At 41.8% G+C, this 71,626-nt stretch overlaps 4 protein-coding genes and 2 pseudogenes across 6 annotated transcripts; 3 read left to right on the top strand and 3 right to left on the bottom strand.

Moving 5' to 3' along the window:
* The first annotated feature begins 19,984 nt into the window (after positions 1 to 19,984).
* LOC105054556 (putative wall-associated receptor kinase-like 16) lies at positions 19,985 to 25,394 on the top strand. Of its 2 annotated transcripts, XM_073246044.1 has the most exons (4): positions 19,986 to 21,106; positions 21,224 to 21,391; positions 23,965 to 24,654; positions 24,745 to 25,394. In XM_073246044.1, exons 1-4 carry the CDS (start codon positions 20,164 to 20,166, stop codon positions 25,131 to 25,133), a joined length of 2,190 nt encoding a protein of 729 aa, XP_073102145.1. In that variant the 5' UTR covers positions 19,986 to 20,163; the 3' UTR covers positions 25,134 to 25,394. The 2 variants fall into 2 exon arrangements, with proteins under 2 accessions (XP_073102144.1, XP_073102145.1); XM_073246043.1 differs by having other exon boundaries at positions 19,985 to 21,106; positions 23,965 to 25,394.
* A 1,212-nt stretch (positions 25,395 to 26,606) lies between these two features.
* Positions 26,607 to 28,674, top strand: LOC105054555 (probable mediator of RNA polymerase II transcription subunit 26b; annotated as a pseudogene).
* Positions 28,675 to 30,875: 2,201 nt separating this feature from the next.
* Positions 30,876 to 31,839, bottom strand: LOC105054492 (N-terminal acetyltransferase A complex catalytic subunit NAA10). Its single transcript, XM_010936019.4, has one exon. It carries the CDS (start codon positions 31,762 to 31,764, stop codon positions 31,141 to 31,143), a length of 624 nt encoding a protein of 207 aa, XP_010934321.1. The 5' UTR covers positions 31,765 to 31,839; the 3' UTR covers positions 30,876 to 31,140.
* Positions 31,840 to 32,010: 171 nt separating this feature from the next.
* On the bottom strand, positions 32,011 to 32,806 carry LOC109506412 (uncharacterized; annotated as a pseudogene).
* Positions 32,807 to 34,313: 1,507 nt separating this feature from the next.
* LOC105054491 (probable E3 ubiquitin-protein ligase XBOS34) lies at positions 34,314 to 48,684 on the top strand. Its single transcript, XM_010936018.4, has 9 exons — positions 34,314 to 34,898; positions 35,009 to 35,123; positions 37,334 to 37,414; positions 37,504 to 37,592; positions 37,696 to 37,787; positions 37,976 to 38,057; positions 44,103 to 44,205; positions 47,068 to 47,153; positions 47,566 to 48,684. Exons 1-9 carry the CDS (start codon positions 34,797 to 34,799, stop codon positions 48,373 to 48,375), a joined length of 1,560 nt encoding a protein of 519 aa, XP_010934320.1. The 5' UTR covers positions 34,314 to 34,796; the 3' UTR covers positions 48,376 to 48,684.
* Positions 48,685 to 58,916: 10,232 nt separating this feature from the next.
* On the bottom strand, positions 58,917 to 60,271 carry LOC105054490 (protein G1-like4). Of its 2 annotated transcripts, none has more exons than XM_073246257.1 (3): positions 60,072 to 60,271; positions 59,902 to 59,981; positions 58,917 to 59,647 (listed from the first exon to the last, which is right to left on the bottom strand). In XM_073246257.1, the coding sequence occupies exon 3, from the start codon at positions 59,563 to 59,565 to the stop codon at positions 59,023 to 59,025; it is 543 nt and encodes a 180-aa protein (XP_073102358.1). In that variant the 5' UTR covers positions 59,566 to 59,647; positions 59,902 to 59,981; positions 60,072 to 60,271; the 3' UTR covers positions 58,917 to 59,022. The 2 variants fall into 2 exon arrangements, with proteins under 2 accessions (XP_073102358.1, XP_010934319.1); XM_010936017.3 differs by having other exon boundaries at positions 58,918 to 59,644; positions 60,072 to 60,270.
* Between the last annotated feature and the right edge of the window lie 11,355 nt (positions 60,272 to 71,626).

The following is a 71,626-nucleotide window of genomic DNA, read 5'->3' as shown; positions in this document are numbered from 1 at the left end:
CTCTGAGATATCACCTAATGTCAAACGAAGGTTACCTACGGCCCCTGCTCGGGTTGTCTTCGGACAAAAGTTTGCATGAGGCTTTCGACGTCGCTTTGATAATTGATCCCAATTCATTCAAACCTTACGATCGGATTCCCCAATAAGAGAAACAACGTCATTGGAGATAAAGACATAGGAAATTGCATTGCTTACCGATGATGTATCTGAAGTCTTTTGGGGTATCGAGCCTATGGAAGCCGAATGTCACTTAGAGTTGCTAGCATATAGGCTCCAAGTCCGTCTACTTCCGTTAACTGATATGGTACTTTCCAGTTTAGAGTTTATCAATCCATTGTTCGATGGATTTAGGTGTTTCCATCCGTTCGAGCATAGAATCTTTAGGTTGAGAGGCATCAGAAGACATCAGCTTTGATGCGAGCTCCATAATGATCAGCTGTTTGCGATTGGTATGATGCTGTCTTGTCTCGAACTCTCACTTTGACAATTCATGGTAGGAGTTGGGCTTTGACTTATCTGGCGAAGTGGTGGGTCACCATAATTAAGAGTTTCCTTCATCCCGATGTTGTCGCAGATGCTCGTACTCATAGAATGGAGTTCTTTGCACCTTTTCAAATGGAATACCAATGGTTTTAGAGCTCATCACTTGACCTTCCATGTTCCTTGCTTCACTTGTTGCTGATAGATCCTAAGGTTATGTTCATGGTTCCGACCGTCGGGTCGCCGTCGGGGTTGTTGCCCCACACTTCAGCACTAGTCTGGTATGATCCTCCTGCGAGATCCTTGTTATGACTCTTAAGGTATCTGTGGCAGGCAAGGTCTTCAAAATCACCTTCCAACCGATGGCACTCTATGATGTCATGGCCACGGTAGAGGTGATGGTACTTCTCTCTATCCTTCTTGCACTTTCACCTTTGGGAGCTGACATGCAAAGTCTTTGCCTCCAATCTTTATGAGGATCAGAATGCATCAGTCAGAGAAAGGGACATGGTGGCGGAAGTATTGTGGAGGATTCTTTGTCCCCCACTCCTTTTGTGGTTGTCTGAGATGATTCTTTCCTCTTTATTTTGAAGCTCTGCGGTCATCATCGCAGACCTTTTTATCGCCATTGTTCTGCCCTTCTTCTTTCCATAGCTAGATTTTGTCCTCCTTGATCCGACCATCACTTTGCACTCAGGTTAGGAGGTTAACGTTGTCCCCTGAGAAGTTCTCATTGAAGGAGAAAACTAGGCGCTCATCCTTGAATCCTTGCTTCATTGCCCATGTGGTGGCAGGTTCGTTGAAGGCATGGACTTTTGGGGCGGTGGCGTCAAAGCACACCGAATGTTCTCTTTAGTGATACTTCTTCTGTCTAGACGGCAGCAAAGACACTATCACCGTTCTTGGATTGTGGCCTCTAGTTGTCGAAGCATGTTGTGGGTCGATTTTCCAATCATTTAAGGAAGTGGGTTGACCCCTATAAAAGATTAGAGAATCAGGCTCTTGCATTCTCCTCAAGAGTCATCGAGAAGGAGTCACAGGAGAGGGCATTGGGCACCCTCGTGGAATCATAAAAGTCTTATGACTCTTTAGAGGAAAGCCGATGGACCTGTCTTGCAATCATCGGTGAATCTAGTTTGCCTACTATTTAGAAAGTCATTTTTATAGAATCTTAAGGACATCATGCATTTGGTGTGGCGTATCCTGATAATAATGATTTGTAGAGACAGGCAACTCCAGTTTCTGGCTATTGATTTAGATAATTTTTGAGACCACTCACTCGGTGACACCTGTTGCTTGGTCAGTGGGAATAGTTGGGAGAGTTTAATCTTGGCTCTCCTTATAAAGGACTCTGCATCACCCTTTGGGTCGAGATTCATTGGTGGTCTTCCATGCTGTGGTGGTACTGTTCCACCACCATCGAGAGACGGTGGGCATCTTCTCCATGGCTAGGGAAGTTTGTGTCTCCTATCGGGCCACTGCTGGGTACTTGGGCTAGAGTCGTTGCAGCGAAGTCTTGGGCTTGGCATAAGAGGCATTGGCAATCCTCCATTGAAAATCATTGAAAGTTCCCTCTGTGTTACACTCGATCGAGGGGTCTTCGGCCTCTCCACGGGCTGATCCTTCCTCCTCGACGAGGTGGCTTTTCCAAATGCCTCTGATAAAGCATCTGAGAGGTGGATATATCTTTGAGAAGAGCATCCGCTGTGCTACCAAAGTACCCTTTGAGGAGGCTACGACCTCCGCCAATACAGTGCCTTGCATGAACTTCTCTGATTACTCTAGGGCATAGCTCGAGTCTGTTTCTATAGCTGGCGATCAAAGCACCGATGTAGCTCTCTTTTTGCAGCTTTATTTTGTTGTTGCTATTATTTCTATCATGATAACTTTATTTTTTATGAGAGAACTTCTCTTGTGCCCTTTCTTTGAGCTCCATGCGGTCATTGTCATGATGAAACTCCCCTAGCAGGCATGGGCAGTCATCAAGTGAAGGTCGACCATCTTCCTTCATCACTTTCACGGATGTAGAGAGACGTTGGATCGAGATCGATGATGTGCTCACTCGACTCACCTGCAGACAAGGAGGGGCATCAGACTAAAGTCAGTGATGATCTCCCTCCATTACTTTTGCAGACGTAGAGAGATATTGGGCCGAGGTCGATGATGTACTTACTCGACTCATCTGTAGGTGAGGAGGGCCATCGGATTGATGTTGGCGATGATCTCTTTCCCACCACATCCGAAGGGGTTCGATCTCCTCCGACACTTGCTTGCTTGTGGTCCCATGCCAAGTGACTATTGCTATCTTTTGAGAAAGCCCCATCCAGAGGATGAATGTGACATTCGCACCAGAGGCTTCATCTTAGAGCCAGCATGACGATGACGCCCCAGATCGATGCATGTATCGTTCCACTCGAGGTTTTTCTTTTTTTTTTCAGTTGAGAGAGTGGTGGTTGGGTCTTGATGATGGAACCATCATTTTATCGATGGCTGATCTCACGAAATTTATCGTTTAGGTATTTCAGTGCCCAAGCCTGTCTCTCGAGTCCATCTTTCTGTCAGGATAGTGTTGGTGTTGGTTTGAGGCTGAGTTCTCCTCAAGGGGAGGCTCCGACAGTCGATCTAGCCAACTGGCCCCTCTTAGTACTCAAGGATGTCTAGGCAGATGATGTGGAGTCAGCTTAGTTGGCTAGAACCATTGATGCAAGACTTGAGCCATGTTTGCATGCCGGCGCCCTCCATCTGGACATAGGCCTGGTTGCTTTGCTCGAATGGGGTCATCCTAAGAGCGTGGGTCCTTCCAGCATCATTGCGTCATAACTGCCACGTAATAGCTACGGATGCTCGGACTTACCCTGCCGCAGTGCTTGGCTCTAATGATCGGTTGTTTGGGATGGTTCCTCCATCAAGAGTGTCATGCAGGAAAGACTGCTGGCATAGCATTATGGTCCTGAGATCTAGTCTCCACTATCTTTCTCTTGAGAATGGGGCTGTGACCCTCCTTTCAGAAAGGTGCTCTCTGCCGCCCTTCTTCTAACGCCAATCTATGGTTGTGCCTCTCTAATTGATTAATGTGGCGAGGGCGGCTAGACCGAATGGCATTGGCTCTTGTCAAGCTGGAGTAGCCCATCTACGATCAAAGCACCGTAGACCTACAAGAAAAGTCTGAGAATGTCGGAGAAGATGGTGGAGGTTCTCTATAAGGGGTTCTTCGATAATTAAGTCAGTATCAATCGGAGAGGAAGAATAGTAGAAAAAGATAGAGTTAGAGAGAGTAGAGTTCGGGATCCTTTCTATCTCTCGAGAGAGAGAGCTTGTCCCCTTCCTCTTTCTTCGAGGGATTGAAAAGAATATTTTTTTCTCCTTCTCTCTTTTCCGTGGCTTCCCCCCTCTTTCTTCGAAGTGGTTTGCTAGACAACTGACATCCGCCGAAGTTGAGGCAGTGGCTGTCAGAGTCAGGGTGGTGGGCGCCAGAGATGGTCGCACTGTCTATCGCCCACGATCGACAAAATAGTGGGCATCAGCAGGCTACTGCAAAGATTGTCACCTACGAGACTTGCACGTCGAAAGTTCTGAAGAGTGTCCAACCTTGCGGACAACTTGCAAGGAGCTGAAGCGAAAAAAAATGGGATCGGCGAGACATCGTCGAATGGTTCTCGGCAGGTTGCCAATCTGTCACAGGTGGTCAGCTAAGCGCCGACGTCTCTGGTATTGTCTAGGCTGCATGACGTTGCCCCGATGACGTGTTTCAGTTGCCCACGTCACGACGTCGGATATCTGCCATGTCTGCGGGAGTGGACATATCATCAGGTAGACGAAATATGATCCAATACTAAAAAATCCTTGCAATTATTCTGAGAAACTCAAACCAGAATCAACTTAGAGTATGAAACTTTATGGAACTGGCGTTGAATGGATGAGCGTTAAATAAAGGAATCTGGTAGAGTACATAAAGAGAGCAAAAAGGACTTAACTTCTGAATTGAAACTTGTTCCTACTAGTCCAGATAAAACTTCTATTTTGTGATACATCACACTTTTTGATTTATTTTCTTATTGAAGGATAGATAGAAATAATAATTTTTTTTCACAAATTAAACTTTCACCTATTAACCATGTTGATCCCAAATTATTAGGGATGGCAACAGGTAGGATACCCGCAAAAGAAAGGAATCCGGTAGAGTACGCAAAGAAGCAAAAACAAAGGGTTAACTTTTGAATTAAAACTCATTCCTACTAGTCCAGATAAAACTTTTATTTTGTGATGCATCACACTTTCTTATTTGTTTTCTTATTGAAGTATAGTAAGTAATAACAATTTTTTTTATAAATTAAACTTTTAACTATTAACCGTATTGATTTGAAATTATTAGGGATGGCAACAGGTAGGATACCTACAAAATTTGCCCTATCCATATGTGAGTCCATTTAAAATCTTACCACTTGAACCCATCCCAAACCTGATTACAAATTTAACCAAAAATCATAAACCCATCCCATTTAACATTGGTATACCCATCGGGGATCTGAACCCACCCGATTAATCCTCATTCATATTTATATTATCACCAAAATATAACTCTATAAATTAAAAAATTTATAATCAAAAAAAATTCTTTTCGATCAAAAATCCCCAAATCCTACAAATTATCATGCTTCTACCAAGATTAAGCTCTCAAAACCTCAAGGGACCAGCTGACACCACCACAGCTAGCGCAAAATCCCAAATACTTTAAAACAAACCCCAACCGCAACCTAAGAAACCTCTTCAATCTCCCCCAAGTGCTCTCCTCCATCATAGATCTCCGAAAAGGAGAATGAAATGGAAAGAAAATGAAGCGAAAAAGAAAAAAAATGAGCAATCGATGTGGGAAAGGGTCTTATCTTTTATTTTTTTTCATTTTTTTATTTTTTCCAATTTTTTCTCTATTTTTTCCATCCTCAAGGGTCTCAATCAGGTGGGAGGCTTGGACAGTGGTCGAACAAAAAAGCTTAGATGTTGGCTAGTGTTGTGTGTGGGAATTTATATATATGTGCTAAAATGGTATAAATATATTATCAATCATTCTATAAGTTATGCGAATTGTACCTTATTGGCTAAGATAGTGGTTAGAGTTTAGACAATCAAAGGATTTGGGGTTCAATGCCCTCATCCACTGGGACAAATTCCAAATCTATTTGGATTTTGATTTTAAATTTCAAACTCATCTCAAATCCCGTTAGGATATACTAAATTTATCCTATTAGGATTCAGGATTAGATTAAGTATCCAAAAAATCCATCCGACTGCTATCCCTAATCTCAATTTGACAATTCACATGTAAGTACCATCAGAGACACACAAAATGCATCCCACTCCCTTATGAAGCCTAGACTTACCGTAGAATGGACAAATATCAAATATTGCAAGACCTAGAGTTTGACTTCTTGTGGTACCCTACCATGAAGGGTTCATGACTTGGGACATCAAGTCAAAAGTGTTAGGAGAAATTTTGTATAGATCGATTATATGAAAAGGCCTAGGATCCAAGTTGACCATGCTCAGTGGGTCTGCTTACTGAATCTTATTCCCGACTCATAGTCAGCCATAACTCCTGCTGAGCTAGTCCTCTACAACTGTCTAATCGATACTTTATACCCTGAGCAAATAGATACTAGTCGACCATTGTTCGGCAATCCCTGTGCACCATCGTCGATGTCTCCTCATCAGTCAATTATATCTGGCCTACCAGCTTCATGCCTGTGGACAGATTCTGGCTCTAGATGTCCCTATCCGGTAGTGCCTTAGGATGACCGACCTATAGTCGTCGCCGACCAACCCTCATCTTGACAATGCCTAGTTGATAATTTTATTTGAAATACAACATCCACCAGGCAACAACTGTCGCCAAACTGATAAGACAAGTAGAACCGTCACATTCCAAAAATCTTGAGCAACAATCTTATACCCTACGCATCACGTCCTGATCGTGTAGGATCATACCAACCACTTGCTAACTGAAGCTCCAAGTCTTTACTATAAAGGAGACTCAAAGAGGATCTCCGAAAAGATATGCTATCATTCTGCCTCTCATGCTCCTTCTTCTATTGAACGAGAGTTCTGACTTGAGCGTCGAAGGATCCTCGTCGAAGTAACCTTCGATTAGAATTTTTATGCAGGTCGCACCTTTGGAAGGCCCGCTTCGCTGTCAACTCCAGTATTTCAATGCTAGATGAATTCTCGCACCAACAAGAAGCAATGTTCACACACAACTATAACCATCTTGAGCATTGGGTCCTCACAATCCAGTTCAAGGAACCATCCCATTAGGTGCTAATGACTTCGACCATTGAATAAAAGGTGATGGTCACTCGCGCTTGCGAACATCAAGACTGTAGGGTCCTTGATGTACCCCTTATCTTCTTTCACGTGGTTGCAAAAACTATATAGTACATGACAAGAAAAGGAGAAATTATTGCATCGGCCGAGTCTAAGTGGATCAAGGCAAATCTCGGAGCATATGCATGGTGGATAATGCACAATGGTGAAATACAAGGGGTAATGTAGCATATTATCCACCATGGGATGAGAAATTACTGCATCGACGAGGTCGAAGTGGATCGAGAAAATCTTGGAGCATATGCACGGTGATAACATGAAATCGGGAATTGGTAAACTACAATGGGTAATGTGGTATGTTATCCATCGTGGGATGAGGAATAATTGCATCGACCAGATCCAAGTGGACCACACGCAATCAAGAATTAGTGAAATACAAGTGTTAATGTGGCGTGTTATCCACCGTGGGATTTAGTATGGTCCATTTGGACTTGGTCCAAGTGATAATAGTTAGACGTAATAGAAAGAGACCCAAGTAATAATGCTGCGGGTCTACTGAAAAAGGAAGGATAGAAAAAGAAAAGAAAAAGAAAGAGAATTAAAAGAAAAATAAAATATGAACCATGAGTAACAAAAAGATCTAATCTTGAAAAAACTAAAGACTAATTCAGCCATGAACCGCATCTTAATTTTTATCCGAGTTAATAGCATTCGATCCCTAGATGAAGATATTTTTTATTTTTGAATCTTTGGAGAACAATTATGCCCCTCATAAATTTTTAATCTCTAGCGCTAGCCGGATGTTCAAATTTTTATGTATATTTAGATAGATTTGAATATAAAATGGATCGAGATGGATATTATTTAATCTTCTTTTATTTCTAAAATATGAAATTATCGTGGCATGGACAAAAATTCTAATACTCGGAGTCAAGTCTTTTTGCAGTACTCTACCATGGAGGATTGATGACATCTCACTTACCGTTTAAAAAAAAAAAAAGAAAAGACTGATGACTTCTTATCGAAAAAAAGACTGATGACTTTGAGCATCGAACTAAAAACAATGTTCACACACACGACGTGACCGTCTAGAGCATCGGGTCTTCACAATTCAGCTCAAGGAGCCGTCTCATCTAATCTAAACTAATATATATATATATATATATATATATATATATATATATATATATATATATATATATATATATATATATATGTTGCGGCCAATCGCCTCGTCGCCCGATCGCCGGGAAGCGTGCACCTGCAAAAGGAAGTCCGCACTGACCGGAGGCGGCTCCGGCGGGGACCCTCCGACGGTCAAGTCAGAGAGGTGACTGGGCAACAGTAAAATGCAGACAGAGAGCTCTGAGAGGGAGAGAGAGAGAAAGAGGAGCGAGCCTGCATATGTGGGAGAGAAGGGCGGATCGACCCTTTGCACTGTTGCCTTCCCCGGTATATATAGTGGAGCACGGTATGGCGCCGTCATTAATGGCGCGGACAAGTGAGGAACTGTCAACTCACTGTAGACTGTCAGAGCCGCCGTGGAAATGTCATGTCGCCGTGTGGCCGTCTAGTCACCAGGGTTGACCTCGCTCTCGGCGGGACAATGCCCCTGGGGAACTGTGCCGCATGTCCGTGTCAGAGCTGACAAGGTCTGGCGGCTGTACGGCGATGGGAGGAGACGGCCGACCCTTGGTCGGTGGCCAGCAGAGTGGCGTCGGGCTCCTCCGTCAGTCGGCGAGTTTCATGTGAGTCGGCCTCTGGGTCTGGTCGGTCGGGAAGGATACGCCCGACATACCTCCAGTCGGCGATTGGGCCATTGAAAAGCCGTCGGTAGCGTCCGTTGGTCGGTCACACCCGGCTTTCAGTCGGAGACGGTCGGTCGGGTCGCCAGCCGGTCGGAGGCCCCCCGATAGTCGGGCGGTCGGTCGGTGGGTTTCCCCCAACAGTTGCCCCCCTCCACTCCTAAGTCGGGTGATGAGCTGGCGACTAGGAGTGGATTTGTCGTGCGCGAGGATCCGACCGTACCGCCGACTGATACGGTGTCCGGCGCCCTGTACATATCGAGAGGTTTACTGGCGCCCGACATCCAGTCGGCGCCAGGCGTCTCGTCCCATCAGCATCAGGTGTCGGTCGGCGCCGGACGTCCGCCGTGCCGGATGTCCGGCTGGTGTCAGCGATAAAACCGGTGCCAGGTGTCATGTCCCATCGGGAAGTGGAACCGTCGTGTCCCATCGGGAAGTGGAACCGTCGTGTCTCATCGGGAAGTGGAACCGTCGCGTACCGTCGCGACACGTGGCGCGTGGCCATCGGTTCGCGTTCGGTGGAGCGGATGGAGGCGACGTGGCGCAATCTGAAGGGGGGTGCGTCGAACCGTCGGACCGTTTGACGGCCCTGATGACGCCACGCGGCGAAATCTGGGGAGTCTTTGCTGTGCGTGCCTTCATCTCGACCGTTGGGGAGCACTATATATACAAAGTTACCCCCACATGGTTTTTTACCCCTCTCATTTTTACAGTCGAGACTCTGCCCGCTTGAGCCTCCGCTCCAGGTACCTCTCCGCTCTGTCTCCCCTTTGCGACTCTTTCCTTCCAAGGGCTAGAGTAGCCTTCCTCTTTCTTTTTCCTTTCTTCCTTGCCATTTCTTTGAGCTCATGGCTAGGACGTCCCCACGAGGTAGTCGGTCGGGAGAGCCGACCGAAGACACTCGGTCGTCCCCGGAGGTGGAGGCTTCTTCACTTTCGGGACTGAACGTCGATCGGCTCCGGGAGCAGTACTGCGTCCCGGAGCAGATTCGGCTGTTCGCTCCTGGCGTCGATGGTCGGGTTAATAGCCCGCCCGAGGGTCAGGTGGCCTTCTATCTGGAGGATCTCCGGGCCGGCCTTCGATTCCCGATTCGGAGTTCGTCCGGAACGTTCTGGACTATTACGGGTTATGCCCGGCACAACTTGCGCCGAACTCGGTTCGGCTGATAGTCAGCTTCGCCCTCCTGTGTCGGCTTTTGCCGACCGAACCTCGGATCTCTCTTTTCCGAGTCTTCTTTGTCCTCCGCCCTCACCCTAAAGCCCGAGGGTGGTGGTATTTCATTCCTCGGAAAGGGCTCTCTTTCATTACTGGTCTTCCAACATCCATTCACGGATGGAAGAACCAGTTCTTCTTCACGTCGTCCTCTGCCCCTTGGGGGTTTTCGGTCCGTTGGGGGAACCCCCGAACCGATCCAAATGAGAACAGTCGGGTGGAGGTCGACGATCGGGAGGACTTCCATCGGCTAAAGGATATCTCGGTGCCGAAGCAGAGCGAGCTCGTCACCGAGCAGGCCTTGTACGACGCCGGCCTTAGCCCGGTCCCCCGTTTAGGTCGGTTTGCATTCTCCCGACGTCTTCATTTTCTTTTCTGTCTTCTTCTTTAGCTCTAACCTTTCGTCGTCTTTTTCAGATATGCCGCCGAGGACGCGACTGTCGGCAGCCGACATACGTCAGCACGCCGTGAGGAAGAGGCCGGCGGCCGGTGCCGGACCGTCACAGCCTCCCAAGAGGCCCCGCGTGGTTCCGCCGAGCGAGCCACTCGGGTCGGAGGCGGAGCCGGTGATCGCACTGTTGGTGCCGACAGTGCTTGTTGATGTCCCGTCCGAGGGACCGTCAGTCGGGGTTGCTGCTTCGCCCGACCGTCGAGCGGCCGACTCTGCCGGGGGCACGCCGACCGCCCAGCGGATTCCGGAGGTTCGGGAGGAAGTCCGCGAACCTGGGCTGCCGACGCATGCCACCGCCGCGCCGTCTGCCGAGACTCGGTCGGGCTCAAGCTTGCCGTCTATCTCCGACGTCAGGGCCTGGACGGCAAGCCGAGGTAAGGCCCCAATGGCGTCGGGTGACGAAGGTCGATCGGCGGGTGGGTCGGCCGACTTTCCGCTTCCCGAGGGTGCGTCGGGCCTGGCCAACCACAACTTGGCCAGGAGACTATGCCAAGCACTCCTCCTCCCCGCCGACATCGAAGCGATGAAGAACCAGCATGTTTCCGACATGCTGTCGTCCTTCTATCCGATGATGATCCGGGTAAGCTCCCTTTCCCTCTGCTTTTAATCGTAGCATCGCAAGTCCGGCTTACTAACAGTCGGCTCTTTTTTGTGCAGCTGGTCTTCAACATATCCGAGCTGGAGGCCGGATATCGGAAGTTTGGGGACATGCGCGCGGCCTGGAGAGATAAGGTCGCGGGCCTCGAAGCCGAGAAGGCCATCCTTCTCGACCAATTTCAACAGTCGGTCGACCGGGAGAACCGACTCGAGGGGGAGGTCTCCCGATTTTCGGAGGAGATCTCCGGACTCAAGGAGGCCAAGGCGTCGCTGGAGTCGGAGCTCAAATCGGCGAAGGATGATGCGGCCAAGAAGTCCCGGACCATCCGTCGGCTCCGACATGAGCGAGACAGCGTCGGCAAAGAGTTGGAGGGCGAGCGCGAGCAACTTCGGGCGAGTCTCGAGAACCTCGCCAAGGCTGAAGAGGGTCATGCCGCCGCTCAGGCCGACGCAGACGTTGCCAAAGCCGAATCAGAGTCGGCGAAGTTGGCTTTGGGTCGGGCGGTCGAGGTCTTCCGGGACTCAGAGGAGTACCGCGAAGAGCTCCTCGAGAGCGGCTACCTCTCATACCAAGTCGGGTACGAGGACGCCCGGGAAGCCGTTCGGAGCTTGTACCCCGAACTTGACCTCAGCAACGTGGTTCTGCCAGGGTCGGAGGCCCCAGCTGCGGAGGAGACGGCCGGACCAGCGTCGGATGGTCTCTCCACTAGGGCGGAAGCTGAAGGCGTCGCAGAGCCGGTTGCCGAAGACCAGTCGGCTCCGATGGCTGAAGTCGGAGCAGATCTTCCGACCAACTCGCATCGTCGTCCAGTGGAGGACGTCGACTCCGATAATTAGTCGGTTTTATTTTGTCTTCTGTTTTGCTTTGGATTGTAATCGGGCTCCGGCCTTTACCTTGTAGACTTTCCTTTGTTTATGGAAAAAATTTCTTTAAGTCTTGAATGAATTCTTCTTTTGCCTTTTCCCCCTGTTTGCAATGCCAAACACGTCTGCAATGTCGAACGTTAGTCGCTGACTTAGTCAAGTCACCAACTCGCATAAGTCGGTAGGGCTTCAGCAACTTGTTCAGCTCCGAGGGTAAAATGTGTCCCGACTTTAGGTCGGGTTCCGACAGTCGAAGTCGGCATCCGGCGCATTGTCGGGGAGACGATAGTAAGTCGGGTCCCCATACCCCTGCGTCGGGTTCGATGTTTTCCGACGTCCGGTGGTAAGCCGAATGTCGTTCAGCCGGCCGTTGGTCGGTTGGCAAGTCGTAGATGCGACAAAGGTCGCGTCGTGTGATGGACGGTGGCAAGCCGAACATCCCTCGACCGGCCGTAGCTCGGTCGGAAGTCGCGACAATAGTCGCGTGGGCTTTTTGCCTTTCTTCGGTCGGGGCCCGATCGGCCTGTCGGCCGATGGATTCTGCCCGAAAATTCGACCGTAGAGGGAGCATGAACTCCCGTTCATAAGAGTCCGTCGGCCCTTTGTGGAGGTCCGACAAGTCGTCGAAGGAGTATTGACTCCCGTCGTTGTAGATGCATCGGTCCGTGTAAGGGGCCGATGTGTCGTCGGTGCCAGATCCGCGTCGGCGCGTCGGGGCTGAGCGCCGACCGGTAGTGGAAGAGTTAGAACTCCAATTTTCAAACTAGACATGTATTCCGACAATTGAATTACAGAATTCACTGGCAATACAGCTTCAAGTTGTCGGCGTTCCAAGTCCGGGGAATGGTTTTTCCCTCAAGGGTTTCCAGCCGATAGGCTCTCGGCCCGAAGGTGTCAGCAACCCTGTAGGGTCCTTCCCAGTTAGGAGCCAACTTCCCTTGGTCCAAGGGCTTCGACACCTCCGCCTTCCTCAAGACTAGGTCGCCAGGCCTGAAGAGCTTTGGCCTGACCTTGGCGTTGTAGTACCGGGCGACCCTCTGTCGGTATGAGGCCATTCGGATCTGAGCCTCATTTCGCAGCTCGGGGAGAAGGTCTAGGTCGGCCCTCCGACTTTCGGAGTTGTCCGGCTCGTGGTACCGCTCGACCCTTGAAGACGGCAGGCCAATCTCGAGCGGGATCACAGCTTCTGTCCCGTAGGCCAAACTGAACGGCGACTCTCCGGTCGGGACACGGGGGGTCGTTCGGTAAGCCCATAGGACGGAGCCCAGCTCGTCGACCCAGAGACCTTTGGCTTCGTTCAGTCGGGTCTTAAGTCCATGGAGCAAGGTTCGGTTCGTCACCTCAACCTCACCGTTGGACTGTGGGTGCCCGACTGAAGTTAGTCGATGACGGATGTGGAACCTGGCGCAGAAGTCCTTGAAATCTCGGTTGTCGAATTGCCGTCCGTTGTCGGTGATGATGGTGTGCGGCAATCCGAACCTGAAGATGATGGACTTTTGGACGAAGTCCTCCATCTTCCGCTCGGTGATCTGCGCCAAGGGCTCGGCCTCGACCCACTTCGTGAAGTAGTCGATGGCGACAACGATGAACTTCCTTTGGCCCGACGCCGGTGGGAAGGGGCCGAGAATATCGACTCCCCACTGAGCGAAGGGCCATGGAGCGACAATGGGAGTGATTTGGCCGGCCGGTTGGTGCTGAATATTGGCATACTTCTGACATGGCTCGCACCTTCGGACCAACTCTGCCGCATCCTTCCTCATGGTCGGCCAGTAGTAGCCCTGTCGTAGGACCTTGAAGGCTAAGGACTTGCCCCCCAAGTGATTCCCATAAATTCCTTCGTGAACCTCTCGGAGGGCGTAGTCAGCGTCGGTCGGACCCAAGCACCTGAGCAGAGGGAGGGAGAATGACCTCTTGTAGAGTCGGCCGTCCACGATCACATATTGTGACGCCGACCATCGGAGTCGCTTGGCATCCGCGGGATCTTCGGGGCTGGTCCCCTCGGACAGGTACCGGACGATCGGGTCCATCCAACTGGGTTCAGACGTCAGCTGCTGCACTTCCTCGACCCGATCGATGCTCGGCTGCTGGAGGTTTTCAACAAACGTCCGACCCAAAGAATCATAGGCCGACGTTGCCAATCTGGAGAGAGCGTCGGCACGGACGTTCTCCATCCTGGGGATGTGGGAGATCTCGAAATGCTCGAGGCGAGCCACGAGATCCTTTACCTTCCGAAGATACTTGATCATGGTCGGATCTCGCACCTCGAAGTCGCCCTTGACCTGCCCCACGATCAGCTGAGAGTCGGAGAATGCCCGGAGGCTGTCGACGCCCAGTTCCTTCGCCATCCTCAAGCCCGCGAGGAGTGCCTCGTATTCGGCTTGATTGTTGGAGGCCTTGAAGTCGAACCGGAGGGCGCACTCGATGACTACCCCATCCGAATTCGTGAGCAGGAGCCCGGCCCCGCTTCCCTGAGCGTTGGAGGCTCCGTCGATGTGAAGTACCCAGGTGGAGACCGAGTCTGGCTCAGAGACCGAACCATGTCCAGGGCCTTCAGCTCCCGACCTTCGGTCGGTCGTCGGGCATTCAGCGATGAAGTCGGCCAAGACCTGAGCCTTCAAGGCAGGCCTCGGTCGGTACTGGATGTCGAACTCGCTAAGCTTCATTGCCCACTTAGCGAGTCGTCCGGATGTGTCGGGTCGGCGCAGTACGGCCCTCAGGGGCTGGTCGGTGAGTACCACGATGGCGTGGGCCTGGAAGTATGGTCGGAGCCGTTGCGCGGAGACGGTCAGGGCGAAAACCATCTTTTTCGTCTCCGAGTATCTGGCTTCGGCACCGTGGAGCACTTTGCTGATGTAGTAGATGGGCTGATGGGTTCGGCACTCGTTTTCCCGAACGAGCACCGAACTGATCGCCTCAGAAGATGTGGCCAAGTAGAGATACAAGGTCTCCCCGACCTGCGGCTTTACGAGCAGCGGCGGAGAAGCCAGGTACTTTTTCAGGTCTTCAAAGGCCTGTTCGCACTCATCCGACCAAGAGAAACCATTCGCCTGGCGCAAGGTTTTGAAGAACGGGAGGCACCTTTCAGCTGATCGGGAAATGAATCGGCTAAGAGCGACGATTCTCCCGTTCAGTTGTTGGACCTCCTTCTTGGTGTTCGGATGACGCATGCCGAGGATCGCCTTTATCTTCTCAGGGTTGGCCTCGATCCCTCTCTGAGAAACGAGGAATCCGAGGAACTTCCCCGAGGTCACCCCGAAGGCGCATTTGGTCGGATTGAGCTTCATTCGGTGTCGTCGAAGGGTGCGGAAGGTCTCCTCGAGATCCTGAACATGGTCCGGGATCTGCGTGCTCTTCACCAGCATGTCGTCCACATACACTTCCATGTTGCGGCCGATTTGGTCTTTGAAGACCTTATTGACGAGTCGCTGGTAGGTGGCACCGGCGTTCTTCAATCCGAAGGGCATCACCCTGTAGCAGTAGAGGCCCTTGGGAGTCACGAACGCGGTGTGCTCCTCGTCTTCAGGCGCCATCCGGATCTGATTGTACCCGGCGAAGGCGTCCATGAAGCTGAGCAGCCGAAATCCGGACGTCGCATCCACCAGCTGGTCGATCTTTGGGAGTGGGAAGCTATCCTTCGGGCATGCTCGGTTGAGGTCGGTGTAGTCGATGCAGATCCTCCACTTCCCGTTGGCTTTCTTGACCATGACGACATTGGCGAGCCAATCGGGATACGTGGATTCCCGAATGAAGCCCGCTTCGAGCAGCTTGTCCACTTCTTCGTCAATGGCCTTCTGCCTTTCTGGGGCGAAGGACCTTTTCTTCTGCCTCACCGGTTTCATCGTCGGATCGATGTTGAGTCGGTGAGTCATTGTTTCCGGAGGGATGCCCGACATATCTGCTGCCGACCATGCGAATATGTCGGCGTTAGCCGTCAGGAGCTCCGCCAGTCGGTGGCGTTCGGCGTCGGGCAATTGGGACCCGATCCAAACTTTTCTGTCGGGATTTTCTCCTATCGGGATCGCCTCGAGCTGCTCGGCCGGCGAACCCCGCTCTTCCTCCTCCCGTTGATCCAGTTTGTCGATTGTCAGGGGATCCTTTGTCTCGTCGCTTTGGGCGGAGATTTGGAAGCATCGTCGGGCGAGCTGTTGATCTCCGTGCATCTCTCCGACCCCATTTTTGGTCGGGAATCGAACAAGGAGATGGTACGTCGAGACGACCGCCCTGAGGGCGTTCAATCCGGGTCGCCCGAGTATGGCGTTGTAGGCCGAAGGAACTTGGACGACCGCGAAAATGAGGGAGACTGTGCTTTGCCGTGGTTCGGTACCGACCGTCACGGGCAGGGTGATTTCTCCTTCTGTCGTGACGGTGTCTCCGGCAAAGCCGATCAAGGGCGTGGAGACCTCACTAAGTCGATCAGTCGGTAGTCGCATTCGGGAGAAGGTCGAGTAAAACAAAACATTCATCGAACTTCCATTATCAACAAAAATTCTTTTACATCATAATTGGCTATTGTCGCCGACACAACAACAGCGTCGTCGTGGGGAGTCTGGATGCCCCGAACGTCGTCTTCCGAGAAGGTAATCACGTCGTCCGGGCGCGGCCTTTTCGTCGGCTCCCCCCTGTAGACGTCCCCGATCCCAGCCGCTTGGAGATCATATTGATGACTCCAGCCGTCGGCTGGTTAGTCGGCGCCTCTTCAGTCGGCTGGGGGCGTCGATCGGCAGTCGGTCGGGTCGGCGGACCCTTTCGAAACTTGCCGAGATACCCTCGGCGGATGAGATTTTCGATCTCGTCCTTCAACTGGATGCATCGCTCGATGTCGTGGCCGTGGCTCCGATGGAACCGGCAGTACTTCCGATGGTCGAGGCCCTTTGCCTTCAGAGGCGGAGGCCGTCGCAGGTATTCTTTCCCTTCGATCTCCATCAAGATCTGCGCACGAGGAGCGGAGAGAGGAGTGTAGGAGTCATACCTGGGACGCACCGACCTCGGAGTCTGTCGGCGGGGTGATTTTTGGATCTGTCGAGGTGGAGAAAGCCGACTACCGGCCGTGGGCCTGCTTGGTTCGGCGGGCTCCCGACCTTTTCTTCGCTTCTCCTTCGGACCCCTGGGCTCGACCAGGCGTCGATCGGACGCTCCTTCGTCCGCGCGCATATACTTGTATGCGCGCTCCAGTAGCTCGGCGTACGTTCGGGGGAGGGTCTTGTCCAGAGAATAAGTAAATCGGGAAGACCTCAGGCCCCGCTTCATGGCTGAAATCGCCATGTCTTCGTTGAGGTCCCGGACCTCGAGCGTGGCCGCGTTGAATCGCGCCACGAAGTGTCGGAGCGTCTCGTTTTCCCCCTGCTTGAGGAGAAAAGGCTATCCGACGTTCGCGGCGGCTTTCGGCTGGTGCTGAAATGGGCCACGAACGAGTGCTCGAGCTGCGCGAAGGAATGGATGCTGCCCGATCGAAGACCGGAGTACCAAGCCCTGACAGCCTTGCGAAGTGTGGCGGGGAAGCCGATGCAAAAAAGAGCGTCGGTTGCCCCTTGGATCGTCATGAGAGCTTTATAGCTCTCGAGGTGGTCGACCGGGTCGGTAGAGCCATCGTATGGCTCCACGTTCGGCATTTTGAACCGACTGGGAATCGGCTCATCGAGGACCAGTCGAGAGAGAGGCTGGGCGGTCTGGAAGTCGACGTCGTTCGAAGACTTCTGGCCGTCCATCTGCAGTTGGGCGAGTCGGCGGTCGATCTCCTCGAACCGTCGCTCGTAGTCGTCCGCTCGTCGATGCTGGGAGACCCCGGGAGTGGAGCCTCCGGAAGACTCTGAAGGAGAGGCCGACGGTGTGCGCGGCCGCTTTTCCTTCCTCGCCCGTTCCAACGGGGAAGGAGAGGGCCGCTGAGACCGTCGGTCGTCGCGCCGTGGTCGCCCCTCCTCCTCTCCGTGGGAGCGCTGTTGAGAGCGCTCGCTTGGAGGCGACAGGGGTCGGCGCGGCCGTCGGCGGCTGCTCCTGGAAGGCATAGGTCGGGCCGCCGGTTGTTGCTGGAGGCTTTTGACTGCGTCGGTCAGTACGGTCATCTGCCGTACGATGGCCGCAATCTGGGCCTCCGTGGTCACTGCAGGGCGCGGAGAGCTAGGCTCCGCCGCCGGTGGGGGCGGGGAGGCTTCTTCCCGACGGGAAGAACGCCTTGCCGACCCAGTGACTCTCGATCGTTGAGCTCTTGTCTTTGTCATGCTGACCCCTACCTGGCGTGCCAATCTGTTGCGGCCAATCGCCTCGTCGCCCGATCGCCGGGAAGCGTGCACCTGCAAAAGGAAGTCCGCACTGACCGGAGGCGGCTCCGCGGGACCCTCCGACGGTCAAGTCAGAGAGGTGACTGGGCAACAGTAAAATGCAGACAGAGAGCTCTGAGAGGGAGAGAGAGAGAAAGAGGAGCGAGCCTGCATATGTGGGAGAGAAGGGCGGATCGACCCTTTGCACTTTGCCTTCCCCGGTATATATAGTGGAGCACGGTATGGCGCCGTCATTAATGGCGCGGACAAGTGAGGAACTGTCAACTCACTGTAGACTGTCAGAGCCGCCGTGGAAATTCATGTCGCCGTGTGGCCGTCTAGTCACCAGGGTTGACCTCGCTCTCGGCGGGACAATGTCCCTGGGGAACTGTGCCGCATGTCCGTGTCAGAGCTGACAAGGTCTGGCGGCTGTACGGCGATGGGAGGAGACGGCCGACCCTTGGTCGGTGGCCAGCAGAGTGGCGTCGGGCTCCTCCGTCAGTCGGCGAGTTTCATGTGAGTCGGCCTCTGGGTCTGGTCGGTCGGGAAGGATACGCCGACATACCTCCAGTCGGCGATTGGGCCATTGAAAAGCCGTCGGTAGCGTCCGTTGGTCGGTCACACCCGGCTTTCAGTCGGAGACGGTCGGTCGGGTCGCCAGCCGGTTGGAGGCCCCCCGATAGTCGGGCGGTCGGTCGGTGGGTTTCCCCCAACAATATATATATATATATATATATATATATATATATATATATATATATATATATATATATATATATATATATATATATATATATATATATATATATATATTTTAAAGGGAGGCACTATCAATGCAATGCTTCGTCCACCACGTGTTGTTAATATACATGCCTTCAATTGCCACGTGTTCAAAGGAAGCATTTTTATTTTTTGTTTCGCTTCGCCCCCCATTCTTCCCATAGGATGGCCCCGATCCCACCAGACAGAGATGGAGATGGGGTTCGAAATCGGTGCACTTGTATAAATTAAAAAACCAAAGCAAGTGGCAATGAAGTCTTCCGAAAGAGTAAGATGTTAGGGATCGGAGCTGTATCTCTCGTGCGAAAGCAGGATTCGACTTGGTGCAGACTGGCTGGCTGGAGGAGATTTTTAATTTAATCCAGCTAGGTGGCGTCATCCACTCAGATTTGCACTGAATTCTCTTTGGCAAAGGCACATGGGATCGGTCATCCGAGGCGATGTCAACTACTCGGCATCTTTTGGTTTGTATCGGCATGCTTGTGAATTCCTAATGACTTCGACCATCGAACCAAAGTGGTTGGTCGCCTGCGATTGCGAACGTCAAGACTGCAGGGTCCTTAACGCCATCCCTCATCCTCGAGAAATTATTACATGCACCAGGTGCAAGTGAACCGGACAAATTCTGGAGCATATGCACGGTGGATAGCACGCAATCGGAAATTGGTGAAATCCCGAACTCTATGCACGGTGGATAGCAAGCGATAGGGAATTGGTCACATACACGGGGTTGCGTGGCGTGTAATCCGCCGTGCGAATTGACGCCTCATCCTGGCTAGAAAAAGCATGCAGCACGTGACAGGAAAAGTGCGGGAGAAAACTGGGTACCGGAAAGAGAGACAAGTAATAATGCTGCGGGTCGACTGAGAGAGGAGAATAGGAGAAAAAAAAAAAAAAAAGGGAATAATAATGATAATAATAAAAAGAACGAAACGCGTGAATAAGAAGAAGATATAGTCTTCAGGATGCTTCCGTGAAGCTCATCGGCTAATCCTTATAAAATTTTAAAAAAAAAAAACTCATTGGCTAATCGAAGTCACGGTGACTTCTACTAGGTCAGCTCTCCGGCTTCTCCCCTGCTGTAATAGGTAAAGATGAGAAGGCCGCCATCCAGTCTATCAAAAAGAGAGGGTGGCTAGATTAAAGGTGAGGAAAAAAGAGGGCAGATTCATGGAATCCAACGGAAGAGAGCCCAGTATCACAGAGGGAGGGGGGAAAAAAGAAGAGTAAAAGAAATGAGGGGAAGAAAAAAAAAAAGAAAGAAAAGAAACGTGTGAAGTCATGGTGATTTGTGTCAGGTCAACTCTCTCCCTTCCCCCATTCTATAATGATTAAAGATGAGAAGGCAAGGGTGGGAAATAGAAAGGCCTGATTAAAGGTGAGGAAAAAGGAGGGCAGATTCATGGAGTCCAGAAGAAGAGAGTCCACTATCAGACGAACTATAGGAGGAGAGAAAGGAATGACCAATATTGGTGAACTGGTGCTCATGTGCCAGCCCCTAGTGATGCTGTTCACGACCGCTGCAGAGGAGCTGCCGGCCTGCCAACGGGTGTGCGGTGACGTTGAGATCCCCTACCCTTTCGGCATCGGCCCCCCTCACTGTTCAAGGGAAGGCTTCAATCTCACATGCAACAAGACCGAGGATGGCCGCGGCTACAAGCCTTTTGTCTTCAACGTCGAGGTCATCAACATCTCACTGCCCTTAGGCCAAGCTCGCATATACAATGCCATATCCTGGCAATGCAACTACAAAAATTTGAGCTATTTCGACTGGCATCTGAACTTCATAAACACGCCGTACAGGTTGTCCAACACAAGAAACAAGTTCACTGCCATCGGCTGCCAGACCCTGGCCTACATTGGAGATCCTACAAACGTAAACAACCGGTACCAGAGCGGGTGCGTGTCGATGTGTCAAAACAATAAGAGCCTAACCGACGGTTCATGCTCTGGCATGGGCTGCTGCCAGACTTCCATCCCCGCGGGCCTCAGCTACTATAACGTCTCGTTCGATGACAATTTCGACAACTCCGGCGTCCAGAGTTTCAATCCTTGCAGCTTCGCGGTTCTGCTCGAGGAGGACCAGTTCGAGTTCCAGTCGACCTACGTCACTACGCTTGATTTCTACTATAAGAACCGATGGCCGGAGGGGAAAGCACCCGTGGTGCTGGACTGGCGCATAGGAGACGAGACATGCGAGGAAGCCCAACGCAACAAGAAGGCCTATGCTTGTATCAGTAATCATAGCCATTGTGTTGCATCCCCCAATGGCCCTGGGTATCTCTGCAACTGCTCAAGCGGTTACCGGGGAAATCCCTATGTTCTCGGAGCCGATGGATGCCAAGGTCTGTGAGTACTGCTCGCTCTTTCCTTCCCCTTCTCTCTCTCTCTCATGCAGTAGCTTAATATCCTTTCTCAGCAACTGATTACCTGCTCCCACCCCGTGAAATATGGTATGGCAGACATTAACGAGTGCGATGATCCGAGGACATGCTCCGAGTCTGCCACGTGCACGAACACGCCAGGGAATTTTTCCTGTTCATGCCCACCAGGCACACACGGCAACCCTCAAAATGGTGGAACTTGCTACCCAAACAACAAACTTTCCCTGACAGTGAAGCTTGTAATAGGTAATTATTTCCTCTTCTATACCATGAAACAAACAGTAATTGCACCCTCTCTATTCTTCTTCCGCTTTTCATTCTCCTTTTTCTTTTCTGGCCTCTCCTTCCCTCACCCCACCTTCAGGTGCATCTTTTGTATCCTCAATAAAAGATGATTAGATCTTTCAGCCATGAACTTTTCTTAAAAAGAGAAAGAGAGAGGGAATAAAAATGCATAAACGTAGCGCTGTGGCCGCACATCGCGCTCAAAACCGTGGGAGTAGTTTTACCAAAAAAAAAAAAACCGTAGGAGTAGAGGCACGTAATTCAAGATTGGTTTGGTATGATTGAGTCAAACAAACTTGAGAGACTCCATCGCCTGCCCAAGGATCCAAAACTGGCGCCAGGGTGTCGATGCACAAAAATTTCCTCGCGCAGCTCTGCAGTAGATCATTCTGATGTTCATCTGACATAGCTAAGTATCCTGATGGACTGTTGCTTGCGGGTACTAGTAACCTAATATATTGACACGAGTCCATCACTCATCTCCCACACAACTCAAAACTTACTCTCTACACAATCGACCTGCCAGAAGGTAATTGTGCTCCCTTCAGCAGACATCTTGATAATTCCTTAAGTTCGATCTACAGCAAACTAAAAGACTTCTTTATCCAAAATAATTTTCAAATGTTTAGAGATTTCAATATGCAACGAAAGGACTTCTTTAGTGTGGTCGCCATCCAATATGCTGTTTCATTGATCTTTTGTCAGGAATTATAATATATTTGAAATTCGAACCCATTAGATTTTGCAGATTCATTGCCACCAAGTAACCTCACTCATTTTTATCCTAAGTCAAAACTAGGTGGTCTTTTATTTTATTTTATTTTTTTGTGAAAAGCACCACTAAGCATTAATTAGAACTTACCCTCGACATTCTGTATTATAAATTAAAATTAACCTCAATCTGAATTCTCTGTTGCCTTACTTCTGGCCGGCATTGGTTTCTGTGTGGTCTTCTCTGTGGTGTCGACAGGGACGGCTGCTAATAATCCAGATTCACACCACAAAACTCCCACCATGCACCAAATTTTCTGTGCAGCTGTGCGGTAGACCATTCTGATGTTACCATGATGAATGTAAACATCAAACTTTTTTGTAGTTCTATAGTAATATATTCTACCTTATCAATCCATGAAGGTTTCAAGCCACTGTCATTATTTTATAATGACAGTACTTGCATACTGATATGCTGATATGGAAAAAAAAAATCATTACAGCCGAAGGAGTTCATGCATTATCTGTTATCTACCACAAAAATCAAACTCATCTTCTGACCCATCTGCACAGAAAATTATTTTTGCTCGCTTGCTTCAACAGATATCTACGTAAATCAAATATATAGCATATTAAGGTATCTCTTTATGTAATAAATTTAGGTGCTTACTCTGGTTACCAGTCAATCAGTTATTTTGGTTTCTTGCCAGGTAAGAAAAAAAAATCTGGTCACCAAAGTCTTAAAGATCTTCAGGTTCCTGAAAGTATTATGCCACTAAGTATACCATTTCATTTTTTTTATTTTATCCAGTTCACAACTATGTGATAATAAACTTCCTGCAAAAATATGGCTTCATTAGCACTATCCTCGTACCTCTGTTTTCTAGCAGGTTTCCACCTCGCGAAGACAGACTTTCTCAATAGTGCCTACCCCGCCCTAATTGTACTTTAGCTTACCCAGAGGACCAAGGCTTTACCCTTCACAAAACCAAGCAACATCTTTGCTGCCTGAAAAGGTGATTTAAATCTACTTATTCCCTGTAATTTCAATCAGGTACTAATACAATTTTGGCCTTTCCACCACCTGTAATCTCACCATCTCTAGTAATTTTGGACTCCACCTTCTACATTCCATAAGAAAATTTTAAAGTTTGATTATCAGATATTAACATCATAAATAAATGCAAGGGTCCTGTTTCCTTCTATACTAACAGATGCAAATAATCATATCTTGGCAAACATAACTCACATCAAGTCACCAGCAAGCACCTGTGTGGAGAAATTTATATGGCCTCACAAGTCTGAAACATAAATCTTATTCAGCTGTCTGAAATTCAGGCCAATTTTACCCGTTGAGGGGATTGTCAGTGTGATACAAAGTTGAACACTGATAGCTTCATATGAAAGGACCATCATTTCTAGGAACAATTAATTATTTTTATTTTTAGGTCTCTTTATTTAGTATTTTTAACATTCAGTTTTCCACCCTCAATCAATGATTGGTACAACCAGTAACTAAAATTGCTGCATATCTAGGATTTGAATAAATGCACTTATAAAATCAGAAGAATGATGTCTTTTCGATTTTTCAGAACTAGTATTCAAAAACTTGCAAAGAAATCCTATTTTCTACTGATTTAGTTTGACAAGGAACACAAGCTTCTTTGGTACAAATGTCACTTCTAAAATGTTGTAACCATCACAAAATTATTAAAAAGTATTACAACAAAACATTTCATGAATTCATGCTTCTACTTACATCTGATCTATTTATGTAACTTTTTTCCTCCATCTACTTACAATGTCTGCTTGTGTATACGCAGGCATTAGCATCAGCCTAGTCATTCTATTATCCTTTTGCCTTTGCATTTATATGGTCCATGAAAGAAGAATGCTTATGAGGGTTAAAAAGAGATATTTTCAGCAAAATGGAGGTTGGCAATTGCTTCATGAGATCAGGTCAAACCAAGGCCTTGCGTTTAAGATTTTTACAAAAGAAGAATTAGAACAGGCAACAAACAAGTTTGACAAAAGCAGTGTCCTAGGGCATGGAGGCTATGGAACTGTTTATAAAGGAATTTTGACAGATAACCGTACGGTTGCCATAAAAAAATCAAAGATGATTGACGAGAGGCTGAAGAAGGAATTTGGAAAGGAGATGATTATTCTTTCCCAGATCAACCACAAGAATGTGGTTAAGCTCCTGGGATGTTGCTTGGAGGTCGAAGTCCCCATGTTAGTTTATGAATTCGTCTCCAATGGGACTCTATTCCAGTTAATCCACGAAAAGAGCCACAGAGTCCCCATTTCCTTGGATCTGCGTCTAAAGGTTGCTTCAGAGTCGGCAGGGGCACTTGCATATTTACATTCATCAGCTTCCCCTCCAATCATTCATGGAGATGTGAAGCCTTCCAACATACTTTTAGATGACAATTACACAGCAAAGGTGTCTGATTTTGGAGCTTCAATGCTAGTTCCAATGGATGAAACTCAATGTGCTACGTTAGTTCAAGGTACTTGCGGTTACTTAGACCCCGAGGTCCTACAGACATACCATCTAACAGATAAAAGCGATGTTTACAGCTTTGGTGTTGTGCTTCTAGAGCTCCTTACTGGCAAGAAGGCACTTTATTTTGAAGGATCTGAAGATGAGAAAAGCCTAGCATCAACTTTCATATCTGCCATGAAGGAGAATCAACTTCTACAGCTTCTGGACAGTCAAATTAAGAATGAAGAGGACATGGATGTGATTCAAGAAGTTGCTGAGCTTGCAAACCAATGCTTGAATTTTAGGGGACAAGAAAGGCCTTCAATGGATGAAGTGGCAGAAAAGCTAGATAGGTTAAGAAAATTCAAACTGCATCCATGGGTACAGCATCCTGAAGAGATTGAGAGATTGCTTGAGGAATCATTAAACTATCATGAAACAGATACCACCAGGCATTATAGTTTAGAGAAGAAAGCTGCACTGGATATAGAATCTGGAAGGTGATGTTACTGTGTCCTAAAAATTTAAGGCTCCACCAGTAGACTTATATATTAAAGATTTTGGAGAATCCTTTTGCAGGAATAAATGATAGCATGTACTTATGAGAGGGAGAGGGTGAGAGAAATAGGCTCCTTCGCTGCAATTAACCATCATAATCCATGTAATCATGCCAAACCTTCTCCTGCTATGGCATGCGTACCTATGTGATGCACTTGTAATAGTTCAGTGTTTTAAACGTGGCTAGTGGTCATTGTACCTTTTTTATGTTATTTTTCATTTTAAAAAGGCTCATAGAAGAGGTAAATGTAGATAAAATTATTAAAGAAGGTAGTTGAAAGCATGCAATTTAAATTTTCTTCAAGAACTAAGAAACCACTTGGACCATGCTTTGAATTTTGGGTTCTCTGAATTTTAGGCATGCTTTTGATACAGATTGGATGGTCTTACAAATGACTTAATCCTATCTGATATGCACAAGCTAGCAAAATGGGCTAACAGATGTTAGGCACTCTATTCATCCAAATTCAACTTAACAACTTTTAAATTGAAAACCAAAACCAGCTTTATAATTTCTAGCATTTAAAACTTAGGCCTATTTGGCATCATTTTTTTCCTGTTTCTTTTTCTTTAAAAACAGAAATATGGAATCCGATGCAAGAAATATGTTTGGTTATCCTATTTCTGTTTTTTTATTTTTTTAAATAACTTACATTATGTTACAACTTATACGGTATCCAATGGTATTATAGCACAGGTACATGTCAAAGGCTGACCAAGAGAGCAAAGGAATTTTGACATCAGATTTGGATTTAAACCAATTTAGAAGGCTGGTACAAGTTAGTCGAATAAATCTTGAAGATAAATCTTGAATATATGATCAAATATGGCTGATATCATTAAATCTAGACAGATCTGGAAGGATCAAATCCTGGCAGATTACAAAATCTTAAAGATATGATAAAAAATAACTAATATTATCAAATCTAGGCAGATTTGGAAAGATAGCCAATATAATCAAATCTTGACAGATTACAAGAATGATTCCTTTTCTTTATTTATAAAAATCTCTTAACCTTTTAGCAAGAAACGAATATAGATGTATTCATGGATAGGTTCAAAGGATCTTGCTAATATAAATAGGGGTGCCTGGTCATCAGCAAGTTGAAGTTGTAATTTCTCATTTTTCTGTATTAAATACCATAATTTTTCTCTCTTCTATCTTGTTGTTTTTTGAGGCACTTTTCTCTCGAAACAGAGGAGAAGCCATCGTTAGGAGTGGAACATCCTAAAAAATTAGTTCTATTGACGGGATACTAACTCCGGCAATCTTCATCAATGAACGCATCAACCGAATCCTTTATGACGGCCAAGGACTCGACAGAAGTAACTTATCATGGTGATCAACCCTCAGAGTAGCCATCGCTCGAGAAGATGTTCCAAGCTTTTATGGTGAGCCAAATCAATCAGACAAAAGCGATGCAAACCCTAACAAAATCCATGCACCATATCAAAAAGACCCTTTACAAGGAAAAGTTTCCAGCCAGAGAAGAGGAGACCATTATTCATCAATACATTCCGATGCTCCCACATAAGATAATGGTGCCGGATTCCCTAAATCCTTTCACCTCAATCCGAAACAAGACAAGTAGGGTTCAATGAGTTGAGAATACCATACCCCCTTTGGTGTTTACCTAAGGAGGTGAGGTAAACTCCTCACGAGTGCTCAGCCTCCATATGGGAGGGGAACCGCTACGGTGGTATCCTAAATAACCAACCATCCTAACTTGTCTGTTGAGATCGTTGGAGAGATTCACTCACATCATCATACTATCGGACGACAAGCAGCTCGCCAGTCTACAACCGATCGCCTTCTAGGAGGCCCAAATCACACTTTGGGAGTCCTTGCTACCCAAATTAGTATCAATCAGCCCTGCAACTATATTTCTGTGCTGCCTATGATGTTTGGGACTTATACCACCTCTTATAATACACCTTTGGGCTTGACCATTTTTTCCTATGGGGGTGGCCAGTCGAGTATAGGTCCCAAATAGAAATGAGTTGATTTTGCCCAAGATTTACCTCCGACGCATGCCACCAACATTCCGGCTCACCACAAACCTCCTGATAAGATTCCACCTGAAGAGTTGCAGCACCATAGACCTCTTAATAGGATTGACGAGAAACTCTACACTTGCCTCCTACAGTGGTGCTTCGAGTGTGATCGCATCGAGTCTCGAATGACGATGGAGGGAAGAGAGGAGGGTGATGACAGCATCAAGAGAGATGTCGAAGAGTGCTAGGTGGACAGTAGCAATGAACCGTCTGAAGACTTGGATCGACTTGTCAGCAATTACAACTATAATGAGGCCAAGGCATTAACCAAGGAGATCGAGAAGGAAAGCCAAATGTTTAAAGAGGTTTTGAGAATTGAGGAGATTCTTGCCACTAAGCATGATCAATCCGATAGTATCTTGTTTAACTCGTTGAGGAGGCTACAGCTGATGGTGCTTTCTGTAGAGACTTTGAAGGTAACTAAAATTGAAAGGACTGTTAATGGTCTGCGGAAACATAATTCAAAGCAAATTCGCCATCTTGTGCGTACCCTCATTGATGGTCAGAAAGTTTTGGATGATGAGTAGGTCAGTGCGACAGCCGCCATTGCAGATAATTCCCCAACCTCTGTCAATCTTTCTGTCGCAGATAAGGAGGAAGGATTCCCATTGCCTCCATTGAATGAGGGAGCTTCATTAACTATGCAGACCACTTGCATCTAATTATCTAAGTTTTTCGATGGACTGGATGACAACGAAAATTTGAGAAATAATGGAGAGTTTGACAAGAACTGAAAAAATAGAAAGAGGCATCCAATGAACCATGAACCAGTAAGGAAGCAACAACCTCCACGCTAGCCCATTGTTAATGAAGATAGGGGGCAAATGAGGAAACAAGAACCAATGGTGAGACAAACAAAGCCACAGGAAGTCTCTGCTCTCCAAACTAAGTCTCATGGTGTTCTAAGAAAAGAAAGCAAGCCGGTCAGTACTTTGGGCTTGGGAGACCAACAAAGCTACCTTCTGAGCAAAAAACTGATGATGAGATGAAAGCTAAACAATAAGATCTTTCTACTATACAGAGGAAGCCACCAATGATTCCACAAGATAAGTCAAAATATTCTGAAAAGGCATTGGTTCGGACCAAGTTAGAGGCAGCGAAGAGAAAACTTCACGAGGGATACCAGCAAGCTGAGAATGCAAAGAAACAGAGAACAATACAAGTAATAGAGCTGCATGATATACCAAAGTAGAGCCATCACCATAGGCAACCTAACATGAAACCTCGAAACAACTTCTAGAGCTGGGCGTTATTAGTTGTGTCAGTTGGAGTGATAGAACTCGTGAAGAAGCCACATGGGAAGACCATGATCGCTTGGCATTTTTTATTTCCTCACATTGCACCTTGGGGACAAGGTGAAATTGAAGGAGGGACTGTTACAACTTATACAATATCCGACGGTACTGTACCACAGATACACGTCAAAGGCTGACCAAGAAAGCAAAGGGATTTGACATCAGACTTGGATTTAAACTAATTTAGAAGATTGGTACAAGTTGGTAAAATAAATCTTGAAGATATTATCAAATATGGCTGATATCATCAAATCTAGACATATTTGAAAAGATCAAATCCTGACAGATTATAAAATCTTGAAGATATGATAAAAAATGGTTAATATCATCAAATATAGACAGATTTAAAAGGATGACAGATATAATCAAATCCTGACAACTTACAAGGATGATTCTTTTTTCTTGTTTATAAATTTTTTTTATCTTTTTAGAAAGAAACGAATGTAGATGCATTCATGGATAGGTTCAAAGGATCTTGCTAATATAAGTAGCAACTAGAGTTATAATTTCTCATGTTTCTGCATTAATTACCAACAATAACATAATTTTTTCTTCTATCTCGTTGTTCTTGAGGGCACTTCTCTCCCTCAAAGTGGAGAAGCCATCATTAGGAGCGGAACAACCTAACACATTATTTCTGAAAAGTGTGGAACTAGAAAAAGTGGGACTATTTAAAAATAACTTTCATCATCTCTCCTTCATTATTTCTTTTTTGAAATTTCCCCTAGTAGACAATTACATTATAAAATAGTCATAAACAACTTAAGATTCTTAAACTATAAGGATTTTGATCATATGATGGCCAAAGTTGCTCCCATGAATAAATAAGCAACGAAAATTAAAATATGATCTCAAAATTAGAGGTAAAGAGTCTTAATGATCTAACCATATGCATCTACTTCATGAATAATATGATGATCAAGGACCACATCCATTTAACAATGAAAGATAGTTTTTTGTATGATCTAAAGCTCAAAAATTAATGCTTGAAATAGGCCAAGGTTGGCACGAGGCTTGTTGGGTTGGGCTAGCTCAGGTCGTGTTTTGGACCAAGCCTGAGATTGTTCAGGTTGATTTGGGCCTAAAAATGAAGTTCAAATAGGTTTTGGCCCGGGCTTGTGTTGATTTGGCCTCGGCCCTAGCTTAGCTGAAAGCTCGAGCCTCACTTTTTGGCCTGTGGTTGAGCCCAAAATCCAACCTGATCCTCACCAAAATTCATTATTAAGATCTTTTGCTAGGAGTCTTTTGGGTCAAGCCCATCATTTTAGGCCAATTGAACCAACAAAATCGGGTCCAACCTTTTGAGACTTATGCAATTCAGGCTCGTTGGGATTCAGGTTGGTCCTAGAGTTGGGTCATCAGGAATTTGGGAAAAAAAACTCAATCTTATGCCCAGCCCGATGCTTGAAAAAATTTTCACACCAAGTTTAGGCAAGGGTGTGGGCCAGCCCAGCCCTATTGAGAATGAGCTAAGACATGTTTAAGAAGATAACCCCCATCGAATGGTGACAGGTAGCATACATACAATCTGATTGTTAGGACCAGCTTACACTAATCCAATGACATGAGTGTACCTCACCTCCCATGCTATAAATGGTCCCATGAACAAATCAATTATTACAAGCCAAATAATTCCAAATTATTTTTTGAAAGGAATTTGAATCAATGTGGAGTATTATTCCATTTCATGAATGACCAATGATTGGGACAGGATTAGATCTCATTTTACACAAAGGAGGTAGCATGAACTACAATCTATTTGACAATGTAAATTGTAAACTATTTAAAATGGTATTTATGTTTCTTTCATTCTTCATAAATCTTTCCAAAAACCACTGAGAAAGAAAACCACTCAGACGGTCAATCAATAACATAGAAACAAATTAATTTGTTAAAAATGACCATCGCCAGTTCCAATTTTTTTTTGACACTACTGCCTCACATGTTTGATTTCTCGATGATGAGACAAATTATGTAGATCATGCTTATTCTCGCTCAAAATTTTTGAGGTATACTAGTTTCAAGTACCTATGATCTCTCAATGATCCATAATGCAATCCTTTTCAAACGTGTGTTACCTAGGTAAAGTGGTTGCCATGAAAAATCCAACATCAATGGAATTTTGGCAGTCTTCGTCCAAACAAACAAATAGCAACCAGCATTGTATTGGTCCCTGACTCAACAAGTGCAAGAAGAATAACCGTCCAGTACAGAAAAACACATGAAGCCTAATGAACATCAACGCCCAGAGAAAACAGACAAGTACTAGCATGCTCAAATCATTGGCAAACAACCATTCTCCAAATATCAAAAAAAAAAAAAAAAAAACAAGATAACATCCAGACCCAACTTCAAGCATTTAGTTTCTTCTCGCACAAAACATAATCATATACATAATAATCGGATACAGGACCATCTTAAATTTTCAGAAACTGTTCTTTTCTTCCTGGTTCAGTCATCCAAGAATCAACTCCAAATCAAGAACATACTAACAAGAACTTGCAGCTATTCCAGTATACAAGGAAAACAAGACAACTAACAGCAATTCAGCAAGGAGAAGAGAACCGTAACTCCGGGCACCAAGATCCACGAAATTACCTCGATTAGACGCCACCAGCCCTTCGCTCTCCCGCATTAGCAGGAGCAGAGGCAGAGGCAGAAGCGCCAGTACCAGTATCAGCCTCCACCGGCTTCCCGGCATCCCCGGAGCAGCAGGCACCGCCAGCGTGGTGGTGGCCATGACCGTGATGATGGGGAGCGGGGCGGCCCTTGAGCTGCTTCCGCATGTCGTAGGCGTCTTCGCCGTCGGCGTAGTATTTGGCCTCGACGTCGTGGATCTTATATCCGAGGGTGGAGGTGTAGAGGTTGATGGCGGCGCGGTTGCTGCGACGGACGTGGAGGGAGACGTACTCCGCGCCGAAGACGGACTCCATGGCGTTCTGGGCGGCGGTCATGAGCTTGGTGGCGAGGCCGAGCTTGCGGTGGGTGCGGAGGACGGCGAGGGAGGTGATGTGGCCATGGCATGGCTCCGAGGCATCCTCCTCCATCTTGGCCAGGACGTAGCCCACGATCTTGCCGCCGTAGTCCTCGGCGACGAAGAGGAGCTGCGGCCACGACAGGATGTGATACAGATAGTACTTCATCTGGTAGTTCTCTGGGAGGCAGAGCAGGTTGCACGCCTGCATCGCCAGCAGATCCTCCACCGTCGCCTGACGGATGCACACCATCTTCGCTGCCGCCAACGCCGCCCCGGTTTCTAGGGTTTCTTTTTGCTGGCGCTTCGATAGAGGGGGGAAGGAGGCATGACCCAACAGGAAAGAGGGGTCGGGCTGGAAGTGGGCCGGGCTATACCCCTACCCAAGCCCGTCCGAGAAAATATTTTGGGCTTCAAACCGGATTTAGATCTGAATATTTTATAGAAAAAAGAGGTCCGGGCCCGATTGGGCCAATCCAAGCCCAATCAAGGTAAGCTCTTAAGTCGCCACCAGCCCATGCCGTCCCTTCTCCCGATCGACCGCCCCCATACCCTAATGCTCCAATTTGCCGACCTCGTAAAGACCGTCTCATCGCCGGCGACGATGACGACGTTCACAGCGTTCTCATGCGCCGCCACAGATTCGATGCAGCAGAGGTTAGAGGTACGCCAGATTTTAAGGGTTTTATCCTAGGAGATGGAGTAGAGGAGGCCGTCGGAAGCAGTGACGGCGAAGACGACATCGGCATGTTAGATCCAGAGGAGCTTCTTGTGGCGGCGGACGGTGATATAGTTGAAGGGGAGGGGGAGGCGGTGGAGGTAGTTAGCGGCAACAGGGAGGGAGGCAAGAAGGTGGTAGCGGCTGGAGCACTTTCAGATGCGGATGCGATCGTCCTGGTGGGCGGTGAAGGCACGTCTGTCAGTGGAGAAGGTGACGGACTTGATGGAGCTGGCGGCAGGGGCAACCGAGAAGAAGTTGAGGCGGTGGAGGGAGGCAAGGTCGTATATGGAGATCTCAATAGTGGAGGTGGAGTAGAAGAGGGAGGGTCCTGCAATCGCGATGGTGGTGGGTGCTTCATCAGGGGTGGGGAGGAAGGAGAGGCAGGCGAAGGAGGCGAAAATGGAGGGGAGTCTGGAAGGGAGGAGGCGAGGGATTGGAGGGAGGGGAGGGTGATGTGGGAGGCGGAGTCGATGGTGGAGGAGGTGGCGGCAATGCCGTCGGAGGAGCTGTGGTCAGGGGCGGTGGACAAGGAGAGATGTAGGGTCCGAGGCGACGGAGTAAGAGGGGGGTCGGGTTAGCAGTGGTGGTCTGGTAGGACTGAAAGTGGGCCGGGCTGGGCTGGACTATACCTCTATCCAAACTCGGTCTGAGAAAATTTTCAGGCTTCGGATCGGGTTTAGGTCCGAATATTTTAGAAAAAAAAAGGGCCCAAGCCCTATTGGGCTAACCCGAGCTCGATCAAGGCAAGCTTCTAGGTCGCCACCAGCCCGTGCCATCCCTTCTCCCCCACCGACGCCGGCGATGACAACGGCGTTCACGGCATCCTCATGCACCGCCACGGATTCGATGCAGCGGAGGTTGGAGGTGTGCCAGATTTTGAGGGTTTTATCCCAGGAGACGAATTAGAGGAGGCCGCCAGAGGCAGTGACGGTGGAGACGGTGTCGGCATGTTGGATCCAAAGGAGCTTCTTGTGGTAGCGGACGGTGATATAGTTGGAGGGGAGAGGGAGGCGGTGAAGGCGGTCGATGGCAGTATGGAGGGAGGCAAGGAGGTGGTAGCGGTCAGAGCGCTTCCAAGTGTAGATGCGACCGTCTTGGGGGTGGTGAAGGTGTGACCGTCAGGGGAGAAGGCGATGGACTTGACTGAGCCGACGGTAAGGGTAGTGGGAAAGAAGTCGAGGCGGTGGAGGGAGGCGAGGTCGTATATGGAGATCTCGACAGCGGAGGCGGAGTAGAAAAGAGAGGGTCCTGCAATGGCGGCGACGGTGATGGGTGCTCTATCGGGGTGGGGAGGACAGGCAGGCGAAGGAGGTGGGGGATTGGAGGGAGGGGAGGGTGATGTGGGAGGCAGAGTCGATGGTGGATGAGATGGCGGCGGTGTCGTCGAAGGAGGAGCTGTAGTCTAGGCAATGGACAAGGAGAGGTGTAGGGTCCGAGACAACGGAGTAAGAGGGGCAGTCAGATCAGCGATGGTGGCCTAATGGAGGAGGTATTTAGGCATTCGGGCCCAGGCCAAAGATAAGCCCGAGCCCGATTCGAAAGATAAACGGCCCTTATATTTAAATCAAAATCTGACCTGAACTGTTTTGGACTGAGTCTAAAGTCCGACCAGAAATCAGCTCGACCCGACAGGCCTCGGGTCGGCCCAAGCCCAATTCCAGCCCTACGGTCTGGTGGACATGGTATTTAGACATTTGGACCTGAACTCGGACGGGGCTCGAGCCTGAAAGCTCGAGTCCAATCCGAAAGATAGATGGACCCTATATTTAGATCTAAATCTGATCTAAATTAGTTTGAATTAAGTTTGAAATTCAATCCGAAGTTAATCTGATCTAATAGATTTTGGATCGATCTGAGTCTAGTTCCAGCCCTACAGGTGGGAACCGAATTTCCGGTCAATTTTGTCATGGGCCGGGCCTGCCTCATTTCGGAACCCAACTCCCTGGTCGCATCAACGCGGCGAGTCCATAAAAATATAATACACCAAAAAGAACGCGTTTCTTCCTGGCCGACTAATAAACAAATAATAATTTACGGAATTATCTCGTCGAAGGGAACATAAAAAAAGAAAAGTCATAAGAATAGATTTATTGCACCGTGGGACTCGCGTTTGGGGAGGAGACCCCGATCGCTTCATCTCTAAGGAACAATATCTCCGTTTCTTCTTCCCCAGCGTCCTCCATCGCCTACAATCTTTCGAAGTTGCGACGAATTTCGGAGCTCTGATTCCTCCCGAATCCCTAGCGAGGGACGGATCTGTTGATTTTTTTTTCAATTTTTACGCGGAAAAATGTTCCAGTTTTGAGACTGCGGTGCGCTCTTGCAAGCAGAGAGGATCTCTCGAAGAAAGTTCGAATCTTTCGAAGCTTCGAGGAACTTTGGCTTCTGATTCCTTAACGTAAACCCCAGCGGACGGTCCAATTTGCTGAATCTTGGAAGGGCGGCAAGATCTAAATAAGGGATTTTGGAGCGGTTCTTTTGCCACTGATAGCGTTGGAAGCGCCCACTCCTGGGGTTTCTCTCTTTTTTTGGCGTGTAATTAAGGTTCGCGAGGAAAATTCTTGATGGGAGCACAGCAATCCAAGGATGAGTTGCTCTACCAGCAGGTCAATTATGGCAACATTGAAGGGATCAGGGCTCTTCGCAACCAAGGTGCCGGATTGGAGGTAAGCCTTTTCGTCTCTTCTACTGTAGGACTTGGATGTTGGATTCTTTGATATTTTTGGAATTATGGGGGGAGTTAGTTCTGGATTGGATGGTGGAACCATTTTTGCAGTGGATGGACAAAGAAGGGAAGACCCCGTTGATCCTTGCATGCATGAGGCATGATCTCTTGCATGTTGCAAAAGTGCTGATCGAGATGGGCGCCAATGTGAATGCTTACCGGCCTGGTAAGAGGCTTATTCTCGTTCTCACTTTATGATTCTATGGCCATTTACTTTTGGGTTGATGGATTGACTACTTCAAGAAGAAGGGGTATACAAGCATCGGATTCATTATTGTTGTGTAGAGGAAATAGTTGAATGCTTGTGAATCATTTTGCCTTGAAACCCTTTTTCAGTCCAACATTGGTGCGAGATGTTGAACATGTTGCTTAGATTTTTACAACTTTTGGAAATTCATTGAGGCGAATTAGTGATGGAAGCTATTTGTATTGTTTTGTAAGTGCAAGACAAAAACGATTGATATTCTATGGTCCTCATGGTTGGAAAGTAAGAAAATAAATTATTTCCCATTAAGTGTGCTTGGTGTCTAAGGTGTCCGTGTAATTGGGTTGATGTTTGGTTGTTGGGATAAGGTTTAACATCTGGTGAGTTCAAGGATTTTGTTGAGTACCAACATAAGTTAAAGAACAATAACGATTTAGTATATAGCATGAAAGTGTTTTAGATGAATCTAAGGTGCATGGCTGGATGGTGTTCATGTTTGAGTGGGAAAACCTTGGCCTGCTGTGTTGACTGTTAGATATACATGTATTGATATAACCAAACATGGCTAGAGGGGAATTTTTTTTCTTTTGAAGTGTGTGTTTTATCTCTCTCCCTCCTATTTTCTGCATGCATATTTAAACTTGTGGGTTCAACCACTGGTCAGATTCCAGGGGCCAGCCAGCACAACAATGACGATAGATTGATCGAGTGATGCCTGATAAGTTGAGTGAAGTCAAACACACCAATTGGATATCAAATGCAGTTTATCATGATGAATTGAATGGTGTGGGGGCAACTGCCAAAGTGCAATACAAGAAACTCCTGCACAATGAAGCATCAAGATGTGATATGCCTGCTTAGATCTGAGGAGCTAGTGGATCTGGTGGAGAATGGCTATTGCTGAGATGGTCCATGAGCTAGAGTGCCAATGCTCTCTTGACCATAGAAAGTGCTGCAATAAGACTGGAAGGACAAAGTAGCCTGGTCCTAGATCTACGAAGCACTGGACGAGGTTGTCGACAAGATCTCAAGGGTGAAACAGCAAAAAGCCTGAAAATATCTGGCGAAGATGAATGATGAGATCCAGGGAGGAAGAAAAGAAGCCAAATTGGTTCATGAAAATGGTGACCGCTGCAGTTGTGCATGTGAATCATTTAGTCATTATGAGAAGATGCATTTTATCCTTATATTTTTCTTGCCGATGATGAATGTGATTCTATAACTAATGTATGTGTTAAGACTGGGAATAGGTGGTATAGATAGTGCAAGACAGCTTGGTTGATAAGATCAAGGGGCCTATTGGAGAAGGTCAATATGTTGTGATTGAAAAACCTCTTTACATGAAGATGCATGCATCCAAAGTGGTTTCAACATGAGAGACACTAGAAGATTTAGTGCACATGATCATGATGAGCTGAGGAACAAGACGCAAGGTCAAGTCAAAATTTTGGTTGCACATCATTCAAGTTATATCAGAGGTGTACAGCTGTTAAAAGAAGTTTCTGAAGTATTCAGAAGCATGGATGGCACAGATTCTTTCATGAGACAGTATTATATGATGAAAATAGCCCTGTTAGTATTAGTGTATGATGGAATTGATCATCTGAATTGAAGGAGGATGTTGGAATTTAGTCTGGACTTAACCTAAGTTGCTTTGTTTGGAGTTTAGTTGTTTAATAAGAAGCATAGGGGATGAAAGCATATGAAGTGTTTAGTCGAATCCAGAAAAATGCACAGCTAGATGGTGTTTGAGTGGATATTTGAACCTTCTATTCTGATCATGCATATTTGAACCTTGAGGTTCAACATAACCGTGCCTAAGGTTTATTGTTTTCTATGTCAATATTACATATGTACTTAGGTGCTTGCTCTATATGTTGTCTATGCTTTAATTATGTGAAAGCATTATGCCAGAAATCTAATCTATTGACTTTAGGAAAGCTAAAGATCCACTTTATGGAGTTTTTGATTTGAACTTTGCATGTCAAGGCATTAAGCCAGGCTGCTAGTAGATAGGTTCTGACACTGACACCTTACTATTTTAAGAGTTTATATGGTGGTTTAGATCAGCAAAACTTTTTACTTATATATGAATGTTTAGTTATGGAACAGTTGATCATTTGTCATGGGGCTGGATCGTAAAAGTCTTGTGCTTCCTTTTTGCACTGCAGGGTGTCATGCAGGAACGCCACTGCATCATGCTGCAAAAAAAGGCCTCGAGCAGACTGTTCATTTACTTCTCTCTCATGAAGGTAACATTTTGTTTAAATTTTTCCATTGTAAATTTGCACTATCTGCAGATTCTTTGTGAATACTGATTCCCTGCTTAACCTTTTTTCAGCAAATCCTTTCATCATGAATGATGATTGTCACAGGGCACTTGATTTGGCTAGAGAGAAGGGGCACTGCAATGTTGTCCGTGCCATTGAGGTATGCTTGCCAGAGGGTTTTTGACTTTTAACCCAGGTGTACTAGATGATTCATTCTCTTGTTGTATGCTGTTTGTACATTATATGCGGTATCTTGTGTTCAGAGCCGAATATGCCTTTTCTCTGGCTGGCTGAGAGAGCATTATGGGCCGGGCTTTTTGGAAGCACTTGCACCACAGTTGATGTCAAGAAAAATGTTTGTACATATTTCAATTTTATATTTTAAGTTTCCTGTTTGAATGTGATTTATTTTTAATTAAAAAATTGTAGACAGCTATCTAGATTTCAGACTATTTTAAGTTACCGTTTACATTTTATTTGAATTTTTTGCACCTGTTGAAAGGCTCAACATACATGCTGATCATAATTGCATTTATTTTACAGTTGGGCCGTGGTTTTACCTTGTGATTCCCGTAATCCCACAAGGCCTCTGAAGTTTGAATTAGCTATATATCCTGAGCTGCAGGTATAACAAACAAGCATCAGCTTTTGATTTACTTTTCATCATTTCATTTTGTAAACAATATTCTTCTTTTTTTATCCGATAAATGTTCTTCTGTTAGGACTACTTATGATTTTACTATCTAGGGTTAGCTCCTCATTGTCTGAGAAATAGGAAACAAAACGTCGCGATTTTAGGTTTGAACTCAAGGTATGCATGAAAAAAGAAGCAAATATACCTCATGAAACTTCTCATTTAATGATAAATTTCCATTTATCTTGTTAGAGTACAGGCATCCATGAGCACCTATGTTTTATTACTATAATGGATGTGCCGGATCTTATTGTCTGATGCATGTTATAAAAGGTATGTTATGTTTGAGACTTTGAATTATTTAATGTTAGAGGGAAGGGTTGGTTTCTCACCCATTTTATGGCGAACCATGTTAGCCTCTGATTATACATTTTAGTGAGTACGCCTACAAAGTCTGTATGTGATTGTTTATTTTCCTAAAACATGTTTATATAAAGATATATGATCAGTTCCTACTTGGTTTTGGTTTTAAGAAAAGTATATGTAGTATAATTGATCTCAATGAGCTAGAACTTGTTCTGCTTTTGTTTTACACCTTTTCATTGTTACAGAAGGACCTCTTTATTGCATTATGTGCAAAAGAACCTACATGTAAAGGGGTTTGTGCCTAAGCAATTTTTTTCACTTATAGTTCACACTAGTATGGGACCGCGCTATGCAGCGGGGTTGTATAAAGTATGAAGAAAATAACATAAATATTGTGAAATTTATTTTGTCAAGTAAAGAACATATAATATATGATTTGGTTCAAGAAATTTACATGATTATTAATTCTTCTTGGGATTATGGAGAAGAGATGGAGAGGGCTGTGAGAAGTCCAAGAAGAAGAGATGGAGAGAGAAAAGTAGGTGGACTTAGGAAAGGTTGGCGGTCCCTAAGGTCAATCCGTTCATTGGTGCATTGCATGGGTCCTACTTTCATTTTACGACTATCTTCTCTATTTTTAAAAAAGGACTTTGAAACTTGTCCCACAGCTAAGTCTAATTAATCCTATGGAGTATGAATATTATGCAAATTTATCTTTTTTAAGAGCCTTGTACTCAGCACAATCTACCCGGCTAGGCTCCATGCAAAGAAATAAAGGCGCAAACCAGATGCTAATCTTTGTATGACTGCATAATTATTTAAAAAAAATGATCACATAACTTATCAAAAAAATGGCCATATAATTTTTAAAAATTTGTTTGAAAACAAAAAATATAAGTTCGAGAATAGTGCACTAAAATGGAAATGAAGGAAAAAACCAATAAACACTTTCGTCTCTTTTTTTTTTTTGTTAGATTTGATGGCATCACCGTCCAAACACTGTCTATTGTACTCCTCTTACTCCCACTACTCTCTCTCAATTTTGCTCCCTCATGCACTTCACCATACGCAGTCCCTCTCTCTCTCTATCGTTGCTAATGCATGAGATTCGATAATGGCCGTTCATTCTCTGATCTACTTATATTCCTCTAGGCAATCTCCACATCTTGATGTGACGTGATGGGATGTGATGGTGTGATTTTTTTTTTTTTTTTTTGTAGAAGTGATGGAGATGGGATGTGATGGGTGATGGAGTGTTTTTTTTTTTTTTGGTTTGACAAAGGGGAGTTCAGATGGGACGTGATGGGTGATGGGATTTTTTTTTTTGAGGGGGTGGATTTGACAAAGGAAAGTTAAGTAGTTCAGAGCCCCAAAATACGCCCACGTTTGCCCCCATCCTTCTTTGTGATTGTTTCTTTTTTTTTGCTTGAGCACTGCCCCAACGAAGGGGAGCTTAGAGCTCTTAAAGTAGCAACTTGTGTTGCAAAAGGGGAGCTCTAAACTCGCCTTTCATGTATAGAAAGATGTATGGCTTGATCAGTATTATCCAATAAATGACACCTATTGGAATAATTCCTCACTGTCATACTCTGGTTTCACTCGATTTATACCAACGATTAACTAAATTTTTATGAAATCATAGCTGAAGCATCACTAGTACATGATGCCATATCATAATTAATGTATTCAGAACTTCTTCAATCTGATAGTCTGGTAGTGCTATTTTGAGGCGCCTAGCCACCATTTTGCTCAGGAAAAAATTCTAGTAATTGTATAAATACATAAGAAGATAATAGCTTAGTAGCATGCATGCCACTATGATGATGAGACAATCGCTTGGTAGCACCAGTCCTACTGGCTCTGTCTGGTGCATCTTGAAACATTTTCTTTATGTGGTTTTGGTTTAGTATATGGACAACTGAAAATTCTATACCTGTATTGATATAAAAGAGGACATCATTTTAAATTTCTTTGGTGATGGAAAAGGGGGTGCCTTTCTACCTTTTTCATTTCTAATGTATTGTACATTTCTTCCACAAACATAGAGGGAAAGAAAGAGGAATTACAATTTAAAAATCTATCTGCCACCAAAAAAGAAAGAAAAGGAGTATAAGTTAATCTTTATTGGAGAAGAGGTGGGTTGTTCATTTGTTTCTGCTTGGTGTTTGTGCAATATTGAGCCCAAAATTTAAATAATGCAGATAATTCTATCATGGAATTGTTTTGTGCATTTTGCGTATTTGAGTGTGCATCTCTCAAGTTGAGCTGCTTTCTTCACACATTTTGCATGAAGCTTACATATCAATCCTCTGCTTATGCTTATTGTTTTGTCTCTTCAAGAGTAGGAAAACATTGTCTTGCACCATCGCCTTTTTTAGCATTATTGTTCAAATCATTTAACCGTCCTCTCATAAGCACTGAAATTTGGTTCAGGACGTTTAATGCAGTATCATTCAAGGCCTCACTTGTTCTTGGTTGATGACTAAGATGACCATGTTAATCAATATTTCCAACTTTATCTCGTAACTTAGAAAGTTGAATATCAAAAAATGGAATTGAAAAACAATGGACTTCTGAAAAAGAGGAGATTTTCTGTGATGTTAAATGAGAGGGATTAGAAAGAAATGTTGAATCTGATACTCGAATATGAAAGCACAATGAGGTCTGCTGTAGGCTGGATATTCTGTGTCGAAGAAAGTAATTTGTTGGACTTGCTCGGAAAAGAGATGTAGAAATTCAACTCTTATTCTATGTTTGGTTGGAGTCATGATAGGGAGGATGAAAGGGGTTGGATGGATGGATGGCATTTATCCACTATTTGGTTCAAAAAGTTTCAGGAAGGATGGATGAAAAGGAGGGATTGTCCATCTACTCTAGTCCATCGATTTGCATCCTCCCAAATTAGGAGGATGCAAGAAAAGATGGATAGAGCATATGAGGGGTGGACGCTACATTGACAATATTATCCTTTATTAATTTTTGATAAAATTATAACAGTTCTTCACTTTTTCTTTCATTATATATATATATTATGTTATCTGTACTATGAATCCTATACTATTAAATTTTGTTACTAATTATTTTAATTTTAGTATATAATTTTTATAATTATAAGTAAATAATTGGAATTGTCTTCTATTTTTCTATTTATATTTACTATTTTTTGTTAACTATTTGTATAAAATTAATTAACTATTTAAATTAAATCAAATTAATTAGTTATTTATATAATTAATGTATATAAATAAATTAATTCATATATATTTTATTTATAAAATCATATATTAAATTAAATTAAACTAAAATTATATATTTATATAATTTTTATTAAATTATAAATTATGAAGATTATAAGTTTATACATGCTCTACTTCATTACTATAAATAAGTGTTATAAATTGATAATAATATTTTTTTATCAAAAGATAATTTAGTAAAAATGTTATATAAATATTATTCATCCTCCCTTTCATTCTTTCTATACAAAATTGAGGGAATCATTCCCATTTATCTGTCCATGTTTCACCAAACACATGAGAGAATAGATAGAAGATCAATCCATTATCTCTCTTATCCATCCTTTGTACCAAACAGAGGGCTAGAAAAATTCCATTGTTGGAACCTCATTTGCTTGATTTTCTGTTTGTTCTTAACATCAACTTATTGAAGGGAAGTGGACTGCTGTTGTAGTTTTGCTTAATCAAACTCCTATCTTCTATATGAAACTTGGACATGGATCAATATATGCTTCAGCTAGGTAAATTAACTTTTGCAAGTCCAGGTATTGCAAACCTACAAATGAAACATCCTATGAAGAAATATGCAAAGGTTTTAGGATCATGAAGTTAGACTCATTTAGGTCCACCGGCAGCAGCTTCTCATTTGTTAAGATCATAAAAATAATATAAGCCTGGATTCCAGCAAGATTTTCAATAGGCATCTTCAGCATGCTGCTATGAAGATATTGTAAGCAAGGTTGCTCCCCCTCCCCCCCCCCCCCCCTCTTTTGCTTTATATCATTTACTAGTACTTCCTGCAGTCCACATGCACTGCATTAAGAGCTATGGCTTTGATATGAAATAGTAAGAAAGGACTGTTTCTCTGACCATGTAGACATGGGTGTCCTGCCTAGTTTGAAAGGTTTATAACTGAGAGAAGCACTAGGACTCCAGTGATATGCTTTACGGGAAAGGAAGTATCAGGACTCCAAATTATGGACCGTGGAGGCTTTTCCCCTCTTTTTTTCAATTCTCTCTTCTCATTGCATTGGGAATCTAATAAAGGCATGACCATATCCTCCCAACCAAAAAAGTATCAATCTACAAACCTAGAATCCTGCTGCAAGGGGAATGTCCAGCCAAAAGTGCCTTTTTCCCTTTTACATAGTAGAGAAAGAGATTCATGTTTATTTTGCCATGCTGCTGTAGCTCCCTCATTATGGTTGGGGTTATTATTAGCATGCTTCAGTCAGGCTTACTAGAAGTTTCTATCCGTTTGTTAGGCCTTCTCAAATTCTGATTGCTGTTGGTGTCTGGTCTATTGAGTCTGCCTAGTGTTGGTTTTTTAGATGCATGGGTGTTGATCTTAGCTTTTGGATTATTTACTAGACCACTCTTAATTAATCTCTGAGTAACCGTGCTGGCCAAACTTTACCTACTTTTCTCATGGCCTATCAAATTTCAGTTGCGTTCATCACATTTTATACTTAATCACCTGTAATGCAAGCCTGAGCACTATACTTTGCAATATCGTTAAGGACACTAGCCTCCTTTACATCTGATGTTGCAGAAAAATGTTTTTCAGTAGTCAGCACTGTTTCTGAAGATGTTCATAATGAGATCAAATACTAATAAGAACTGTTATTGTTGCAAACTGCAGCATTTCTAGGATAACTGTATGCTTAGGGATCACTGAAATGCATTCCTTTTGAATTTGTGTTTTTAACTTACCATGCCAATTTCTCTTCTTTAAATGCATTCCTTTTTAATCTTTGTTTTCAACTTACTATGCCCTCATGGTGGTTTAACCAGTGCATCAGTCTCCAGAGAATTACTTAATTACATATTCTCATATATGCCAAATTGTCTCTTTTAAAAGACAGCAAGCTTACTTCAGTCTGTTTATTTGGGCATGCAAATGCAACTTAGATGTTTACTGGACCAGAGATGTAGCCTTATTATTACAAATAGAAACCATTTGAGTACATTTTTAGCTTTTTCTTCAGCATCATTCATTTATCCTATCTGCTGAGATTTTCTACTTGCTTTTGACAAAGCAGTAGGCTTCTAGTAATGATGTGCCTAAAAATCTTTGCTGAATGGGACCTGAAATACAACAGCTGATTAGCATGTGAATGCATCTTGAGACCTCCATTAGTCATCCACCATGTCGTCAAAATGGGATTCTTCAACTTTGTAATGGAAGGCCTACAGAGTAACTGTTCATAAGTTGATGTATGACTCAACTTTGCTTGATAGTGGACCAAGTATAGCTCACAGAATTTTCACTTGATGTTTAATTTGCATGAGTTCAACATGTGCAACTCCTTTTCTGCAAATGACTGTTTTTTTTCTTTTGCTTGTTCATGTTAATTTTTTCTACATCTAGGACAGGATATGCAATGACTTAAATTATTAATGTTCCATTGATAATGTTTTTATTGACAAACAGGTTGCGAAGCCACGCATTGTTATTTCACTTTGGAAAGCTCATATCGAAGAACCAAAGTCTAACCAGCCAGATCCTGCTGTGGTTATTGTTGACAAGGCCACTAGTATGTTTCTACATTAAACTTGTTTTTCTTAAATTTTGCTAAATGATGCCCCAAGGTTATCATAAGCTGCAGCCTGGTCACCTGGCAATCCCATGCACAGGCATCTGGCACTTTCTAGGCTGCTAGTTGAGGTGGCAGTCTGGGCAGTGGGCACCTAGGTTGGTGCCTAGGCAGGCACTTCACTGCCTATATGTTGCTTCTTTACAGGGAGGGCTCCTATTTGTGATATTATTAGTCACTTTAAAATCCATCTTTCTTCACATATTTGCTATCCCATAATCCTTGGAGGTATTTATTAGTGTAGGAGGTATTTATTAGTGTACTTCAAAGACTCTTGATCATTGCCATCCATGTTTGGTGCTCGTCATTCATCCCACAGCAGTCCTCCAACAATCTGCCCTTTGTTAACTATTTTGGTGTTTACGTACTCAAATCACATGCTTTACATACTCGATGCTTAACCAAGTTGCTCGACTAGAATATAATCCTTGTAAAAATGTTATGGTTATGCTCGAGGCTTTTAGATATTTTGATGTAAAACAATTGGTCTTTAACAAGGATAGTAAAGCTGCATCATAGGCCTTTGTGAGTCAGAAGTCAGCATGCTACGTGCTGTGGCACAAGCCGGCATGCACCTAGCATAGCACCATGCACTCAGCATGGGCCAATATTGCCACGGCACATGCCGGCCTGTGCTGGTCTACATAGCTGGCACCTCAACCATGGTCTTTAAATGGTATTGTATTTTGGACTCCTTTTGTTTTTGCCCTGATTAATCTGGTGTAGATATTATCTTTGATCATTTTTTGCATTGTATCGATGTCAAAATGTTGTATGAGAGGCTCATAAACATGCTTTCCTTTTGTATTACCATAAAACTTTTGATATTTGACACAACATGAACTTGTAATGTGGCTTCAAGTTGATGAATCTGTTGAACTCCATCCACCTGCCTACCCCGCACAACCCCCCCCCCCCCAACCACAACCCACACCACCCTCTTCCTCTTTCTTAGACCGCCTTTTTTTTGTCCAAATATCTATCTGAACCTGAATGATGAAGAAAATCATAGTGTTTCTTTGTCGTGATCGTGTATTTATGTGGAACTAGTGAAATGAGATCGGGCTATCTGTTAGTTCTATGTTGTTATGGGATTGCTTAGAGTAATGGAGGGTTTGGGTACAACCTACTTAAAATGTTAGGTCCACTTATATCAATCAAAGTAAACGATCTCTGGTTCTATCGATCTTTTGTCACCAAAACTTTGTAGTTAAGGTATCTTCCTACTTCTGTATCTTGATCCTTCTCCCACACCTCTATCCTGACTTCTGCACCTTCTTCAACGGACATCAAATACTTCTTACACTCACTAGAGGAACAGTTTTGTTTCAAATACTTCTTACTACTTATGGTTTCATCACTTTGGAAGTCTTTATGCATTATACATTTTATCTGATGCATAAAGTAGGAATTATGACTGCCAATTTAGTGCAATTCAGTTTTTTTTTTTTTTTAAGAAAATATCTTTTATAAGTGCAATTCAAGTTTTTTTTTAAATATCTCTTATATAGGTGCAGCCTAATTTTTTAAGAGGGTCACTTCACTACTTTGGCATCTTAATATTTTGCTGCATTAATTATGAAGTAAAGGCTAGTTAGATTGATTGCGGATGTCTTATCAGCAATGCCCAAAAATTTGTCCAGTATCCATCAATTCAAGGTTTCATGTTTGTGAAACCATGTAAAAAAAATAATGAATACTATTTGCCTCAAGCACAATTTCCGTTTCTTGTTTTTATTGGTCCATTTACTCTCTTGGCTGCTGATCCTGGTCCCGGTACTGCTTGAAGTGGGGCAACTTGTGCTGCCTCTTCAGTTGCATGTGAGATTCATGTGTGGATGTGCACACATGTGGATGCATCCCCAGACCCAAACACCCACACATTGGAAAAATGAGTGAAAAGAGCACCCCACCCATTCTCCTCTTCCTATCCTAGAGATCTTTCTACTTGAACTTATTCAGGGCCACAATCTATCCCCTCTTCTCTGTTGTAAGCGCACCATGTCTGTTCTATACTGGTTGCTTGCTTTAGTTTATGTCGCCAAGATGGAAATCTTTTGATATACACTTATTGTGTAGGTAGTTGCTATCGGATTCCATCAAGTTGTTGGTGGTAGACTGTAAAATGAATTTATTAATAAATCTTAGAGAAGGTAGTTGGGCAAATTTGAGAAGTTGAACTATCTGGCTGATTATACCATCCTTGACAACAATCCCGTTCTTAGCAGGAATTTTATTGCAACCTATCTTAACCTATCAAAATCTTCCATCTGTAACTAGTATGATATATATTTTTTAGTCTTCATGACTCGTATGTAGTGTAACACTAGGTACCGCAACTGTTTTCATGAGGGCATGTTCTGTTTAGTGCTTTTCAGGCCTGCTGGTTTCAGCAAATCAAATTTAAAGACTCACCACTTATCTTGCTTTCATTGTATATGCAACTAAATTTATATATATATATATATATATATATATATATATATATATATATATATATATATATATATATATATATATATAATTTCGTATGGTTCCTTTTCAGCAGAACATTTGACTATTAAACTTGAGGTTGGCTCAATCTTTCCTCTGCAAATATAAGAGTAGCTACTAACAGTCATTAGTTGTGATTTCTTTAATAATACCATTATAACAGAGAATAAGGCTAGATAAAGCTTGGAGGACATTTTCTCACTGGTTTTTAGCACTAGTTCTGAGTTTTGTCTGTTATTCTGGTTAAAGTTGTGTGTGTTTTAGTGACATTTGGTTTCTTCCGAACCATAATTTGCTCTTTCTACACAGGAACACGGTACAAGTTTTTATCGGCAAATGAAGGTGACAAGCAACAACTACAGTGGTTCTATAATGCATGCCGAGGAATTCATCAGGTAACTACATCTTGTGATTGTTGCACTGCAAAGGATGCAAGCAAATGATAGTGTAAGAATCTATTAGGAATTTCAGTAGGGCAATTCTGGTGCAGACCAAGAATTAGTATTACTGGATGATTTTGTCACCAATTAAGTTTTGGCATGTAAATTCATTACGTGAGGGACCTTTTTCCAACTAAGCTTGTGAGAAAAGAGAGAACATATGGGAACTAAGAACTAATCTTTGAATTTCAGTCAGATCCAGAAAATATGTTGTAAAGAGGGTAAGTAGGTAGGGTTGGCTTGAAGCTTCTCTAGTCACTGCCGATTGTTTCTATAATAAGGTCTTTAAAAGGTTTATTCTTTTTCCGCATTTTAGTAGCAGTACTACCTTTACTGTGTTTGATGTTCAGCAAAATTTCTCTTGCAGGTGATTAATAATATTCCAGTGACACCTGTAGGTGGACCCTTGCCTCCCCCATCACAAATCAGCTCATATGCATCAGCAGCAACAAGCACACATACATCGAACCAGGAAGATGTAGAGTTAGCCATGGCCATTAATGCCTCTATTCAGTCAGCTATAGCAGAGGGAGTGCCTGATGTCCAACCAGTTACTCAGACCAGCAACACTAATGGCTGGGGGGGCGCATGTGATAATTCTACTCACAATGGCTGGGGTCCACCAGATGCTGCTGCACGTTCAAAAATGAATGCCCAAGCACATTTGAACGAGCCAAATACCAGTTCATACAATGGATGGGCTGCTCCTGAAGTTAGGCCAAATAATGGTGCATCACAGCCTACTACCAGCCAACCTGACACTCCAATTATTATTCCATCAAATGAGGCACCTCCTGCAGTTTTGGTTCCCTCTGCTCCACCAATTGTTGAGGAGACATTTTATGATGGACCCATTCACTATCCATCAATAGATTCCAGTCCTGTTGATATAAGCATGCCAACAATAGAGATAAAACCTGCAGCCAACGAAGTAAAAGAAGATAGTGCTAGTTCTTCCAGCTTTTCTAAATCTGGGGACGGTGAAGTTAAAGAAGACAATAATAGTACTTCCGGGTCTTGTGTTATCTGTTTGGATGCCCCAGTGGAGGGAGCGTGCATTCCGTGCGGTCACATGGCTGGATGTATGGCATGCTTGAAGGAGATCAAAGCAAAGAATTGGGGATGCCCTGTTTGCCGTGCCCAAATAGATCAGGTCATAAAGCTCTATGCTGTTTGACTGGGCAATCTGGATCGGAACAGTTGATGAGGATGACAGATCTTGGATGCTTTGTCATGAAGTCCTAAATTTTGTGACCCGATGAGTTAGTCCATGACGTTTATGGATTGTTCTGGAATTTCCGGTGAAGGTAAAAGTATAGTAATATAATATGTATATACTGCACAGATTATGTCAGTAAGAAGATTGTGTTGGTCTCATGCATTCATGTGCCCGAAGCAAGGTAATGTTGTATATAAACAGTCTGTAATGTTGTTATTGTGGACAACTTTATGTCCGTCTTGTTGTTCCAAAAAGACAGTTGTGTTACATGTCTGCCTCACCTTTGGTACAAAGTGATAGCTGAAATTTATTAGCAATCGGTATGCTACATTCTGGTGGGAAAAGGTGAGAAGTTATGTGCAATATTCAACCGAGGCTGTCTTCACTCAATCTTTAATTTTGTAGGCTTGCTCTGCGATCTTTTAATCAATTCCTCGTCGCAACTGTCTCTTATTCTAGTTGTCTCGTGAATAAGAAATGAATTGTCAAAAAAAAATTGTTGCTGATGTGTGCTGGTTTAAAACATACATGATTTTTGCTCTCTTTTGTGCCAGATGTGCTTGCACTTGTTCCCGTTTGGTCATGAAGCAGTCTTATTTAGCTCAGTAGCTAACTGCAGAAGTATACATTAGCTCATGAGGATCGCTTCTGACACATGTTGTAAATCAAGTAAATGCCTTCATAGTTTCTTTACATGCATTTTATTTATTTATTTATTTATTTATTCTGTTTGTGGTAGTGCAGAGTTCAGGAGTGGCCCTTTAAGCATTCCCAATTGTTCACTTATTATTGATAAGTAAATTATTCTTGGATGCGGAGTATATATGTGGCTGGCTATTGACTGCTGGAAATCGTACCTCGATGGTGCCTGCAATCAATAGCTTGAAAGTTCTTTTGGAGGCCTCTTTTTTTCTTGGTAAAATTTAAAGGCTTGAAGTAGGATGTTTGTAAGAACTCGAGAGTATCTTGCATATGCCACTTTGGATGGTCATGACGTTTGATGAAGCCAAATGGATGATATCCTGTTGCCTTGGTGATCTCGATTGCTGTTTCAGCTATTTACAAAATGTAGCTCGGATCTTCAATATTCTGTCTGCATTGCTCAAACCTAAAATTCCTGAAATCAGTTTGCATCGGAATTATGCTTCTTTGAAGTGAATGCCAGTTCCTAATATATGTTGGGCCTTTTAATTGCTGAATTTTACCACGCTGAGCCAAGTTTCAAGAGCTCAACTTTCGAATTATGCAGCTGGAGGAGACTTCTTTGTTTTCTTGGTAAAACAGTGGAAAATCACCATAATATTTCGTTGATAAATAAAATATGCTGCAGGCAAACAATCCAAAACATATCCAACAAATTTAGGCTTGGATTTAGTTAAAGAACAATTCCCACGTTAGGCACCATGGATCTTGATCCGATCGAAGCAGCCGGATATCCCAAGGGAGGACCGCACTTGCAGACTGCTAGCTAGCAAGTATCATTCTCTCCGTCGCGTGTTCTTCGTCCCACGTACATCAGTTATCGAATGTTTTGAATATTTAGTTAAACGAACTTTTCATATGACCCCCTTGTTTGTTAAGAAAACTTCACGATAGTAATAAATAAACTTAGCAGGCTATAAGGTAAAAATGAAAAAATCAAGGTGACATACATAGTTATTAAAAGGTTTGGCTGGTGGTCGTCAGCAAAATATTTAGTAACTTTTATTTCTATTATAAAGTTAATGGCAAATGTTTATTGTAAAATGACTGAATTTGTCATTGATATCCTTATTCCTACGGAGAGACAGACAGAGAGTTCTACTTGTAGAATTTTCTTCCTTTTTTTTAAAAAAAAAAAAGAAAAGGAGATGTATGTAAGTAGATTTTTAATTTAAATATTTTTTTCATATATTGTAGCACACTAATATAATAAAAATTATCTATTTTTATGCATATATAATACATAAACTAGAGATCACTAAAATATATGATTCTTATTTTGAGATATCGTTAGTGATATAAATTATAACGAATGATGCAGATCTTTAATTTGGATTTTTTGTTATAAATTTTTAGTCGAGAGAGATAGATATCTTTCTTTTCAAAAGAAATATAAAATGTGTACATATGTGTTAAAGAATAAGTGGTCATCTATAATCTGTAATCCCCTTTCTGTCCACTTAATTGGGGGGTTTTATTCTCATTTTGATTCTTTGGAGGAATGAAATGCTTAAATCCTTCAAATCCTGATCCCCAATCTTCTAAGATTTAATCTATATTTTTATCTAAAATTTAAATTTTATTTTAATTTTAATACTGATTTTAATCATGAATAAAATATTGTAAAAGATATAATTATATTAATTTTTATTCTAACTATTTCAATTATGATTTCGATTCTAATTTTGATCAAACCAAACAAATCCGAGGGCAAGCCATCCGAATGACTCGTTGGTTGAAGCTTTTATATCTTTAAATATCACATTGACATGGCCGCGGTGGTAAATAGAACACGACTTCTGCGTCCAGCCTATAATTATGTTGGGTCTCCTTCAACTGCCGGCGGATAAAAATCTAATTAATTACCAAATTATCATTAAACGAACCATGTACAAAGAAATACTAGTTCGGCTCATAAAGTTGTGTCCTATTCTGATATAAATAGTTTAGTTTAGGTGTGAGGGGTTCTCCGTGAAAAAAGATTAAACAGCACTGATATCCGCATGTAATGAACCCAAATCCGGCATTATAATTTCTATTGTAACAGAATCAAGGGTTGTTAGATGTCCACTGCAGACATCGGCGCCTTTAAATCCTTGTCAAGGAAAATAAAAATATTATTTTATATTCGATACAAATATTAAAAAAGATTCGTTCATCGATTTTTTTTTTTTAAAAAAGAAAAATTAGGTCGACGGATAACCAGGAGCAAGGGCCTTTTCTGACAGAATGACACGAGAGTGACGCAAAGGATCCGCCAGGCAACCCCCAACACGCACGCGCACGCGCGCGCGCACGGTCACACATGCGTGATGAGCGGTTCGCAGACCAGGGCCCACCATCGCCTTCCGCACGTCGTACGAGACCTCTCAGGCGATGCCACGTGCAGACGTGCCATTGGTCCCGGAAGTCGCGCCAGCAGAGAGGACAAGGGGCCACGTGAGACGGCACGACTGGCGGGGCCCAGCTCAGGGTCCAATCAAATCAAGTCCGTGACAGCTTCGATATATGCACTCTTTCTTTCTTAACATGCACCCATCAGGCCCTAATCCATATATTATCATTATTGATTGATTTGCCTTCCAGTAGATTATTATTTTTACCCTTTTTTTAATATAAAAAGGTGCGAGGCCATCGCCCGGAAAATGGACCGAGGGCGTGGGAATCGCCTCGTGCTAGTGGTCGTTGAATTCATGGCCAACTCCAAGATAATCTTACACAACAAATATTAGAGAGAGAGAGAGGGGTGTGAAAATGACAGTTCCTCCTGGCGCCACGGAGAAGAGGGGGTTTCTTTCTATTTTATGAAATGTATGGTAACTTTACCATCGCATTAGCCCACTTGAATTGTTCCCTGGTGTCTTGTCGGGGGGAAAACTAGAGTGCGTCCAAAATAATGGCAGATAAATTCTGATAGCACAATAAATAGCATGCAAGGGAAAGGGACAAGATAACAACCATAGAAAAGAAAATTATATTTCTAATTCTCCTTTCGTGGTTGGATGAGTTTGATATTAAATATTTTCGTATTTGGACAGAATTAGTTTCTCCAATGTAAAATTTGAACTTTAAACTTGTTTAGTTAACAAGTTTCTTGAAAAAAAGGGACCCAATTAGTGATCTTGATTCCTTAGTCTTGCAAGTGAATAAATAACTGCTGTTGCGGTAAGGCAAGAAACTGAGTATCTCTAGCTGATGTAAATTTATTGTGGACATTCCAACCCTAAGCGCTTTAATAGTTCATTAGTATTCGACATATAATTATGATTTTATGGACAGGTACGTGTTTTAGTCCTGATCCATATTGGATGGTATGAAACATACCGTACTAACGGGGTAGAATGGTTTAGTAGGTTCCTGAATTAACACATGGCAGTGTCGACTCCGATATGTACCATATGTTGGTATGGAGAGGATGCATAATACTGTACTACGTACCTAGGTATGATACAACATACAATACTCGTACATAATACACAATCAAGCCTTTTTCTAGTGTCATTCTAAGCTTTTATTCTCCTACCTAGAGTTTTGAGAGCCATCATGTGGCAAATCTTAATTTTACAATGAAGTGTTTCTCTACCGCATGAGACTTACGCCATTGCCGCTACGACAACTGGTAGACAGAGATGACAAGGACGATAATGTTGCATGAAAACTGCTCCTCATCATGCTTGTGATGATCACTATATCATGCCAATGGAAAATTAAAGGATCAATTATATATCAAGAATTTCATATATATATATATATATATATATATAGAGAGAGAGAGAGAGAGAGAGAGAGAGTGCCAAGTGATCACTTCTGGAAACCCATCATATTTCTCGAAAGAAGGCTTTCTTCATTCGTTGGGGGGGGATCTCGCCTAATGCAAGAGGCTAGTACCTTCACATTAGTCCTCTCATAAGTTGGATGATAGGTGGCTTACGTGATTTTAATGGAGTAATTATATTGATTTTGACGCAACTGAAATATAATAATTTGCTTTAGCCAACGGGGTCGAGTACTGGTTGTGAAGGCCTTGCTGGCCGGAAAATCAAATGTGAGCTACTACATGGAGGAAATCAAATGTGAGAAAAGGTAGGGTTTTCTATGTGAAGTGTTGCTTGAGTGTCAAAAGCCCAACTAGTAGCCTAATTTTTAAGAGCTATGCTATATTAATTTCTAGAATAAGAAATCGAAGGGTAATGTAACATCAATTTGTTCTCTTCCACGAATCATATTGTGTCTCGTCATTATTCCACATTGAATTTATTGCACTAACTTCTACCATTGTTAGGATGGTTAACTTTGTACCTACGGAAACTATACCACAAATAGCTTTGTATTGGTTCTAGAGAATTTGTTTCCAATAATCTGATATAAATTCATAAGTTTAATCATATATAGCACATGTAGGGCCATATTCTACTGTTAATTTCCTTTCTTTTCTAGAATATAAAGCATGATCTTCAATTTATATTTCTAATATTTTCATAGCATCCCCATATGGCAATTCTAATTATATTGCAGCATCTTGGAATTAGAACGCTAAGAAAGGACCTATATGAGAGAAACGAATCACAAAGACAAGTTAGAATGCATATAAATGCAAAATAATAAATCCTCCCTGTCAAGTGAGTGTTCAACACTGGAAAAAGTGTTTGAAGCATTGCAACATTCTTTTATTATCTGAAAAAAAGATGGGGCAATTTTCATCGTCTCATTTCATAGGGGAAATGACAAATGAAATACTCTTCTATGTTGGCATTGCATCAACATTGAAGCAATCTTTTCCAACACTAGCATTCATGAAGAGGCAAGAAGAGCATAGAAAATATTTCCATGTTCATAATAATTGACCCTTGATGAGAACTCGTGATAATGATCCAAAAATCCAGCCTCAAATATGTTAGATAAGATTAAATTTTATACATGTGCACAGAAATGTTGACAGAAGTGCTTTTCTGCTGCATGCTATGCAGCTGAATGATATGCTCCTCTTAACCCCAGTAAGACGGACGCCACTACATTCATCAGATTGTCTTTGATTCACTGTCACAAGACAACCTAATAACACCAACGAAATATCTCGATACATTTTATCCCACACCCAGAGAAAGTTACGTATCTGAAGAATAAATGTGTGTAGCAAGCATACAAGCACCAGTACTCCACTGCCGTGTATTGAGCTTACATTTACGTTTTTTGAGATAAGAAGATGATCAAATGCAACATGATGGGGTAGATAGCTAGAAAAGAATTCAAGTTTATCATAGACACGATAACGATGGGGCTAAGCACTTTTTGTGAGGAAAATGGAGGCTAAGAAGATGAGAACTCGAGTTCCCTTAGCCACTGGATTTTATTAAAAGGTGGAATACGTGCAACAGGAAGAACACAAGTTCAGGAATAGAAAAGAAACAAAAGAGTGCTAAAAGCAACAAGAAATACAGAGTGAAAACCAACTTGCAGGGGTTAACTTCAACTGTATTGGTAATTCCTTCTAGATGATGCTAAGCATTTGATAAATAATTCCTTTTCTGTGCTTTAGAGTGTTTGAGATCTGATATCAAGATACTCTGTGGACTTCACTAAATCACGAAATTTTGTAACCAAATCTTATTTTTTGAATGGAGAAAGCAAGAGAACACATATAAGATGCTATTTTACATATATAACATTACAAACAGCAATTAGAATTCAATCTTTATACGGGAGCAATCAAGTGTTGTAACTTAAAATTGTATATCAAGATTTTCTCTATACATAAGGTTAAAGGCTTTCTACCAGAATCTACATGACTAATTTTAATTTACTGTCAGCAAGACTTAGGTGTGCCAGCCAGAACCTCTATTCAGTGCATGTGCTAGGGAGGTATTCCAGGTTTGAACGCAGAAGGTGGCTTTCCCACAATATTTGTTTGCAAAAAAATATAGTTATTTCATCATAACTAGCAAGATGCATTGACCTCATCGCTGTAGCACAAATATCACTTGGAGGTGTTATTAGAATATGAATGCTAGAAAGATATGGAAGCAGTAGTAACCACTGAGATTATGCTCACTATCTATAGTCCAGAGATAGTATTACGTATCAAGATCCAACTAAAAGACCTTTAGAATCCAAACCATTTATGAACAGTCAATCCCTGCCTTCTTTAAGGAAACCAAAAGAATAAATCAATAGGTAACATGCATATTTATCAGAAAAGATAACCTACGATACATGTTTACCATGACAAATGATTGATTAGTACTTTGTCTAAAACCTCTGAAAGCAAGCTTCTATCTCCACTCTTTCTCTTCTCCTCTCCTTTTTATCTATTTTCTTTTATCATGGAACTTTAACAAGAATATTTGCTTTTGTTAAATCTCCTACATGAAACCAATCACATAAATCTCTGTAGATAAATCAAATATTGCTTCCCAATCAGAAATCATGTTTTTGATTATCTACCATCACAGAGGTGTAATTATGTCTAGACCAATCAAATAGATGACCTTATGTGAGGGCTTATCTGGTGCTGTCAACACGATGGCCGGTGAATTTCATTTCATAAATTTTCAAACATGTCTGCATAGACAATAAAACATATGATTGATGACTCTACATCTTCCAATATACCATGATTCCCCAATTGAGATATTATATTTCATGAGACTAAATCATTTTTTATTGCATAAACTGGCTCCTTTGCTATAAAATCATCCTTGGGTTCATAGTTTGATGCAGAATTTTGTAGCACTCTATGGGTCAAGCTTTTCATGGAATTAGCATATTATTCAACTTATTTTCTTGCATGCTCCCTCCTGGAATTCCAGAGGAATTCCAGGATATCAAACATCTTTATATTCTCTGATGGATTGGATAATCTAAATTTATGAACTGACCCTTCTTTTCATCTGATTGACTTGAGCAAGAGGCCTCCTTGTCTGTAAATCAACTCTCAATAAGAATACAGTATCATTGTAAACAACCCTAAGAGAAAAGAAATCAATGTAATAAAAAAAGAATGGGCAAATCTGTCAAGAGTTTTGATGATGCTTATTATTTTGTATGGTAAATATGGGAACAAGTTCAATCATCATTTCCTCTAGTGTTTTAAGATCACACCAATTGTTGCACAGACTTGTCTTCTTCTTTTTTTTCTTTTTCTTTTTTCTTTTTCTTTTTTTTTTTTTGAGGGTTTTGTTGCACAGACTTGTCAATCTTCATCTATTTGCTCTTGTATGAATCCTAGAACAACATAAATGCTACTTGGACCTACTTTAGTTTCAACCAAGAGAGTGATCTAAACTGCTGCAACCTATCAAGAGAATGGGTTGGCTGCGGATCTAAATCTTAAATCCAAATCCAGTCTGTGCCATCTCTAAAGTCAACTTGGACCTCACTCAATCTTGAAGCCCTAACGTTAATAAAGTACATGAGGATTACTATCTTGATTTTAGTGGACCAAACACATTAATCTATAAGAACTTTCACTTGAATTCACAAGAAGACACTAAGATTCCTATAAAAATAAGATTAAGCACTTCACCCACTGGAGCGTGATCAAAACAATTAGTCTTATGAAGTGATTAAAGCTATTCTCAAGAGTGAAATCTGGTATGTACTTTAGTTGGATGAAGACAGTAGGCATAGGAGCACTTCTAGATATGGGGCTATTGTTGCATATTGATGAAGAAAAAGTAATTAAGTTCTCCAAACAATTACTACAAGATGATATATTTTCTGAAAAAAAAAAGAAAATTGTTGTGAATCCCAAAGACATATGAAGATAAAAAGAAGTATTATATGACCTAGAAGAAAGTTCCAGTCATGGCAACAACAATTAGGATAATGGGCGATAGGAAATCAAGAAATTGATATTAAATAAACCCTATTTTATATAAGAGGTTTTCATGGAACATAAATTTTGTGGCTGGCTAATCATGACATGTAACTAATTTCATGGACCAAGATGGTTTAAATTAACTATTCCATTAATTACTTAGTCTCTTAAATACTATGCTCGATTTTCAATCTTTAACCTAACTTTCTTTAGAACATCCATTATTGGTCCAATATTTCACATTATGAAACATTTTATATGTCTGTTCTTAATAATTATGATATTGATCATGATAACATAGTCCATGCAACAAAATCTCTATAGCAGAGCAACTGTAATATGAATTTAAACCTTCTCTCTGAAAATTTTTTTAAAAAAATCCATAATATAGCAATCTGGTGCTAATGTTAGAATATATAAGATGTAGAACAAGAGCCATCATCAAGTTTCATGATTAAGCAGTCTCTATTTTAATTAAGTCGTCGCAATAAAATAGAAGAATGTTCCACAGTGAAGCCAGAAGTATTCATCATAAGTGGTCTAAGTTAGGCATGTCCCTGTCATTAAAGGAGAGGATTTTGTTAGTTTAAAATTGCAGAAAAGGAATCCTAAATTGGTGGAAAGAATTCCAGATTTAAATACAAAAAGAGCACAGAAGCCATGCACCTGCCCTTCACACACACATAGACGGTAAAGAGACCATAAAGTGTATGTAAGTGTGAAAGCAAAAGAGCATTCTAATATCCAGAAGACCAACAACAGTACGGATTAAAACAATGCGATGTCACCGAAAGGAGACCATCCAACCACACCAAACTACTGTTTGACAACAATGAAGGGCTGTCGGCCAGATTGATTATGAAACTTGGGTTGCTACAATGTCCCATTAGAACAGTCTTCTCTCGATTAATCCTTCAGCGTTGGAATATAAGCCAGCGCACAACATCCATTTTCTCCATATATTAAAATCTCTGGTAATTATTCTGGCAGTCAGCACCAGTGCCTTGTATCAAAGGCTTACTAACTAATGAAATCACGGGGGAAGTACCTTACTTCCTCCACTTAGCTTCAAAGAAAACATCTCTGGTAATTCCCACATGCTAGCCTTCTAGGAATGAATAGTGCACATTTCATCTTACATCCCGAAATCTATGAATGAGCCATTTGGACGTTGGTCTTGTAATATATCTAAGTGATGTTATGGCTAGAATGAGTACGGCATACTTGATCATGGGAAGTTCGGTAGATCATAGAACTGGTGATCAAAGGGTCAAGCATCAAAATTAATGCTACTTATGAAGGGTCAGTCTTTTGTTTCCATAAGAAGCGAAGGAAACCCGAGACAGGAATAAAAAAAAGTCCCAGCAGCTCTTCCATGACTCAGAGTTACAAAGAAAAGATTGCAGAAGGAAAACCGAAGGGGAAAGATGGTAACCGATCAACGGACAGCGAACTGAAGCACTGACTCTCAGTTCACATATCAAGAAACATGTGGTAAGAGAACCAATCCATGGGGCCTGACCCACGATCTTAGAAAGTCACCACCACCACTCCACTTTTAATACCATAAAAAGAAAAAGAAAAGAAAAGCTCAAAAGAGTGAATTGACACATCGTGGGCAGATCCATAACAAGTGATCCAAGTACACAGCCTCTTGGAAATAAACTCCCAGTTCGACGTACAGTACCCACATTCTTCCCTTCACTACTTTGCTAATATTAGTTACACTCCAATTTCTCATACTGCCTACCAACTCCCAGTTACTGTCACAAGAGTATAAAGCCACAGCAACATCCGGTAGTAATAATAATAGTACTATATATATATAGAAAGAGAGAGAAAGAAGCAGGAAAGGGAAGTTGCTTAGCGAGGTTCAATCAGCACACAGGAAAAGAGCAACATAAACTAATAGCAACCTGAAAGAGAAGCTCACACCATATAAATTATGCTTTGGTCTCACCTACCAAATCAAGGAAAGAAGGATCTAGTGCATGCATAGCTCTGAGAGAGAGAGAGAGGGGGGGGGGAGAGCTGGGTGGTCCTCGGAAGGATCAGGATCATCCACTGATAATAGATCGCTGATATATTTAGGGAGCGGCCGTAGATGGCTGCTTCTGCTGCTGCGGCTCCTGGGGGGGCTTCTTGCGCTTCTTCTTCTCGTAGCTGATACCGCGGGCCTTGGCCTGGAGCTCGCGTACTTCGCGGAGGTAGAGGCGGACGGCCCGGGCGCCGAAGGGGTTGGACTCGGGCCGGCCGCCGTTCTCCTCGTAGGCGGCGCGGAGGCGGCCGATGAGGGCGTCGAGACTGCCCCAGGCCTGGCGGAGCGGGCAAGGACACGGCGCCGGGGGGTTGGGGTGGCCGAAGAAGGGGCACATCTGGGTGTGAATTTTGGTCTTGCCGAACTGGTCGAGATAGCGGAGGAACTCCAGGACGTGGGCGCCGCTGCACCGCGAGAGGCTCAGCGGCGGGCGGTGGTTCTTGAGGTACTGTCCGAAGGTATTCCAGTCTCGCCGCTTCTGCGACTCGTAGCGGCTCGGCGATGGCGAGGAGGAGGAGGAGGCGTGGGGGCTTGCGTTGGCGCCCCCACTGTGGTCGGAGTGGGGGCTCTCTGGGTTTGGTACCAAGTCCATCGTGGAGAGACCGATCGACAACTATCTCCTCGATCCTATATTCCTCCTCCTTGTGCTGGTTTCCTTGCTTTTGCTAGCCCTGCTATATGTTTTGGGCTATATGAAGTTAGTCGGGGAACAATAATTTTAGTTACATGTGGTGATTGGGGAAATGATGAGGATGATGATGATTATGATGACTATCATGATCTATTTGGGATTTGGTGCTTGCGGATAGTTATTTCTTGTGCTTCATTCGAGTGTTCTTGTATCCTCCTTGAATTCTAGCTACAAGGCTAGGGATATATAGAGAGAGGAAGACAATTATGGATTGAATTCTTTTGATGGTAGTATTACCTTTACAGTACTGCTGCCCCCGCTGATGATGATCTTTAGTCAGATGAGGAAGCTGAGGAAGGATCGGAGTTCTTGAGAAGCTGCGACCACAAGAAATTTTTCAGGAGGAGAGAGGGGGGATCAAAAGGCATGAGCGATGGGAATTAGATGAGGAGAATGCTGGAGCTTACTGTGTTGCTTTCTTCAGAAGAGGCGCTTCCAGTGGTAGATCATGACTACTGCCGGGATGTGTGAGGTTTTCCGGTACTGGAGGATTCCATCCTTCGGCGGAAGCAAGTGGATAGATTTCTTGGCCAAGAAGGGGAGGATAATACTGGAGCTTCTGGGTGGGTGAGTTATAACATGAGAGAGAGAGAGAGAGAGAGCGCTAGGTGCACAGTTAGGGCTTTTGTGTAAATGTCGAGAAGCCCAGTGGAGCTTGAAAGATGATGTGACAGGAGAAAAGTTACTTGGATGGGAGTGGCGAAGCATCAGTAGAATTAAATAACCATGGGATCAATATATGCCGCGGCTTGTATAAAATGACAATAATGCCTCCAGTCGATTTTGCAGAATTAACTTAGAACTCGTTGAGTTGGGATATGTTGGTTTACGGAATAATTTGACGATTTCTAAAAATTATTTATTTAAATTTAATAATAAAATAATTATCATATTTAGTTGGCAAACAAATTACTATAAAAATTTAAATCAGAAAAAAAAAAACTATAATCTCATATAAAAATATTGTCAAATTTTCTATGAATATCTTTCAATAAATAATTCAAATAATAATATTTTAAATTTTCAAATATTTAAACCAGTCAAAAAATATTTTTAGGTTAATTACATATATATTAAATATATATTTCTTGTTATAAATAAATTTTAATATGTTTGGTATACAAATAAATATATTAATTATAAATAAATCCTATGTTAGATTTATTGATAAATATTTTTTAATTATTTATTAATAAATATATTGAAATATTAAATATATTATTTATAATATATTAATATAATATACTAATAATATATTAATATATTAGTATTAGTTGGATAATATAGTTAATATAACATTAATATAATTTAAGTGAGAATATTTCTATCAAGAAATAATATTTTCAAATTATCTCCATTCGATAATCCATCACGAGAAACTAAATTGTTATCAAAAAATATAAAAAGTAAATACTAGCTTTTTGTGGTATTTATTTTATTTTTTTTCTCACAAAAATAAATACATGATCCATCATTTATTAATTTTACCATCTCTCTGATCTACTTTTCATGCCAAACATACATGATAATCAATATCAAATTTATTTTTCTATGCTAGATTATCTCCAACCAAATAAGTCTTTAAATTATTTTTAATAATATTTTTTTATTATTTATGTGATTTTATTTAGTTTTAAATTTTTTGAAATTCTATATTTTACATTAATTATTTTTTATAATCAACTAATATATCCAACTACTTGTATAAAAATTCAAAGTCTAGATTGGGCTGGTGACACCTTTAGACATACACACACATAAAAAAAAAATCTCTATACAAATACTATTGTCATTTGTCATAACCATTTGATCGCATCTATTTGTCGTAACGGGATATTAAAGCAAGATTTTTGAAGTCAATACCAGAGCAGGCAGAATGAGCTCATATATATGGAACACACTATACAAAAAACTATATGCACAAGTTTTGAAAAAAGGATTATCCATAAATTGCCACTCATTGTGGAATTTTCTTGAAGTCTAACAATTTTTGGATGGTCCTCTCCATCACAAGGTCCCCTTCTCTTGCATTCAATTTCTGATTATCTTGAAGGCATTCCAAGAAAGCTATATATAGCTGAAGTATCTTGGTCTTACAACTCAATGAATTCTCCAATCTCTTGGTTAAGAAAATTTTTATTAAATGAGTTATTGCTAAATTGATATTCATTTTCAAAATTATTATGGAGCAACACATTAAAGTTTATTTGAAATTTTTAACCTTTTTTTTTCCTGTTCATATAATATTGGTGCACATTGTTGCAATCTTAATTACTAACTCCCTAACTTTTGAATCAATCTTAAATCTCTTGATATACCTATCTAGAAAAATACTCATATCTTTTGATCAAGTAGTCATATAAATATTCCTCGTAGTAAGTAAAATATAGAGATAAATCACCATTCTAACTCCACTAACAAAAATTCTATTCCTTTTGATTAGAAATTTTACGGCACTATATTGTTGCAATCTTAACTCCCTAACTTTTGCATCAATCTTAAAACCCTTGATGAAAGGTTGTCACATCCTATGATCAAGCAGTTATGTACCAACTGGCTTTCGCTTATTGACATTTATTGAGTGTGACTTGAATTTGATATAATCCATGGTACAAATCCGATTTATTTTGGATTTTGCTAGTTTATTTGAGTAGTTAATTAATCTTTCTCTTTGTTTTAAATTTGATGGCTATATATATATATTATAATCATATCTCTTTTGTGATTAAAGGTCATCTTTTGTTATTTGAGCCGTTGCATACTCTTTATACTCTATCTTTTCGATAGAGTGAAATCTCTTTCTATCTTCATCCGTAGATATAGATCTAATATCAAACCATGTAAATCATTATATCTTTTTTGTTTGTGTACGATTGTTTATCATTATTTCAGATTTTACACTAATTAATAGATAATCTTGCAACAATTGATATCAGAGCTTGAGATTCATATTTGTTCAGATTTGTTTATCAGATATATTTTAGATTTTGATTATCTATTGATTTTATTTTTTGTTCTTCATGATTTCTTCATAATGACTACAAAATTTGAGATCAAAAAATTCAATAGAAAGAATGATTTTGATTTTTGGTGTATGAAGATGCGAGTCTTATTGATTCAACAAGGATTATTGAAGGCGCTAAAGGATAGAGATGTTTTGCTGATAATATTGTTATAGAAGGATAAGGATGATCTCCTAAAGCATGCATACAACATGCATTAGTTGTCTCTGGCAGACGAGATTCTACGAGAAGTTACAGAGAGTCATCTGCTGTAGCATTATGACTTAGATTAGAGAGCACTATATGACTAAGTCCTTAACAAATTGACTTTATCTAAAATAGTGGCTCTATACTCTTTAGATGAAGAAAGATATACCTCTTAAAGATCACCTTGATGAATTCAATAAAATTATCTTTAATTTTAAAAATATTAATGTAAAAATTGATGATGAGGATTAAGTCCTTATTCTGTTGTGTTCATTACATCACTTGTTTAAGTATTTTATTGATACTATATTATATGGTCAGAATACTCTTTCTATAGAAGACATGAGAGCTTCATTGAACTCGAAAGAGTTAAAAAAAATCTAAAATTTAGGATAAAAATTAGATGGATGGTCTGGTTGCTAGAGAAAATCAAAAGAAAAAAATTCAGATTTAAATTCAAGAAGCAATCGAGGTAGATCAAAATCTAAAAAGAAGAAAGGCAAATACAATTACTATAAAAAAGAAAGACATTGAAAATCCGATTATCTCAAACTCAAAGAAAAGAAGCGGAAGTCTGACAATATCTCAAATGCTAGTGATTCAGTCAGTGTAGTAGAGGATAATTCTAATGGTGCCAATGCCCTCTTAATATCTATCAATTTATCTAAAAATATTTGGATTCTTAATTTAGCATGTTCTTATTATATGTGTTCTCCTCAAAATAGATTTTTCACTTATTATCCTATTGATGGTGGTGTTGTACTCATGAAGAATAACAAGTCCCATAAAATTGTTAGTATAGGATCCATTCGGATCAAGATGCATAATGATATTATTAGGATCTTGTCTAATATGAAGTATATACCAAATTTGAGGAAAAACGTAATTTCTTTGAGTACTCTTGAATCACATGATTTTAAATATTCTGATAAAGATAAAGTTTTAAAGATTTCAAAAGATTCTATTATTGTGCTCAAAAGGCAAATTATCTTATGGCCTCTAGCTACTTGCTTCAGGATAGCATAATTATTTGTGCTACATCAGTTTTCTCATCAGATCCAAATTCAAACAATACTCATTTGTGGCATATGTATTTGTGCCATATGAGTGAGGTTGGCATGTCTATTTTGAGCAAACGGGATTTGTTATATAATCAAAAAAAATCAAAAAATTTGACTTTTGTAAACATTATGTCTATGGGAAGCAGTCTAGAGTCAAATTCAATACAGCCATCTAGAGGATAAAAGACATGTTGGCTTATATCCATTCTGATATTTGGGGTCCTGCACTTATTTAGTCTAAAGGTAATTCTCTGTATTTGTTGGCTTTTATTGATGATTTTTCAATGAAAGTATAGGTATACTTTCTGATGCATAAGAATGAATCTTTTTTACTTTTAAAAAGTAAAATGTACTCGTTGAAAAATAGTCCAACGAGAAGATCAAGAGATTGAGAACTGATAATGACTTGAAGTTTTGTGAGCATCAGTTTAATAAGTTCCATTAGGTGGAAAGCATCTAAAGCACAGCACAGTTAAAAAAATACCATAGCAGAATAGTATTATAGAATGCATGAACATGACTCTTTGAGAGAGAGTATAGTGTATACTTTTTTAATCAAATTTATCTCAGAATTTTTGAATTGAAGCTGTTACTATGGCTTACTACTTGGTAAATATGTCTCCATCCATTATTATTGAGTTAAAAATCTCTATTGAGGTATAATTTGGTACATCTACTGATTATTCTATTTTGAAAATATTTGATTGTCCTGCTTATGCATATTTCAATGACAGTAAATTTGGAAAAGGACAAAGAAATATATCCTTCTTGGTTATCAATTTGGGATAAAAGACTACAGAGTGTAGTGTATTGAGCCTGATTCTTAGAAATTCATAATCAGTATAGATATGTTATCTTTGATGAAAAGATGATACTTCATTCGAAAAAGGAGTTAGTTGCTATAAATAATGATCATAATATTGATAATCAAGTGGAGCTTGAGGTTAGACCTTCAGTTCATCTATCACAAGGTGATACTTTAATTCAGCTTCAAGATGATAAGCATGAGATTATTGATAAGAGAGATGCCTCATAAGAGTAGTAGTACATCATAACCACTGATTGATCTAGGAGGCAGATTAGACTCTCTCAGAGATATGAATATGAATATTTGGATCTATTTTGCATTATCTATGGTAGAGACTATCGAGGTTCAGGATCTTGTTAATTATACATGAGGCCATCAGTAGTGGTGAGTCTACATAATGATCTATTGCCATGAATGAGGTGATTGAGTCTCTTCATAAGAATCATATATGGGAGCTCGAGAAACCATCACAGGATCAGAAAATTGTTGGGTGCAAATGGATTGATCTTAAAGAAAAAAGAATCTTAGGTGTTGAAGCAGCAAGATTCAAAGCTCGCTTAGTTGCAAAGGGCTCCAATCAGAGGAAAGGTATAGACTTTAATGATTTTTTTTTTCTATTGTAAAACATAGTTTTATTCACGTATTGCTTGCTATTGTTGCATTATTTGATTTAAAGTTTAATCAACTTGATGTTAAGAGAACTTTCTTATATGATGAGCTTAAGGAACAAATTTATATGCAACAGTCAGAGCAATTTATTATTCAATATAAGAAGGATCATGTTTGCTTATTAAAAAAATTATTGTATGGTTTGAAACAATCTTCGAGATAGTGGTATAAGTGATTTGATGCATTTATGCTCAGACATGGTTACCCTCGAAGTGACTATGACAGTTATGTTTATCACAGGAGACTTCCAAATTATTTATTTATTTATTTATTATTCTATATTGATGACATACTCATTGCAATAAAAAATACGTCTGAGATTAAAAAGTTAAAGGCTCAGTTTAGCAATGAATTTGAGATGAAAATTTTGTATGCATAATAGAAGATTTTAAATATAGAGATTTATAGAGGTTGATATACGTAGAAAAATTATTCTTATATCATAGAAAAATTATATTATAAAGATGCTTGAGCATTTTGGTATGTAGGATTGCAAGCCGGTGAGTTATACTGCACTTGCAACATAATTCAGAATTTTAGCTACTTTATCTCCACAGTCAGATGAGGAAGAATACATGCATGTCATATATTCTATACGCTAGTAAAGTTGAGAGTATCATATATGTCATAGTTTGCATACGTCTAGACATCTCAGCCATCAATGTCATGGCAGGTACATAAGATATTTAGAAAAATCCATTAGTAAACTATGAAATTAATCTTATGCTATTTAAGAGACACTATGGATATTGGTTTGGTATATGATCAGAATTTAGACACTTACAACAGTGTTATTGGTTATATGGACTTTGATTACATAGATAATTTGGATATAGGAGAGGTAGCTGAGAGGCCATATCTTTACTCTCTTATGTTGTGCTATAGTTGGAAAGCGATTTTGCAGTCTACTATTACTTTATCTACCATAGAGGTAGAGTATATAGCAGCGATAGAGACAATGAAAGAGACTATTAGGTTGCAAGGTTTAATTAGTGATCTTGGCTTATAGCAGGATGTGACCATGTTTATTAATTGTGACAGCTAGAGTACCATGTATCTGACTAAAAATTAGAAATATTATGAGAGGACCAAGCATATTGATGTCAAATATCACTGCATTTAGAATATTATATCACAAAGAGTTATTGCATTGAAGAAGATTCTTACGGCAAATATGATGATCAAGCCACTTACTATCCTGAAGTTCAAGCATTGGTTAGACTTAGTTCATATTTTGAGATGCTGAATTAGGCCCTTAAGGTATCATTTGGAGGAGATGGAGAGAAGTTCACTATTATGTATTGTAACTTAATAGAATTTAAGTTAAGATGGAGATTCGTTGAGTGTGATTTGAATTTGATGTGACTCATGGTATGAATCTGATCTATTTGTACTTTGTTGATCCATTTAGGTATTTTGAACTTTTTTCTTTATTTTAGGATTTGATGGCTATATATATTATAGCCACATCTCTTTTGATATTAAGAGTCATCTTTTGTTGTTTGCGCCATTGTATACTCTTTGTATTCTATCTTTTTAACATAGTAAAATCTCTCTCCATTTTTATCTGTAGACGTAGGCCAAAGACCAAACCACGTAAATTATTATCTCCTATTTTTTATGAATAATTATTTATTATAATTTTAGATTTTATACTAATTAATAGATAATCTTGCAATAGAATTCTCCTCTGCTAAAGAAAAAATTCTTGGTTTCCAACATTGAAGTGATGTCTCATCCTATTTTGTCCCAAAAAAACTTATATTATTCTTCATGCTTTAAGTAAGTTTCCTTTCTTATAACTCGTATATTATAGCTTTATTATTTATTTAATTGATATAATTTTAGGATTTGCCAAATTATTATCTTTAAAATAAGCACCTAAAAAATATTTATAATCAATGCTAAAGATCCATAAAAGCACATGCTTTATCATCTTCTAGTGAGAGTTTTTTTTTCCTTCAATCCTCCATTATTGTTACAAGAGAAACCTTGTTGGATTCTAATATGTCGTCTATTCAAGAGATATGAGGCTAAATTAAGTTTTTACCTTTGACCATCTTTACACCGTTTAAAATTTCTGCATGCTTTCTTCTTCTAATTAGAAAAATCTAGTCCTTTCCATTTTCCTCATCATCCCAAATGTTTACATCAATTGTCAAACCACAAACGAGAATATCATTCAAAGATTAATCAATAAAAATATTTGCGTAAATATACATAAATAACAAGCCGCGCCCCATCACATCAATTGGCTGGTATTGTGGGCTTGCCTTGACATTTGTTTCCCTGCTCGTCTAAAATCCTACCTGATAGGAGAAGATCCTCAATACGTTTTTTTTGCTTTTTTTTGGGAGGTGAGGGAGGCGGAAAAGATCCTCAATAGTTTAATCTGAACCATAATAACATAATGTGTACAATTTGTTTGTTTGGTCATTATATAATATTTACAAAGCCATGCTTCATTTCATGAAACAATAACCAATCCAACGGGAGGAATCTTGCCAGGGTCGTAATTTGAACAACAGGTGACGCTATAATGCCTGCGTACGTGAACCATCAAATGCTTTTGTCTTGGGCTGTTTGAACAAGGTGGGACGAAGGATCCTACTTGTCACAGAGTACTCTAAAATGTGACCTAAGGCAATTTGGAACTTTATGTGTTTATTGAAAAATGCAGATTTTTATTTTCTTCAATGGTGTTAGGGTTCTAAAAATAGTTTTATATTAACAAAATTTTGATTCTAAAATTGTAGATGGAAGCTAACAAAGGTACTTGTGTATCTTGCTTTAGATTTATCTATATACAACACATGTATTCACGGATATTTATCTACAAACACAAACTTATTATTTACATACATAAATAGTAAGCAAGCATGCATGCTGCTGATTTCTGCATAGATGACATTCACCACACTTCCTATCTCATCTCTGGCGTTGATTTCCACATCTATTAGCAATAATAAAAACTGTGTGAGTAGCGCACTAATTACATGGTTCAGGAAACTTTAAAGGATTAATATATCCTCTCTTTTTTTTTTGGGTAAAAAAGGGTTAATATACCTTTCGAGAAATGTTTTTATTATAATGTCTTATATTAGAGTATACACCGCTAAAGGGTCTCTCTACTCAAGCGTCTACCGGGGCCCATCAGTGGACCAGTCCCGAGGATACAAGCGAGAAATTTTTGAGATACCCGTATATGTATATTTTTATTCTTTGTAAGATTTTGTGATTATGCTTTTTGATTGTTTGGTGAGATTTTTACATCTTTATGGAGCTCTTTCTAATTGTTTCTGTTAGTGAACATAGACTATAGCCTGAACCACATAAATATTCTGTTTATATTTTATTTGTTTGCTCTGTTGATCCTGGATCCAGCTTCTTTTTATAACACTCTTGATTTCCACCAGGCTCGTCAAGCAGATAAATAAGTATCATTTCTACCAACATTTCCAATTCTCATACAATATAATATTAGTATTAGTATCATAATATACTTCAAAAGATTAAAGCACATGACACTAAACTAATATAATATTTTAGAAATCTTCGTCATCAACTTCCGATGTGAAAGATATGCGTTCGGGAGCGGCAACAAGTGTTAGAAAACTGCGACTAATGCACCATTATTTAGGATTTAAATAATCAAAAAGGAGAAGCTTATAAAAAAAATTGAATAAAAGCGAGGACCGTATTGTCAACTCCTCTCGCGTAATAAAAGGTAGGCAGCGGGCTGTCAAAGACAAAACCAGCCCGATTTCCGTCGTTGAACGCCTTTTCCTCGAGGAAAGCAAGTCTCGTACGCCTCATGCCTTCAAATTCTCAAATTTGGAGATTCCGATAACAAAGAGCTCATGAGGGAATTTTCTCCGATAATTCCAGAATGCTGGACAGGGACCTTGCTTTATTGAGAATAAAATATAGTGAACACTTTATGATGTGTGGGAGAGGAACTTTTGTTTTTTTTTTTTTCGAAGGAATGTAGGAGAGGACCGTGGAAGCACTCAAATGAGTAAATATCTTGCGTTAGAAACGAGGTGCAAACTTGATAAAACAAGGTCGACTCATTTTGTATATCGTTGCACGCCAAAATCCAATCTATGATTTCAAAAGCACCGAAAAACTAAGCTGATTTGGCTTGAGGCCTTCTGATGAAGAAGCAAAAAATTAAAAAAAAAAATTATAGAGAGTGTAGTATAGTATTATGTGCATATTAGTGCATCTCTGATACGATGACGGCCTTTTTTTATAGATGATAAATTTTCATCTCATTAAAAAATCAAGTGAAGAGCTAACTCTTTGATTTTTCTTATCTATATCAATCCTTAAACTTAAGTCAAGCTGATACAGATTTTTCTTGATGCCATGTGTAAATCCATGATTGATAGACCAAATTTGGGCTACATCTCACACTCACTCTCTCTCTCTCTCTCTCTCTCTCTCACACACACACAATATATATATATATATACACACACACATACATGTCAGTCAGTATGTATGTATATAGTTGAGGCCCAGTAAGTATGTGATGTCTATCATAGGACGAAATGGGAATTTTATTCTAGGCATTGTACATGCGTAAAAAACAGAAGAAGGGATCTCATGTACTCCCATGTGTAAGATGTCGTGCACTTAAAACATTGAAACCACCCATCATTAACTTCATCGTTTTGGAGTGGGACCGGGCGGAATTGGTTCGATATTGATCAAATCATTTAATGGTCTGATATAAAATTAATCGTTGGATCTTCATCGAATCCACATAAAGTGCACCTTTTCATGTGATGCTCATGTACATCATGTGACACCTGCATGCTTTGTATAGAGCCTAATGCTGATCCAAGGATCTCTATTATAAACAATGTTTTCAGAATCGAATCGGATCAACCGATCGGATTGAGGATGTTTTTTAATTCTGATCTTAAGCTTAGGCACAATCCAATAGAGTTTCAGTCCGTAAAAATTATGAAGATTCGATGAACCAATCGGCCCATGATGAACCGACCAGCTCACGTGTTAGATAAAAAAATAATTAGTGCGGCCGCTAGGGCATTCCGTTCGTAATCTTAATTCGTGAAACCGTATTCGACTTTTCATTTCTCTTTGGTTTTCTGTTCTTCATCACCGTCCAGAGTCCCAAATTCATTGTCGTCGCCTGCCGGACAAGCATCGCTGAGTCTCTGCCTCTCTGAGATAGTGAGATCTAAAGCCTAAAGATGCATCCTCTCTCTCTATTTACAAATGTCCCGAAATGTCATGATGGTGGCGGCGGTGGCGGAACCCCAGCTGCAATGCCAAGCAACTTGATCATGTTCCGGTTCCGATTGAGACTCAACGGCTGATGCCTTGACCATGACCATCTTCCGGTCGAAGGCCCAACATGGACGCCCTGACCATCTTCCAGTCGAGGGCTGACACCCACCACAATGGGCAACTAGCCGCTAACTCGAGTACCCTCGATGCCTGCTTCAGGTTGTGGCATGGTGTCAGCTGTATCGATGGTCGCGTGGCATCGCTTGCCCTCTCTTTCCTGACCTCTGGGGTCCCCTCGACCCACTCTCACACCTGGACCAGCTCTACCGCCTCGACCTCCATGATAATCACCTCAATGGCACCCTCCTCCCCCTCTTTCCCACCCTCCCCAACCTCAAGGCTCAGCCGCTCAAGCTGCTCTCTCTCTCCCAGAATCCCGACCACCTCTCTCTTTATCCAACCCGACTCCCAACCACCTCTCTTCAAAGTTCAATCATCCCGATTCCCAATCGCTCTTGTTTATTTTACAATATATAATATAATATTAATTTTTATTTATTTTATTATGAAGCTATATATAATATGATATTTATTTTTTACTTTATTGCAATAAATGGAAGCTACAGATTCACGCTCAACTCCATCTGATATACAAGTACAATCAACAAAAGAAATTCGACGAAAGAAAGATATAACATGAAAATATATTACTAAGGTACGAAATGACCAAAGAAAGAAGATACTCATTTGTGATTTTTGTCGCAAGCCTCCTACTGGTGGGGACCTTAATCGAATGAAGCAACATCTTGCTAGGATAAAAGGTCAAGTTGGAAAATGTTCAAAAGTTTCTTTGGATGTCCAGAATTTAGTAACATAATCTGTGTAAGAGAATATTGATAAAGCACAAGAGAAGCAAAGTATTTTTAATGATGGAAATCCATATGGAAATTATG

This window comes from Elaeis guineensis, chromosome 11, assembly GCF_000442705.2.
Source record: "Elaeis guineensis isolate ETL-2024a chromosome 11, EG11, whole genome shotgun sequence".
Lineage (NCBI taxonomy): Eukaryota > Viridiplantae > Streptophyta > Magnoliopsida > Arecales > Arecaceae > Elaeis > Elaeis guineensis.
Note: the sequence above shows the minus strand (reverse complement) of the source record. Positions and strands in the feature narration are given on the sequence as shown.

Bases quoted from the DNA above. Each gene is read 5' to 3' on its own strand.
- LOC105054490 (XM_073246257.1), bottom strand. From the start codon at position 59,565: ATGGACTTGGTACCAAACCCAGAGAGCCCCCACTCCGACCACAGTGGG.
- LOC105054491 (XM_010936018.4), top strand. From the start codon at position 34,797: ATGGGAGCACAGCAATCCAAGGATGAGTTGCTCTACCAGCAGGTCAAT. The intron at 37,788-37,975 runs GTTTGTACATAT...TTTATTTTACAG, and splicing joins CAGTTGATGTCAAGAAAAAT to TTGGGCCGTGGTTTTACCTT. The intron at 38,058-44,102 runs GTATAACAAACA...ATTGACAAACAG, and splicing joins CTATATATCCTGAGCTGCAG to GTTGCGAAGCCACGCATTGT.
- LOC105054556 (XM_073246043.1), top strand. From the start codon at position 20,164: ATGGAGTCCAGAAGAAGAGAGTCCACTATCAGACGAACTATAGGAGGA. The intron at 21,107-21,223 runs GTCTGTGAGTAC...ATGGTATGGCAG, and splicing joins CGGAGCCGATGGATGCCAAG to ACATTAACGAGTGCGATGAT. The intron at 21,392-23,964 runs GTAATTATTTCC...GTGTATACGCAG, and splicing joins GACAGTGAAGCTTGTAATAG to GCATTAGCATCAGCCTAGTC.
- LOC105054492 (XM_010936019.4), bottom strand. From the start codon at position 31,764: ATGGTGTGCATCCGTCAGGCGACGGTGGAGGATCTGCTGGCGATGCAG.